We start from the raw sequence: 72,089 nt of genomic DNA on the forward strand, positions 1-72,089 counted from the left end.
GTGTTTTGGGCAACATTACCAACGCAGGCCAAGACCAGCACGTCGGTGGATAATTTTGTTGCTAAAATCTCTGATCAATTATAGGTTTCATGTATATCCTGCTGGTTTGTCTCCTCCTTTGCCTTCTTTGCCTCTTATTTGTATTCTTTTATCTGTTTTACTGCTGTGGTTGGCTTTCACCCTTGTCTCAGTTTTATTGGCCGTCATCATGATGTGCCATGAGATAATGATATAAATACAAATACAATCAAGCTCAATGGATGAAGGGTAGATTCCGTGAAATACTATGTGTTGAACAGGGGTGATGCTTTTGGGTTTGCCGAGTGGAAGGAGCGACGTGCTCCTCCTGTGCTTGGGATGGCAGTGGTGGGTCAGTAAAATGTCAAGTTCTGCAACAAACTTCTCACTAATACCGCGGAAGGTGCTACTTCTTCCAGGATACCTTTGACTCCTAGTTAGAGCTACATTTGAATGACACAGTATGAGAGTTTCACATCATGAGCTCACGCGCGGAAACACACACATACACACTCACACCCCAACACAAACGCAAACACACATGCACAATCTATCTATTTCCATATTTATCTTCACCTAAGCGCGAGACATGGGATCACCCAAGCTTCATGCTGACTCTGAAACACCTGACAAGAGGTGGTGCAATCAAAGACACTTTGCTGTTAGAATATTACAACAAAGTGTCTGCTACGAATAGATGCATGGTTTATTATCTTCTCCTGTGATAAATGATAATATAGGTAAACAGTTTCTTCTGAGACAAAAATGCGATAATACTCATAAAAAGGACACACTTCAGGCTCATTGCAAACATCTTGAAATGTTTTGTCTTCACAAGTATACTTTCAAGCCTTCTCGTCAGGTAAAATACTTAGGCTGTTAGGTAGGTCGTCAAAACCTCGTTAGTTACATGTATGTCCAGTGGTTGTCTTTTGTTGTCGCACTACATGTCACGCTTATTGAGTTTTCTCGCACTTGACCACTTTGCGTCGCGATTGCAGGGTTTTTATAGCCAACCACGTTTACTTTAGCTATCTTCTTTTTTTGCGCTGTTTTACCACCTTCTTACTGTATTTAATCCACTGTTCCTGTTCCTTTTTCCTTGCCTGTATTTCACCTGACGAGAAGGCTTGAAAGTATACTTGTGAGGACAAAAACTTTCAAGTTGTTTGTAATGAGCCTGAAGTGTGTCCTTTTTATGAGTATTATGAATATATAAGCAGTGCTGATTATATGTTATGTATGATCTATTACACTGTGCCCAGTTCTAAGCATTGATGTGGTCCTCTTGCTACCTCGACACATTATAACTGTTGACAATTTAGGTGGAGCTAAATTTTAAGAAAGAATCTGATATAAGCGGAATGCATAACTAAAGGATTTCAAGCCCAACATGAAGCTCGTGTTCTAATAACTGCTAATACTTCATCCAGATTTGTTTCTCTTTTCCTCCAGTAATGTGTAATATTTATTAAATTTTGCTTTGTTTTTGTTAACTGCCATGGCTGGCTACCGTCCCCCTCCCTCCATATTGGCCTATAATCTCTGGCCAAGGGAAGGTGAAATAAATAAAAATCCTGATGTATGAGAAATGCCACATAATATCATGGTACAGGTGCAATACAACCACAAAAGGAAATGCAAAAAGGTAACAAGATTACGTAACCAAAGTTGAGAAGCCACTGAACGAAGGGTCAACCTTCGTGGTCGTGCACTTGTATCATGAATATCCTGAGTGCCGCACGATGTAAAAACACCACATTTAAACCCTAAACGTCATGTACGTTCCTTGCATCCCACTAGATTTTGTGGATTCACAGGAAGCGAGAGTTTCTAAGTCTGAAGAAAATGTTGAGCAGTCGCTGCTTGGGTGACTAGTAGCGGTAGAGTGTTTAGTGGTAGAGCATGGCTGGCCATAATCGATTGTATCAGGTTGGAGTCCTGGTGGTCACAGTCATTTTCCCCTTTCCACATTTCCTTAGAGCAAATGAACATTGAGGTAACCTGTTTATTAGAAGATTTTAAATGTTTTGACGGGGACCTGAACGGGTCTATTCAAATGGGACCAGAGGTAGACATCTACATACAGGAATAAACTCTTTAGCATCATGGGGGAACTTCAAAACAGCACAGCGTCTCTTCTAGGGAAAGGATCCATACCCGGCATGCGTGCAGAAGAGGAAAGATGCGCGAAAAAGTACAGATTTTATAAACCACGAGCCACATGATCAGCTCAACTGTTTTTTTGTGAATGGTAGATATGGAAATACGTGTACGAAGTGCATTGAGTAATATGGCTAGAAACTGTACAATATATCAATTCTAAACCAATGATAATGAAAATTATTGTGATGCTACAAATATGGAAGTCAGCATGTAAGCAGTGGCCTTTGCGTGGTGTTCAGATTTGGTTACTTGCATTTCAAAAAGGGCCTACAAGTACATGTATAATGAACATTTTCCATAATTTGGAAAAGAAGCCTTTTGTTAATGTTAACATTTTGATAGTCTTCCAAGTGTTTTTTTAATCATTGACAGACTTTTATTGTTTCTCTCAGAGGTGGATTCCTTCATGTACTGTTAGGTTAGATTTCCGAGAGAAAGACTTTTCACATATTTTACACTTGAACGGTTTCTCTCCAGTATGGATGCGTTGATGACCCGCGAGATTTGATGCAGTTCTGAACGCCTCCTCACAAACGTTACTTTTGAAAGGTTTCTCTCCTGTATGGACGCGTTGATGATCTGTGAGATGTGAAGGTTGTCTGAATGCCTTGTTACATTCTTTACACTTGTATGGTCTCTCCCCAGTGTGGATGCGTAAATGAATTTTAAGATTGGAACGGGAGTGAAAACCTCGATCACAGTGATCACAGGTAAACCGCTTCTCCCCGGTATGGTACCGTTCATGAGCAGTATGATTGGATTTAACACTGAATGATCTAGCGCAGAACTTGCACGTGAAGGGTTTGTCTCCTGAGTGAACTCGAACATGGCGGACAAGAAGAGATCGCCAATCGAAGACTTTATCGCACACTTTACACTTGAAAGGTTTTCTTTTCTCGGTGCGTACGTTCATAGGATGTTAGACTGGATTGAGTAGAAAATCTTTTATCGCAAAACCTACATTCATACGGCTTTTCTACGGGACGTGAATGACTGCGATCAAGCATATCATTCTGGCGATGAAGCGATGGCCCAGTTTCCTTGCAAAGCGAATTTTCGGACTGAGGAAAGTCAGCTTGAAGTTGAAAATCTGCCTCAGACCTAGACTCGGAGATATGCTGATTGTTGTGCTGTAAGCTAGACATCCTAAGATCCACTGGAACATGTTCGATATTGTGAACGTCCAGGTCAGCAGATTTGCCTGAGTAATCGCCATCTTCCAACTCATAACCAACGTGTGAGTGGCCTGTGTAGTGATCTGAAACAGAAACGGGATGGTTAGCAGTTTGGTTACGGTTGCTTTGCGATCTTTGGCCATTGTCCATTGCTGATGTCATGGGATTAGAGCATGGGTTATCGTCAGTTGCTGTTGAAGGATCATTAGCGCGTGTATCCTTGTTTCTCTGGAACTCTGGTTGAGGTGGCCTGAAGTTGTCTGCTGCAATGTCCAGCCAAGGATGATCTTGAAGAACACAGGAGGTAGATATTGGTGTGTTACAAGAGGTGAATGAGGAATGCTGAAGTCCATAATTCGCAAAAGAGCCTTCTGAGGTCGTCTCTGGATTACCGCTATCAGAGTTGACGTGGTAATGAGCTCCATAACATGTACCATAATATGGTATATTTGGCGGTGGAGGACACGCAGTTGACCTTCTGCTGGTCTATATCACTAATGGTGGCAGTGGTGAGAGTGCATCAGAGTCGACACTCCCCTCCGAAGTCCTGCAACAATCATCCATGATTCACTCAGTAATTCTTTCAAGCCCAGTTCTCTTGCCATACAGGGCAAAGTATCGGAATTCAATACCAATAATCCAAAGAACTGGAACAACTCGTCCTAGGACGTAAGTATTGTAATCAGTAGCAGCTGTGTTTCCCGAATAAGTACATGAACACTTTGATAATTTGTCACGATTTTAGGTTGATGTCTATTTCTAGGCTCTTACATTTAACTGACACATTTGATCGTTCGACATCAAGAGCTCTCGCGCGGAAACAAACACATACATACTCACACACACAACCCCCCCCCCCCCCACACACACAAACACACTTTTAAAACAGTCTCTCTATTTCCATATTTCTCTTCACCTTAGCGCGAGACATGGGATGACTCAAGCTTCATCCTGACTCTGCAGCACCTGACAAGAGGTTATGCAATCAAAGACACTTTTCTGTTAGAATATTACAACAAAGTGTCTGCTAAGAGTAGATGCATGGTTTATATCGGCTCTTATGATAAATGATAAAATAGGTAGCGCCGGGACTGGCCGTGCTCAGGACTACTACAGGACACGAGGGAGACTCCATCCGCAAGGCAATCACGAAGCTATTCAAAGACGTTGACCTACGAGTAACCGTCAGTACCAACCAGAGGACAGTGGACTTCCTCGACGGCACCTTTGATCTAGCCAGCGGCCGCTACTACCCATACCGCAAACTGAATGACGCACCCAGCAACATACACACCAAGTCGAATCACCCGCCCAATACACTCCGGAATCTACCTGCAATGATCAATAGGCGGGTGTCCGACATCTCGTGCGACGAGGAGGCATTCACCAACGTGGCACAAGCATACAGGGCTGTTGTATGATAGCGCAGTATCTGACAGCGGATTTCCCTGCCGCGTCGCCACTACACAAGATCTTAGACAGAAAGACATTGAAGTTGAGCTACTCCTGCATGCCCAACATGTCCTACCTGATGAAGGGACATAGCCAAAAGGTACTAACGCTTTGTGAAGAGAGATCTGCGGCAGGGTGCAACTGCCGAAGCCAAGCCATCATGCCCTTTGGGCGGCGGATGCTTGGAGGGGGAAGCGGTGTACCAGGCTTCCGTCACAACCCCAAGTACCGGCGAGGAAAGGCAATACATCGGCCTGGGCGAGACGCACTTCAAGGTGAGCTATGGCAACCACCTAACCAGCATGTGGCATGAAAAGTACCGTACCAAGACCAAGCTATCCAAGCACACATGGGCGCTGGTTGACCAAGGTGAGGAATACAGAATCAAACGGGCAGTCATTGATCGGGCCAAGTCCTACAGCAACATATCCAAAAGGTGCTGCTTGTGTTTAGCAGAAAAGGTGCGCATCATCACCTTCAAGACGCCTCACACTATGCTCAAAAAGAGGTCAGAGTTGGTATCAAAGTGCAGACACCAAAACAAGTTCTACCTCTCCACCTACTCTGCCGTGACATAGCCACCGCGTGCTACCATTATCACCGCCAAATCCTCTGAATACCCGCGGCTGTTGAATGTGGACACCACAGTGGGCTTCCTCCGCCACACATCACACCCCTGCCCAGTGCCCCCATGGCTTACCCTTGCCCTGCCTGGTGGTTTCTCCGCCTCTGCACGCTCCATGCATAGTTCGCGCCTACTTCGCATGCCCATCCAGTGATATATTTCTTATCACTCGCTCTTCCCATGCATGCCCTGCATTGATAACTCACACATGCCCATGCGTATCCCCCACACTAAGAACAAGCTATCCCGCGACAATAGCATTAGTTGTCTGATGATTGCATTAGCAATTAGCTACGTGCATGAAACGCAGCGTTTCAACGTATGTATAATATAAAATTGGTGGAACCATTCTTTTTGACCTTTGAGGTAGTGCCGGGTATACGGTACATGATCTATTACACTCTGCCCAGTTCTAAGCATTGGTATGGTCCACTTGCTAACTCCACACGTTATAACTGTTGACAATTTCTGTAGAGCTAATTTTTAAGAAAGAATCTGATATATCCGGAACGAGGTGTTAGAAATGCCACATAAAATCATGATAGGAGTGCAATAAAACACTAGGCGAAACGCAAAAAGGCAACAAGATTACGTAACCAAAGTTGACAAGCCACTGAACGAAGTGTCAACCTTCGTGGTTGTGCACTTGTATCATGAATATCCTGAGTTTCTCACGATGTAAGAACACCACATTTAAATCCTAAACGTCATGTATGTTCCTTGAACCCCACTAGATTTTGTGCATTCATAGGAAGCGAGAGTTGCTACATGTAAGTCTGAGGAAAATGTTGAGCAGTCGCTGCTTGGATGACTAGTAGTGGTAGAGTGATTAGTGGTAGAGTATGGCTGGGCATTATCGATTGTATCAGGTTGGAGTCCTAGTGGTCACCGTCTCTTTCCCCTTTCCACATTTCCCTCGAGCAAATGAACATTGTGGTAATTTTTTTATTAGAAGATTTTAAACGTTTTGACGGGGACTTGAACGGGTCTATACAAATGGGACCAGAGGTAGACATCTTCATACAGGAATAAACTATCTCACATATTTATCATCATGTGCCAACTCCAAAACAGCACAGCGTCTCTTCTGAGGAAAAGATCTATACCCAGCATGCGTGCAGAAGAGTAAAGATGCGCGAAAAAATACAGATTTTACAAAACACGAGCCACATGATCAGCTCAACTGTTTTTTTTTGTGAATGGTAGATATGGAAATACGTGTACGAAGTGCATAGAGTAATATGGCTAGAAACTGTACAATATATCAACTCTAAAACAATGATAATGATAATGTTTGTGATGTTTCAAATATGGAAGTCAGCATGTAAGCAGTGATTTTTGCATGGAGTTTAGATTGGACTACATTCATTTCAAAACGCACTTATAATGAACATTTTCCATAATCTGGGAAAGAAGCCTTTTGTTAAACGGTGTTAGTAGTTTGCATGGTCTTCCAGGTGTTGTTTTGTACCATTGAAAGACTTGTCACAGTCGCTGATAAGTTTCTCTCAGGGATGGATTCCTTCGTGTGCCGTTAGATTGGATTTCCGAGAGAAAGACTTTCCACATATTTTACACGAAAATGACGTCGCGCCAGAATGGATGCGTTCATGACGTGTGAGATGTGATGTTTGTCTGAATGCCTTGTTACATATTTGACACTGGAATGGTTTCTCTCCAGTATGGATGCGTTGATGACCTGCAAGATGTGCAGCAGTCCTGAATGATTCGCCACAAGCGTTACATTTGAAGGGTTTCCATGCAGTATGGATGCGTTTATGATCTGAAAGATTCGATGCAGTCCTAAACGCTTTGTCACAAACGGTACACTTGAAGGGTTTCTCTCCAGTATGGATGCGTTGATGATTTGTGAGATTTGATCGTTGTGTGAATTCTTTGCCACATTCTTTACACTTGTATTGTCTGTGTCCAGTGTGGATGCGTAGATGAATTCTAAGATTGGAACGGGAGTGAAAACCTTGATCACAGTGATCACAGGTAAACCGCTTCTCCCCGGTATGGTACCGTTCATGAGCAGTGTGATTGGATTTATCACTGAATGATTTAGCGCAGAACTTGCACGTGAAGGGTTTGTCTCCTGAGTGAACTCGAACATGACGGACAAGAAGAGATCGGCTATCGAAGATTTTATCGCACACTTTACACTTGAAAGGTTTCTCTTCTCGGTGCGTACGTTCATGACATGTTAGACTGGATTGAGTAGAAAAAGATATATCGCAAAACTTACATTCATACGGCTTTTCTACGGGATCTGAATGTCTGCGATCAAGCATATCATGCTGGCGATCAAGCGATGGCCCAGTTTCCTTGCAATGCGAAGTTTCGGGTTGAGGGAAGTCAGCTTGAAGTTGAAAATCTGCCTCAGAACTAGACTCGGAGACATGCTGATTTTTGTGCGATAAGCTAGACATCCTAAGATCCATTGGAACATGTTCGATATTGTGAACGTCCAGGTCGGCAGATTTGCCTGAGTATTCGCTATCTTCCGACTCATACCCAACGTGTGCGTGGCCTGTGTAGTGATCTGAAACAGAAACGGGATGGTTAGCAGTTTGGTTACGGTTGCTTTGCGATCTTTGGCCATTGTCCATTGCTGATGTCATTGGATTAGAGCATGGGTTATCGTCAGTTGCTGTTGAAGGATCATTAGCGCGTGTATCCTTGTTCCTCTGGAACTCTGGTCGAGGCGGCCTGAAGTTGTCTACTGCAGTGTCCAGCCTAGGATGATCTTGGAGCACTCTGGAGGTAGATGTTGGTGTGTTCGAAGTGGTGAATGAGGAATGCTGAAGTGTATAATTCGCAAAGGAGCCTTCTGAGGTCGTCTCTGCGTTACCGCCATTGGGGTTTGCGTGGTGATGAGCCGTGTAAGTCGTACCGTAAAATGGTATATTTCGCTGTGGGGGATACCCAGTTGACCTTCTGCTGGTCCATATCACTAATGGTGGAAGTGGTGAGAGTGTATCAGAGTCGGCACTTCCATCCGAAGTCCAGTCACAATCATCCATGATTCACTTACTTCAACAATTCTTCCAAACGGAATTCTCTTGCCATGTAGGGCAAAGTGTCCGAATTAAATACCAATAATCCATAGAACGAAGTAGTGGTTGCGACTTCGGCGATGATTTGTAAGAAAGGTTTGCTCCCCACACCGGAGCTCGCGCTATTCCGCCGACTTTACTTGACACTTGACTGACTCACGACTGCCATCCAGAGCACACGAGAAGTCCATCGAACCTTCGACTCGGCAAACCTGCAAGAAAGCACCACTCCCTGCTCAATACACAGTGTTTCGGGGAATTCACCCCTCATCAGTTGAGCTTGAGTAGGCCGAGGAAGATTGTGCCTGAAGATTGTGCCTGAAGAGCACCACCGCGGAATAGCGCGAGCTCCGGTGTGGGGAGCAAACCTTTCTTACAAATCATCGCCGAAGTCGCAACCACTACTTCGTACTGTTGTGCCCAGCGCGGGCTTGCGACTAGTTGGTTTGGAGGTGACAGCGTTGCGAATGACCGAGGGTCCTCGACGTCTGTCTCACCGTCCAGGAGCGACACTGACTCACGCTGCTATCTGGTGTTCACGAGGTGTTTATCGCGCTGGAAGCGGAGCGTCTCTGTAAGTCTGTATCCCTGGTGATGTTTGTGCCTGGAGAGCACTATATAAGTGGTGCTCTTCAGGCACAATCTTCCTCGGCCTACTCAAGCTCAACTGATGAGGGGTGAATTCCCCGAAACACTGTGTATTGAGCAGGGAGTGGTGCTTTCTTGCAGGTTTGCCGAGTCGAAGGTTCGATGGACTTCTCGTGTGCTCTGGATGGCAGTCGTGAGTCAGTCAAGTGTCAAGTAAAGTCGGCGGAATAGCGCGAGCTCCGGTGTGGGGAGCAAACCTTTCTTACAAATAATCCATAGAGCAGAAACAATTCATGCTAGGAGGTTAGTACTGTAATCAGTAGCAGCTGTGTTTCCCGAATAAGTAGATGAACACTTTGAGATAATTTGTCACGTTGATGTCTATTTCTAGGCCAATACATTAACGAGCTGCTCTATAATTATCTCGACCAAATACTTTAAAACAATCAGCTCATGCGATAAATTTGCACGACATTTACCGACGTTGACCGACGTTAAAGGGTAAATAGTAGTTCCTTGGTCCTTTATATTTCCTATAAATTTATAATTGATTCTCTATCCGAGTCGATCCTTACATTAATTTTAAGTGACACATCATGATCTTTTCACCTCATGAGCTGGCGCCCGGTAACACACACACATGCACACTCACACAAACAAACACCTACTCCCCATACACAAACACACGCACACTATCTCTATTTCCATATTTTTCTTCACCTTAACGCTTGACATGGGATCAGCCAAGCTTCGTGTGGAGTCTGCAACACGTGACAAGAGGTGATGCAATCTGAGACACTTTGTTGTTAGAATCGAAAAACACAAAGTGTCTGCTTTGAACAGATTCATGGTTGATATGGTCTCCTGTGATATGGTCTAGGTAGTACCGGGCATCTGTTACACAATCGATTAATTTACGCCCTGTTCTAAGCATAGATATGGTGCTCTTGCTAACTCGTCACGTTATAACTGTTGACAATGTCGGTGGAGCTAAGTGTTAAGAAAGATATAAGAGAAATGAATATCGTGAGTTCCACACTATGTACAAAAAGCACAATTACAACAGGAAATGCCTTGCACGTTCCTTGCATCCAACCAGCTTGTGTGGATTCACAGGAGACGTGAGTTTCTAAGTCTGCGGAAAATATTGAACGGTCACTGATCTGATGACCACTAGTGGTAGAGTGCTGAGCTGTAGGGCATCTCTGGGCATAAGCGATTGTCACAGGTCACAGGATTGAACCGCCGCCCCAACACCATTGAAGCCTGGTTAGCTCAAAACTTATAACAACAGATTAACCTCTCCTTTTGTCAGAAAAGCCAGTTAAGACACAGTATCTTCTTTAAAAGATTCCATCGACACCAAATTTGGGGTGCTAGCTGTGCTAGTACTCATCCGAGCTACATGTAGCTCACACGCTGCACTGCATGGCTCTATACTGCCTTCAAGACTGACGTCATGCGCTATGTGTTGCTGCATAATCACAACGATATGGCACCCAACTCGTTTTGCTGAAAAGAAAAACTAATCTTGCTTGCCCTGTTGTGTTCTTCCAGACAACAGATCGTGCTTCTGCAGTGTTTCTTTTCCCCCCATCCCTCCCTATCCAACGTATTCAGACCATCATGATAATAATGGTAGGAATTGATCGAGTCCACTTTCACAACTGGTGTTATCTACATGTAGCCATTTCCTGCGGCTCTGCCTTGAGCTATATTACATCCATTAGCATTGCAGCTCTACGATGAGCTAACAACAGCTCTACTTTGAGCTAACAGCAGCTCAAATTTGAGCTAACAGCATTTCTACTTTGAGCTTACAGCGGCTCTACGTTTGGCTATTAGCATCTCTACTTTGAGCAAACACTCTCACAACTGGTGTTATCTGGCAATTTTCTGCAGCTCTGCCTTGAGCCTTATTACATCCATTAGCATTGCAGCTCTACGATGAGCTAACAGCAGCTAACAGCAGCTCTACTTTGAAAGACGTCATAGTATCCGGCTACAATAGAACAATAAACCGACATTCACAGCGACAATCATACACACAAACGGACAAGCGCACACACACATGCAAACACAACGAAAGTAGAGCAAGAAATGAGCACATCTAAGAATTATCGGCTCGCATGTCAGGTGAAAACATCACCGCAACACACTTACGAAACTACCATGTATTTCATCAATTATCACGATAATAATAACTATAATAAAAAAATTGCATAACGTTCAGCGCTATCCACCATTCTTCTACACTCCTATCAGTCGGAGGCACGTTTGTTTGTCGCTGGTGGTGGGGAGATTTCGTCAAAGGAGGGTACTACCCAGGGAGACCCGCTGTCCATGGCATTTTATGCATTGGCCACACTCCCCATCATTCGGCATTTGCAGCAGCAACACGACGCCGTTAAGCAGATTTGGTATGCGGATGACTCCAGTGGTGCTGGCAGGATGAGAGCGATTCGAGACTGGTGGACAACAATCCAGGAACACGGTCGCCTGTATGGATATTTCACCAATCCGGACAAAACCCTACTTCTCGTGAAGCCCGGATTGGAGGAGGAGGCTTCCCATCTGTTTGAAGGCACCGGTGTCCGCATTGTCACCGGCAGCACTAAATATCTGGGCTCATACATCGGGGAGCCTGATGATGTTGCCAGCCAAGTGAGGGAGAGGGTTGATGATTGGTGCAAGGAGCTACGCACATTAGCAAAGTTTGCCAGCACAGAGCCTCACGCGGCTTATGCAGCTTTGACTCATGGCCTGCGGGGTCGTTGGGTCTACCTCTTTCGTACGGTTCCCATTCCGGAGGACGCAGTATCAGCGTTGGACAAGGTAATCGAAACTGAGTTCTTGCCGGCTGCAACTGGTCGAGATGCATTCACCACGGAGGATTTGGTGATGCTCAGGCTGCCGACTCGTTTCGGGGGAATGGCCATTCCACACTTTCACAGCATGAGCGGGACAGAGCGCGACGCTTCCAGAGCAATGACAGCAGCCCAGGTTAGTGAAATTCTGCAACAGAACAACACATCATGGACCAAGCAAGCACCGGAACGTGTTCGGCAAGATGCTATGACAGCCAAGAAGGATTTTGCCAGACAACGCGGCACAGCAAGTGAGGCTGAGTTCCGCCAGCTGAGGCAGTCGGCGTCGGCGGATATGTCGCGTCGTTTGGAGCATTTGTCCTCCCGAGGTGTCTCTAACTGGCTCAACACACTGCCTATCAGAGAACACGGATATCATCTGTCGAAGGGAGATTTCAGGGATGCGGTGGCGTTGCGGTATGACTGGGCATTGGTTGATATGCCTACTACCTGCTCTTGTGGCCAACCGTTTAGTCCGGCCCATGCCATGTGTTGCCCTACTGGTGGTTTCCCCACCATTCGGCACAATGAAGTTCGCGATATTCTTGCCGACTTACTTACTGAAGTTTGCTCGGATGTCGCTGTCGAGCCTCAGCTTGCTCCGGTTTCGGGAGAGGTGTTTCTGGCAGCCTCAACTATCACCGCCAACGATGCTCGCGCTGATATCCGGGCTCGAGGGCTGTGGACCAGGGCACAGAATGCTTTCCTGGATGTCCAGGTTTTTCATCCCGATGCTCCGTCCTATGCCACCAAACCTCTCGACAAACTGTTGGCGGAGCATGAGAGGAAGAAGAAGCTGCAGTATGCTGAGCGCATCATCAATGTGGACCGTGGGACATTTACTCCACTAGTTTTCACCACGGCCGGTTGTTGTGCGCCAGAGTGCTCCAGATTTGTTAAGCGCCTGTGTGGCCTCATTCCGAGTGGGGACACGAAGTTGTATGCCCAGACAATGACATATGTCCGGTGTCGACTGGCGTTTGCATTGTTGCGGTCGGCGATCATGTGCATCCGCGGTGCTCGATCGTCATATCACCGTCCTGTGAATGCATTGCGAGAGTTGGCAATCTCGGAGGGCCGGCTGTGAGGTTTTGGAGACGATGGTGGGCAGGACAGTGCCCTTGTATTTTCCTGTTTTTTTTTGTTTGTTTTATTTGTTTGTTTTTTGTTTTGTTTTTGTTTTTGGTGTTTTTGTTTTTTTTGTTTGTTTTTTTGCGTTTTTTGGTGTTGTGTTCTAATCATTCGCCATGCCACTGTCAATTGTATTCTGTTTGCCCGTAAAATAGGCCTTTTATTTATAATAAAAAATTTCAATAATAAAAAGCACTGTTTACGAAACCGATTGAATTCACTACGACTAGAAGATTACAGTGCTTAGCATAGGTCGCAATTCTACAGACATCCAACCCCATTCTGTAAATTCTCCTAACTCATTGACTGAATATGACCAGAAGGAAACTACTAGCACACCACCGAGCGTGTATAGTAGACAACGATAATGCAAGAAAAAAAGAAGACGACAACAAAGTTCGAGGAAAAATTGTATATTAATTTTCAGCAATATGTATTACGTTGAACGATATATGAAAAGGGCAAACAGAATCATAGTACATGTGTTTGAAGAAAATTCAGGAGAAGACGGTGCACGCAGAGCAATAACTAAAACTGAACAGTTACCAAAAATGCCTATAAGAAAATGATTTAGAGAGTTTGAAGCATAAACAAGGAATAATATTTTAAACGCTCTTTGATAGGTTAAAAGCATTTCTCATAATCTTGAAACGATACAGCTGTTTTCTGTGTTTTGTATTTCCATGGTCTTCTATGTTTCATTTTCGCATTGAAATCTCGTCACAATAGCTTGTACATGTTCAGGTTCTCTCAGGGATGGATCAGCTCATGACGTGTTAGGCTGGATTTCTTAGTGAAAGACTTTCCACATTCCTTACACGAAAATGGTTACTCTCAAGTATGGATTCTTTAATGATATTTGAGAGATGACATTTCCCGAAATGCCATGCCACATACTTTACACTTGTATGGTTTCTCTCCAGTATGGATGCGTTGATGCGCTGTGAGATGTGATTTCCTCGTGAATGACTTGTCACACCAGTTACACTTGTGTGGTCTCTCTCCAGTATGGATGCGTCGATGCCGGGTGAGATCTGATTTCCTCGTGAATGACTTCTCGCATGATTTACAATTGTATGGTCTCTCTCCAGTATGGATGCGTCGATGCCGGTTGAGATCTGATTTCGTCGTGAATGACTTCTCGCATGATTTACACTCGTATGGTCTCTCTCCAGTATGGATGCGTTGATGCACGGTGAGATTTGCTTTCGCCGTGAATGACTTCTCGCACGATTTACACTTATATGATCTCTCTTCAGTATGGCTACGTACATGAACTCTAAGAAACGCATTGCCTACTGAGTGAAGTCGTGCATGACGGGTGAAATTTGGTTGCGTGGCGAACATTTTGTCACACACTGTATACTTGAACGATTTCTCTTCTGAATGTGTACATTCATGAGAACTTAGGCAAGACGGAGTAGAAACAGATGTATCGCAATGCTTACATTTATATTGCTTTTCTCCAGGATGTGAATGTTCGCGATCAAGCCTATCGGGCTGGCGATCAAGGGACCTTCCGGTTTCTTCGCAGAGTGTATGTTCTGATTGGAGAAGGTCAGATTGAAGTTGACAAACTTTCTCAGAAAAAGGTTCAGACGTGTGATGAGTGTTGTTTATTTCAAGATTGTGATGATCGGAATCCGCGGATAGGCTAGCCACTGGAGAAGACACTGGAAAATGTCCGACGTTGTGTACATGCCCTGCGTGAACGTTCATATCGGCAGATTTGCTGTAGTTCTTGCCATATTCAGTGTGAAACGGTACTTCCTCGTTGCCTGTGTAGTGATCTGAAACTGGTTCAGGATAGCAGTTAACGGTTGGGGTACTGTCACCTTGCGAAATTTGATCCTTGTCCATTGCCGATGTCAAGGAATCCAAACATGGGTTTTCGACAGCTGTATTTGAAGCATCACTGGTCTTTGTATCCTTGTTCCTCTGGAATTCTGGTCCAGGGTCCCTGATTTTATCTGTCACGATGTCCTTGGGTACATGATCTTGAGGAACACCAGCGCAAGATGTTCGTGATTCCCAAGGGTTGAATGAGGTATTCTGAAGAGAAAAATGGGAAGAGGAGACTTCTGATGTGGCTATTTCATTACCACTATTGGGGTATACGTGGTGAAGAGCTGAGTACGGTGTACTATAATATGGTGCAGTTGGCGGTGGAGGACACGAGGTTGACCTTCTGCTTGACCATATTACTAATGGCTGCAGTGGTGAGAGTGCATCGGATTCGTCACTCTCCTTCGAAGTCCAGTCACAGTCGTTCATGATTTACCTACTTCGAACAATTCTCACAACCGTAATTCTTCTTCCAGCACTGCAAGGTTTCCTAATCAAAACAACAAATAAAATTATTAATGCGATTAATAGTATAAGTGAAGCGGACATTACAAAAATGATGAATGAGAATACATGTATCTAAAATGGTTGTTCCTAATCGATTTTCTTGAGACTATCATCAGGGAAAATCGTCTCACAATAGAGGCTATACGGAGAAACAAACTACTTATAGGTTAATGGATAGTGGGAAGTATACAAGGTGAGGTGTGAAAAAAAAAATAAAGTGGGAGAGAAGACGAAAGAAATTAGAAGAAAAGATGTGAGAGTGTTCTGACGGTGTGAGCTACTACAAAAGGTGAGTGACATGAAGGCGTGGAAGCAGGTGAATGTGATAGAGTGAGGAACTGTGAGGTGTAGGTGTATGCGAAAGAATACGTGTGTGAATGCTAGGTGAAGAGCTCTCACATCTTTTCTTCTAATTTCTTTCGTCTTCTCTCCCACTTTAGTTTTTTTTTTTCACACCTCACCTTGTATACTTCCCACTATCCATTAACCTATAAGTAGTTTGTTTCTCCGTATAGCCTCTATTGTGAGACGATTTTCCCTGATGATAGTCTCAAGAAAATCGATTAGGAACAACCATTTTAGATACATGTATTCTCATTCATCATTTTTGTAATGTCCGCTTCACTTATACTATTAATCGCATTAATAAAGTTATTGTCTCCTCGTCGCCTTAACAAATAAAATGCTTGGAAGTAACAAGAAGTCAGTTCAAATAGGAAGACAACACTCCCTAGTTGTATTCAATAGTTTTGTAATTAGTAAACAGCTGGTGTTTCTCTTTAGTAATTGGAAGAACAACGCGCAAAGTCTGCACATCAACTCAGTTCGCCTCTATTTCTGGCACTGAAGTTATACTTTACACAATATTATAATCTTGTGAAATCACGCGCATACACTCAATCACATACAAAGGATAATAAAAAGCTGACAGGACCGCTTTTCTAAAATACAAAAACCCAACCCACACCCATCTCTCTTATGTAGTCTTCACCTCCAATTCTGACTTGGAATCACACAATTTGACATATATATTATATATTATGTCATGCCGATGAGGAAAGGGATAGGATGAGGCGATGGTGTGAGTCTAGCCCGACTAGGGACAAGTATGTGGGTAGATGAGGCATGAAGATATGAGGTGTGAAGACATTAGGCATGAAGAGATGAGGTATGAACAGATGAAGTATGAAGAGATGAGGTGTGAAGAGATGAGGTGTGAAGAGATGAGGTATGAAGAGATGAGGTATGAAGAGATGAGGTATGAAGAGATGAGGTATGAAGAGATGAGGTATGAAGAGATGAGGTGTGAAGAGATGCGATACGATGAGATGTAGAGATGTGATAGTGTAGTCGGTGGCCTTACACCCCCTAAGTCATAGATCAGCATTAGTGTCTAGACTAGACTTCACCATTTTCAGCCACTGGCTATGCAGCTCTGTTTTTGTTTGTGGTGTTGAATGGACGGAGCACAAAGACAATAGAAAAAGTTCACGGTTCTTTTCCGCATCCGGAGGAACGCCACCACCCTTCAGGGATCAAATGCAATAATTATTTTATTTGAACTCGGATGGTGAGCCAATATAGTTATGATGAAGAAAGGAAAAGGACAAAATGTTACGAGTTATGACACACTGTCCACCAACGTAACCAGATCTTATACAGGCAGCGAGTGCGACAAATGGCACAAAACTGACAAGAAGTACTGAGACATTCGGCGACCTGACACCTAGCTGCAACACCTCTCCAAGGTGCAAACCAACAACCTTCCAACTCGGAAGGCTCAGGTTCGGAAAGTTCCAAGAGGGCAAGGAAAGCGCAACGAAGAAGAGCACGAGCTACGTGTCACGACAACTAAGAATGCCGAAAGTTACTGGATGATGACGAAACTAGTAAGACTATTGGACGGACCGGCTTCATTACAACTCGACGACGCAAAGCAACAGACCACCCAACTTGGGCGGCTCTAGTTTATGTAATAAACGCTTTCCTTCCCTTCGTGGACCTTTCCGAACCTGAGCTTTCCAAGTTGGAATGGTGTTGGTTTGCACCTTGGAGAAGTATTGGAGCTAGGTGTCAGGACCCCGAATGTCTCAGTAAACAAGCCTCTTGTAGGGGCAAAGCAGATGTGCTTACATAATATTATGACAAAAATGTCTCAGTAGTCCTTGTCAGTTTTGTACCATTTTGTCGCACTCGCTGACTGTATAAGATCTTGTTACGTTGGTGGACAGTGTGTCATAACTCGTGACATTTTGTCCTTTTCCTTTCTTCATCATAATTATATCATTATTAGAATTTTTGGCTAATTTTGACATGGACTAGAACGGGACTGTACAATACCACATATGGGATCAAAGTTACATACAGAAACAAAGGAACTCACGTATTTTGAATCATGTGTGAACTCCCAAGCCGCACAGTATATCTTCTAGAAGATGAGCGACATTTTAAAGAAAGAACTGTTTTTCTTTACAAAACATGAACCGCCTAGGGACGTTCCGCGCAATAAAATTGTTTCTCCTTGTTAATTTGGAAATACATTACTTTTGTGTAAGAACTGCAATGGAAAACATAAAATTAAACTGTAGATGTCAACTGCAATACAATGATAATGTTATTGATTTTACATTTGTTGACGTCAGCCTGTAAGCAGTGAAATTTGCATGGAGACCTAAATTAAACATCTGGAAAAACAAACCATTGACTGTTAGTATTTGCATGGTCTTCAAATTTTGTTTTCGCTTTGATGGATTTGTCACCAGCGCTGTCACCTGATCAGTTTCTCTAAGGGATGGATTCTTTCTTGGACTTCTAGGTTGGAGTGCTTGCCCAAAGATTTGGAACATTCCGCACACTGAAAAGCATATCTCCAGTATAGGCATATCTCCAATATGGATGCGTTCTTGTTCTGTCTGTTCTGACACTTCAGTGCACTGAAAGGTGTGGAGGAGTAGGCACTATGACTCTGTGTAGACGATCCAGTCACTGAAGTAGGATCTGCGTGTTGTGCAGCCCTAGATCTGTGAGCAATGGTCTTGGAAATGCCAGTCAGGAATGTGTCTCACCGAATCAATTTTAAGGACTGTTGAAGAGATTCTCTTTTACCTTACATTGCAGTTAAAGTAACGAAATGTATTCCTATCGCACAGCTATGAGTCCAATTATAGTCAATAAAAGTGTCCTCGCAGGGAATGAAATGCACCCAATCATACAGAAGGGAAGGTCAGCTCCTCGTGGAAAATATATCATATCCTGTATTTCTTGTGTTGTAATAGCTCACATTTATACTAGTGTTGAAACGAGCGTATCTATAACAAACGAGCGATCAGTTCCACTAACGAGCAAGCTATCGAGCGAGCTAACGAGTTTCATTGATGTGGCAAATATGATTATTTTTTTGAATATTTTTTTTCTGAGTTCGATTTTTTTCAGCTGGTTCAAATTATCACCGCCGGCGGCATTTGGGGTTGCTGCTGCTTCACTTCGGACTGCTGTTTGGTGTCGAGATGTCTTTTCAGCGCCGTCGTCGATTAGTCTTTGTAAGAATAGACCGTTTTGCAAAGATTGCAAGTAGCCCTGGTCTTCGCTGCATCGCGGGAGAAAACTTCCAAACGACTGAGCGTAACTTTCACTCGAATGGAGAGGTGACCGAAGCATATCCTGCGACAGGTCAGCAGATGCGGAACAAGACATCAGTAGAGTCCACCAAAGCTGCAACGACAACTGAAACAACTCAAGTGTCGTGCAGGCATGCAGTCACCTGTAACTGCGAGTGATTTTCACTTTGCGCGGGACTGGACTCTCGATCGACCAGGGAGTCGTAAAATATTTTACTACTCCCCGTCCCGGTCGACATGTACTGCCATGTGTACGGAGTACGGTGTACGGTGTTCGTTAGGGCAAACGAGCTGGCCGCACAAACGAGCCGAGTTTCTGGCGAGCGAACTAACGAGTATCCGGTGAGATCGTTTCAACACTAATTTATACCAAGTTTAGCAATGGAAAAAATCTAGTTCCTTGCCACAAGTTTATTATACGTATCTAATATTGACTGAGTGAGGTCAATATAGGAAATAAAAGGCGAGTAAAAGACCGATGCGAAGCCGAGACTGACCAAGTACGAAGTCAATATTAGATTTATCACGGCAAACAGTCCGTACTTCAAATTTCAGAACGATAACCTCATGAATACCGGTTTTATGATTGTACAACCGTTGCACCACCACCTACTCATGCAGTGACAATGCTGCACTAGGCACCGTTCCACTGCGCAACCCCTAAGCAGTCAAATATAAGCAGTCAGTATAGCCCTCAGGAGTGAAATATGCAGGAATATTTGACTGCTTAGGTATAGCGAAAATCAATGGGAGTCAATACTAAGAGAGTGATAATGCCCATTATAGATTACCATAATTTGGACACTAATGATCATGAAACTCATTCTAGAGCGAGATGCTTATTCCGCTATGATAAGCATCACAATAACCATCTTCTCTATTGCATTTGGCATTTGGCACATCCAGCACTGGCGGTGCATCCTAACTGTGACTCTAGTAGGCAACCTATCAACCTCACACTGGTCTGATGCAGTGGAGTAAGATACGTTTTACGTTCTCAGCTATCAAAAAAGAGAATCGCTGGCCATACGCAAGGGTCCCTGGTTTGAGTTCTGGTATTGACGGTCAAATTTCCCGTTTACGCATTTTCACCCAACAACGACAGTGCGATAGTATTTGAAGAGTTTTGATAAGTAGTACAAGTAGATCGTTACTATACAGTATGACACATGGGACAAAGAGTACATACATGAACAAATTTTTAGCGTCATATCCGAAAATGAAAAAAGTAGAGTGCCTCTTCCAGCGAAAAGATCCGTACCAGGCATGCGTGCTCCAGCAGTAGGTTTCGGTTATATAGCATGACTGATTTATCCCAAAAAACACACAGTAAAGTTTAGCGCAATTGAGTGGCAAGGTAAGTATGGAAACACGTTCCTTTTCTGTAAGAAGTGCAATGGAAAACAAGAAATGAAATAGTGGATATCACTCGGAGTATAATGGCAATGATAATGGTTTGCACGTTACATAATTATGTTGAAGTTAGCATGTAAGTAGAGACCTTTGCATGGATAACGGATCGGGCTTTAAACGACATTGATTTTATTCTACTTGCGGTTGGAAACGGGCCTATGAGTAGCACTTTCAACAATCTTGAAAACAATCTTTCTGTTTTACGGTGTTTGTATTTGCATGGTCTTCCATGTTGTTTTTCACATTGAAAGACTTGTCACCATAGCTGACACTTGATCAGGTTCTCTCAAGAGTGTGGATTCGTTGATGATTTGCGAGAGTTGACGTTGCTCGGAAGTCTTTGCCACATACTTTACACTTGTATGGTTTCTCTCCAGTATGGATGCGTTGATGCACCGTGAGATTTGATTTCGTCGTGAATGACTTGTCGCACAAGTTACACTTGTGTGGTCTGAGTCTCTCTCCAGTATGGATGCGTTGATGCACGGTGAGATTTGATTTCGTCTTGAATGACTTGTCGCATGATTTACACTCGTATGGTCTCTCTCCAGTATGGATGCGTCTATGCCGGGTGAGCTTTGATTTCGTCGTGAATGACTTCTCGCACGATTTACACTTGTATGGTCTCTCTCCAGTATGGCTACGTTCATGAACTCTAAGATGGGTATTACGGCGAAACATTTGATCACAGTAACCACACCTGAACGGCTTCTCTCCGGTATGGATACGTTCATGAACATTTAGAGCGGATTTGTCACCGAACGGCTTGGCGCAGTATTTGCACGGAAATGGTTTCTCAACAGAGTGAACTCGTCCATGACGTGTAAGATGAGGTAGCTTATTGAACGTTTTATTACACAAGTTACAATCGAGCGATTTCTCTTCAGGATGTGGACATTCATGAGATGTTACGCAAGACTGAGTAGATAAGAATTTATCGCAATGCTTACGTTTATACGTTTTTTCTCCAGGATGTGAATGTCCACGATCTAGCGGATCATGCCGGCGATCAGGTGACTTCCCGGTTTCCTCGCAGAGTGACGTTTCTGGTTGACGATGGTAAGTTTGAAGTTGACAAACTGCCTCAGAAAACGGCTCTGAGGTGTGATGATTGTTGATCCTTTCACGATTGTGATTCTTGGGATCCTCAGGTAAGCTAGCCACTTGGGAAGACACTGGCACATATCCGGCAATATGTACTCTGCGGCCTCCGTTAACGTTAACATTGCCAGCATTGCTTGAGAAATTGCTATACTCCGAGTTTAACGTTGCGTTCCCACTGCCTGTGTAGTGATCTGAAACGGGAACGGAATAGTTTACAGTTGCTTTACTGTTGTCTCGCGTACAGTGATCGTCGTCCATTGCCAATGTCATGGGATCCAAACATGGGTTTAAGACAGCTGTGGTTGGAGCTTCACTGGGCTTTGTATCTTTTGCCCTCTGGATTTCGGGTCGGGGGTCCATGACGTTGTCAGCAACGCTCTTCAGCCGATAATTTTGAAGTACACCGAAGGAAGACGTTTGTGTGTTCCAAGAACTGAATGAGGAACCCTGAATAGAACTATAGGAGACCTGTGCGGTCGCTATTTGTTCACCACTATCGTGGTTTGCGGGGAATAAAGCTGTGTAAGGTGCATTGTAAGGTAATGTAGCTGGCGGTGGAACTGCCCTTCTGCTTGTCCATATCACTAATGGTGGCGATGGTGATTGTGCATCATAGTCGGCACACCCCTCCGAAGTGCAGTCACTATCGTCCATGATTCACTTCCTTGACCAATTTTCACCACCTTTTCAAATTAAATCTCCTTCCAAATTCGGCAAGGTATTCGAATTCAATATCAACAATTCAAATAGGAAGACAACTCTTCCTGGTGGTAGCCAATAGTTTTGTAATTAGTAGCAGCTGGTGTTCCCCTTAGTAAGTAGATGTACAGTGTGCCAAGTCCTCACGTTAATACAGTTCACATCTATTTCTAGCACTGTCCCTTTACCTGACACAATGTGTATACTTCGAAGTAATTCTTGTCATGTAACGCGCGCAGACATACACACACTTACAGACACATACAAAATTCCCCACCATGAACTATCTCTCAAATTTCGTCTTCACCTTCACACCTCATTTGGAATCGAAAAATGTGAAACATGCATGGCACGCACCAGACTTGAGAAAGTGCAACAGAGAGTCTTTGTTGCTAAAAATATATATGAATTGAGACACAGTTTTATGGAGGTTTTTTAGCGTAGAGGGAGATATTATAGGAAGGGTTTACAAGATGTGACAATGTCATGATCTTCAACATTAACCTCCGCTTTCGGCACTGATATGCATTGAATAACGTTATCATTGTTCTTTTATCATGTTACAGTTGTTCACGCAATGAAAAGACAAAAGAGTGTGTTGCGTGCGCACAAAAAACATGACAATTAAAACTACAGCTAATGTATTTCCCGTGTTATTGGCCTTGCTATAGTTGGTGAAGCAAGTTGTGGTGAAGACAGAAGTAACGAAGATACCAACAGGCGATAACTGTTAGCAACTTCGGCGATTACTTCATATGGAAAGTTTTTGTTCCTCACACCGGGGCTTGCTCTATTCGCCTACTGACTTGATTTTATATACTCATGATTGCCACCAAGAGCACACAAGAAGTCAACCGAAACTTCGAATCAAGCTAGCCTGCAAAATATCACCACTCTTTAGCCAGGTATCAAGTCAGTCGGCGGAAAGCGCGAGCTCTGTTGTGGGGAGCAACCGATTTTCCTCAGATGATTTCAACCCAATGAATATATTGATTTGTCCACTATGTACAAACACCACTAGTTAAAGATATCTGGCATGCATGCTGCTTGAACGTATCTAGATGTAAACACCTTCCACCACCCTTTCCGATCGGAACAATCTGACCGGGGAGAAATTATGCCAACCCATTTGGGTTGGCATAATTTCTGTTCAGCATGAGGGTTACAACTACTGATCAGAAATTACATTTTCATTTCAAGGCCAACGACCAAAACGTAGTGGTAATAAAAAGAGGGAATATGTTCTTGCCATGTTGGAAGCTTTGTACATATGTTAGTTAGGACCTGAGCTTTGTGTTCCGAAGGAGAATGTGTTGTCTTTGCAGTTGTTTGGCACTGTTCGTCGTGAAGATGCGAAATAGATCCCATAATCTCTTGATATTTTCTCTCTTTTTCTTGTCACTACGTTTTTGTCACTGATTGGATCATGCATGCTGTTTTCTTGACTATTCACATCTATTTTTTCCCTTGTCACTTCTACAAATTATTGGAGTGATGTATCTCGGAAATTCCTTTAGTGATAGCTGTATTCTCTTAGCATATTTTCATCATTCCCTGTAGTATTTTGAGAAGAAGGGAACGAAAACGTTCAATACTTTTTGACACATGTCCTAATTCGCAGGTAGGCCTTGACAGATTATGCTAGCATAATTGTTCGCATAACTCCTACCAAAATCGAATAATCGCATAATTCGAGGCAAATTGCATACGAATCGCAAAAAATTGGAATAATCCGCCTGTTCGCATCAAATTCCATACAGTTGTACATGTTCTACAAGTACAAGTACAAGTAGATGCACCAGGAAGTCGTAGGTTTACGGCTCCCTTGATAACATGTCCAGTCCACTACATTCAGTGACGGTCGTAGCTAGGTCGGACGGTGCGTTGACCCCGTTGAACTTTTGCTACTACAGTACAACGCCCTCTACAAAAACCAGAACCATTTATGCAAAAGCAGCATTTGTGAGCATAATGTGGCATAATATGGTAACTTTTAGCTTAAAAATAACATAATCCTGCAAATTTTTCAGCAATGCGAAAAGCATAATTTCACGAGAATATTAGCATAATCTGTCAAGGCCTATTCGCAGGTGCATCCGTAGCCAATACATTTTTTTGTAGTATTATTAGTGAACAAGTGTTTCGGAGACAGGAGTTTTAATATAGCTACAAAGACAACTAATTGCACCGTAAACATTTCATATATGCCGACATGTATGTGTAAAACGTTGTACGATTATCACCTTTTTGTTTCGCTCTTTTTCCACTTCTTTCACTTTTATCTGTCCAAACAAGATTAGTTTCAAGTAGTCTCCATTCCATTGTTCCGTAGGTTCACTGATGATTGTAACAAGAAAACAGTTCTGAACAAAACCTCGCTTTCCCTTTCGTTGTGTGCCTTGCGATAATCGTACAACATTTTACACATACATATCGACATAATGAAATGCTTACTGTGCAATTAGTTGTCTTTGTAGCTATATTATTATTACATGTAGTATTATTATTAGTTTGCACACACATATACACACTCACACCCCGACACAAACGCAAACACACATGCACAATCTATCTATTTCCATATTTATCTTCACCTTAGCGCGAGACATGGGATCACCCAAGCTTCATGCTGACTCTGCAACACCTGACAAGAGTTGATGCAATCAAAGACACTTTGCTGTTAGAATATTACAACAAAGTGTCTGCTATGAATAGATGCATGGTTTATTATCTTCTCCTGTGATAAATGATAATATAGGTAAACAGTTTCCTCTGAGACACAAATGCGATAATACTCATAAAAGGACACACTTCAGGCTCATTACAAACATCTTGAAAGCTTTTGTCTTCACAAGTATACTTTAAAGGCTTCTCGTCAGACGAAATACTTAGGCTGTTAAGTAGGTCGTGAAAACCTCTTTAGTTACATGTATGTCCAGTTGTTGTCTCTTGTTGTCGCACTACATGTCACGCTTATTGAGTTTTCTCGCACTTGCATCTTTGTGTCATCATTGCAATTTTCTTTAGCTATCTTCTTTTTTTGCGCTGTTTTACCACCTTTTTACTGTATTTAATCCACCTTTCCTGTTCCTTTCCCTTGCCTGTATTTCACCTGACGAGAAGGCTTGATGGTATACCTGTGAGGACAAAAACTTTCAAGATGTTGGTAATGAGCCTGAAGTGTGTCCTTTTTATGAGTATTATGATAATATAGGCAGTGCTGATTATATGTTATGTATGATCTAGTACACTGTGCCCAGTTCTAAGCATTGGCGTGGTCCTCTTGCTACCTCGACACGTTATAACTGTTGACAATTTCGGTGGAGCTAAATTTTAAGAAACTGTTTACCTATATTATCATTTATCACAGGAGAAGATAATAAACCATGCGTCTATTCATAGCAGACACTTTGTTGTAATATTCGAGTATTATGATAATATAGGTAGTGCTGATTCTATGTTATGTATGATCTATTACACTATGCCCAGTTCTAAGCATTGGTATGGTCTTCTTGCTACCTCGACACGTTATTACTGTTGACAATTTAGGTGGAGATAAAATTTTAAGAAAGAATCTGATATAAGCGGAATGCATATCCTGATGTATTAGAAATGCCACATAATATCATGGTACATGTAAAATGTAAAATACAACCACAAAAGGAAATGCAAAAAGGTAAAAAGATTACGTAACCAAAGTTGAGAAGCCACTGAACGAAGGGTCAACCTTCGTCGTCGTGCTCTTGTATCATGAATATCCTGAGTTTCGCACGATGTAAAAACACCACATTCAAATCCTAAACGTCATGTACGTTCCGTGAACCCCACTAGATTTTGTGCATTCATAGGGAGCGAGAGTTGCTACATGTAAGTCTGAGGGAAATGTTGAGCAGTCGCTGCTTGGATGACTAGTAGTGGTAGAGTGATTAGTGGTAGAGCATGGCTGGGCATAATCGATTGTATCAGGTTGGAGTCCTGGTGGTCACAGTCATTTCCCCTTTCCACATTTCCCTCGAGCAAATGAACATTGAGATAATCTTTTTTAGAAGATTTTAGAAGTTTTGACGGGGACTTGGCCGGGTCTATACAAATGAGACCAGTGGTAGACATCTACATACAGGAATAAACTATCTCACATATTAAGCATCATTAGGGAACTTAAAACAGCACTGCGTCTCTTCTAGGGAAAGGATCCATACCCAGCATTCGTGCAGAAGAATAAAGATGCGCGAAAAAGTACAGATTTTATAAACCACGAGCCACATGATCAGCTCATCTGTTTTTTGTTGTTGTGAATGGTAGATATGGAAATACGTGTACGAAGTGCATTGAGTAACATGGCTAGAAACTGTACAATATAATTATACACTCTAAAACAATGATAATAATAATGTTTGTGTTGTTTCAAATATGGAAGTCAGCATGTAAGGAGTGAATTTTGCATGGAGCTCAGATTGGGCTACTTGCATTTCAAAACGCACTTTTAATGATTATTTTCCATAATCTGGGAAAGTAGTGTTTTGTTTAACGGTGTTAGTAGTTTGCATGGTCTTCCAGGTGTTGTTTTGTACCATTGAAAGACTTGTCACAGTCGCTGATAAGTTTCTCTCAGGGATGGATTCCTTCGTGTGCCGTTAGATTGGATTTCCGAGAGAAAGACTTTCCACATACTTTACACGAAAATGGCGTCGTGCCAGAATGGATGCGTTCATGACGTGTGAGATGTGATGTTTGTCTGAATGCCTTGTTACATATTTGACACTGGAATGGTTTCTCTCCAGTATGGATGCGTTGATGACCTGCAAGTTGTGCAGCAGTCCTGAATGATTCGCCACAACCCTTACATTTGAAGGGTTTCCATGCAGTATGGATGCGTTTATGATCTGAAAGATTCGATGCAGTCCTAAACGCTTTGTCACAAACGGTACACTTGAAGGGTTTCTCTCCAGTATGGATGCGTTGATGATTTGTGAGATTTGATCGTTGTGTGAATTCTTTGCCACATTCTTTACACTTGAATTGTCTGTGTCCAGTGTGGATGCGTAGATGAATTCTAAGTTGGGAACGGGAGTGAAAACCTCGATCACAGTGATCACAGGTAAACCGCTTCTCCCCGGTATGGTACCGTTCATGAGCAGTATGATTGGATTTATCACTGAATAATTTAGCGCAGAACTTGCACGTGAAGGGTTTGTCTCCTGAGTGAACTCGAACATGACGGACAAGAAGAGATCGCCAATCGAAGATTTTATCGCACACTTTACACTTAAAAGGTTTCTCTTCTCGGTGCGTACGTTCATGAAATGTTAGACTGGATTGAGTAGAAAAAGATATAATCGCAAAACTTACATTTATGCGGCTTTTCTACGGGACCTGAATGTCTGCGATCAAGCATATCATTCTAGCGATCAAGCGATGGCCCAGTTTCCTTGCAAAACGAAGTTTCGGGTTGAGGAAAGTCAGTTTGAAGTTGAAAATCTGCCTCAGAACTAGACTCGGAGATATGCCGATTGTTGTGCTGTAAGTTAGCCATCCTAAGATCCACTGCAACATGTTCGATATTATGAACGTCCAGGTCGGCAGATTTGCCCGAGTAATCGCCATCTTCCGACTCATCCACAACGTGTGCGTGGCCTGTGTAGTGATCTGAAACAGAAACGGGATGGTTAGCAGTTTGGTAACTGTTGTCTTGCGATGTTTGGCCATTGTTCATTGCTGATGTCATTGGATTAGAGCATGGGTTATCGTCAGTTGCTGTTGAAGGATCATTAGCGCGTGTATCCTTGTTTCTCTGGAACTCTGGGTGAGGTGGCCTGTAGTTGTCTGCTGCAGTGTCCAGCCAAGGGTGATCTTGGAGCACTCTGGAGGAAGATGTTGGTGTGTTCCAAGAGGTGAATGAGGAATGCTGAAGTGCGTAATTCGCAAAGGAGCCTTCTGAGATCGTCTCTGGGTTACCGCTATTGGGGTTTTCGTGGTGATGAGCTGTGTAAGTCGTACCGTAAAATGGTATATTTCGCTGTGGGGGATACCCAGTTGACCTTCTGCTGGTCCATATCACTAATGGTGGAAGTGGTGAGAGTGCATCAGAGTCGGCACTTCCATCCGAAGTCGAGTCACAATCATCCATGATCCACTTACTTCAAGAATTCTTCCAAACGCAATTATCTTGCCATGTAGGGCAAAGTATCCGAATTCAATAGCAATAATCCATAGAGCAGAAACAACTTGTGCTAGGATATTAGCACTGCAAACAGTAGCAGCTGTGTTTCCCAAATATGTACATGAACACTTTGATAATTTGTCACGTCTATTTCTAGCCACTAACTTTTACCTACGACCTGCTCTATAATTATCACTAACACGACCAATGTCTTAACAATCAGCTCATGCGATAAATTCGCACGACATTTACCGACGTTGACCGACGTTTACCGACGTTTACCGACGTTTACCGACGTTTACCGACGTTTACCGACGTTTACCGACGTTTACCGACGTTTACCGACGTTGACCGACGTTGACCGACGTTGACCGACATTATAGCGTAACTAGTAGTTCCTTGGTCTTTTTTCTTTTCTTTAAATTTATCCTTGCTTCTTCATCCGAGTCCAACCTTACATTTAAGTGACACATTATGATCTTTTCACATCATGCGCTCACCCCCGGAAACACACACATGCACACTCACACAAACAACCACCCCCCCCACACAAACAAACACACACACACACACACAAACACACACACACACAAACACACACACACACACACACCCCTCCACACACACAAACACACGCACACTATCTCTATTTCATTATTGTTCTTCAAATTAACGCTTGACATGGGATCAGCCAAGCTTCGTGTGGAGTCTGCAACACGTGACAAAAGGTGGTGCAATCTGAGACACTTTGTTGTTAGAATCGAAGAACACAAAGTGTCTGCTATGAACAGATGCATGGTTTATATGGTCTCCTGTGATATGGTCTAGGTGGTACGGGGCATTTGTTACGCAATCGATTAAAGTACGCCCCGTTCTAAGCATAGATGTGGTGCTCTTGTTAACTCGTCACAATATACCTGTTGACAATGTTGGTGGAGCTAAGTGTTTTAAGAAAGATATAAGTGAAATAAATATTGTGAGTTCCACACTATGTACAAAAAGCACAATTAAAACAGGAACCGTCATGTACGTTAATTTTTTGAACGTCTTGTACCTTCCTTGTATCCCACCAGCTTGTGTGGATTCACAGGAGACGTGAGTTTTTAAGTCTGCGGAAAACATTGAATGGTCACTGCTCGGGTGACCACTAGTGGTAGAGTGCTGAGTTGTAGGGCATATCTGGGCATAAGCGATTGTCGGATTCACCTCTACATTTGTCAAAAAAGGCAGTTAGGACACAGTATCGTCTTGGAAAGATCCCATCGACACCAAATTTGGGGTACTAGCTGTGCTAGTACTCGTCCGAACTAGCTCACACGCTGCACTGCATGGCTCTATACTGCTTTCAAGACTGCCGTCATGCGCTATGTTTTGCTGCATAATCACAAAATGATGGCACCCAACTCGTTTTGCTGAAAAGAAAAAATCTTGCTTGCCCTGTTGTGTTCTTCCAGACAACAGATCGTCCTTCTGCAGTGTTTCTTTTCCCCCCATCCCTCCCTATCCAACGTATTCAGACCATCATGATAATAATGGTAGGAACTGATCGGGTCCACTTTCACAACTGGTGTTATCTAGCCATTTCCCGCGGCTCTGCCTTGAGCTATATTACATCCATTAGCATTTCAGCTTTACGACGAGCTAACAGCAGATCTACGTTGAGCTAACAGCAGCTCTAATTTGAGCTTACAGCAGCTCTACGTTTAGCTATTAGCATCTCTACTTTGAGCAAACACTCTCACAGCTGGTGTTATCTGGCCATTTTCTGCGGCTCTGCCTTAAGCTATATTACATCCATTAGCATGGCAGCTCTACGATGAGCTAACAGCATCTCTACTTTGAAAGACGTCATAGTATCCGCCTACAATGGAACAATAAACCGACATTCACAGCTTCAACCATACACACAAACGGACAAGCGCACACACACATGCAAACACAACGAAAGTAGAGAAAGAAATGAACATATCTAAGAAATTATTATCGGCTCGCATGTCAGGTCAAAACATCACCGCAAAACACCTACTAAACTACCATATATTCCATCAATTATCGCGATAATATTATAATAAAAAATTACAATAATAAAAAGTACAGTTTACGAAACCGATTGAACGCACTACGAAGATTTCAGCGCTTAGCGTAGGTCGCAATTCTACACACGTCCAACTCCATTCTGCACATTCTCCTAACTCGTTGACTGAATATGACCAGAAGGAAATTACTAGCACACCACCAAGGGTGGATGGTAGGCAACGATAATGCAAGAAAAAAAGAAGACGACAACCGGAAAGTACGAGGAAAAAATTGCATATTCCAAGCAATATGTATTACGTTGAACGATACATGAAAAGCGCAAACAGAATCCTAGTACATGTGTTTGAAGAAATTTCAGGATAAGACGGTGCACACAGAGCAATAACTATAACTGAACAGTTACCAAAAAATGCCTATAAGAAAACGAGTTAGAGAGTTTGAAGCGTAAACAAGGAATAATGTTTTAAACGCTCTTTGATAGGTTAAAAAGCATTTCCCATAATCTTGAAAACGATACTTCTGTTTTCGGTGTTTTGTATTTCCATGGTCTTCCATGTTGTTTTTCGCATTGAAAGGCTAGTCACGATCACTTGTACTTGATCAGGTTCTCTCCAGGATGGATCCTCTCATGACGTGTTAGGCTGGATTTCTTAGTGAAAGACTTTCCACATTCCTTACGCGAAAATGGTTACTCTCAAGTATGGATTCGTTGATGATATTTGAGAGTTGACATTTCCCGAAATGCCATGCCACATACTTTTCACTTGTATAGTTTCTCTCCAGTATGGATGCGTTGATGCGCTGTGAGATGTGATTTCCTCTTGAATGACTTGTCACACCAGATACACTTGTATGGTCTCTCTCCAGTATGGATGCGTCGATGCCGGGTGAGATCTGATTTCGTCGTGAATGACTTCTCGCATGATTTACACTTGTGTGGTCTTTCTCCAGTATGGATGCGTCGATGCACGGTGAGCTTTGATTTCGTCGTGAATGACTTCTCGCATGATTTACAATTGTGTGGTCTCTCTCCAGTATGGGTGCGTCGATGCACGGTGAGCTTCGATTTCGTCGTGAATGACTTCTCGCACGATTTACACTTGTATGGTCTCTCTCCTGTATGGCTACGTTCATGAACTTTAAGATCGATATTACGGCGAAACATTTCATCACAGTAACCACACCTGAACGGCTTCTCCCCGGTATGGATACGTTCATGAACATGTAGGCCGTGTTTGTCACCGAATGGCTTTGCGCAGTACTTGCACGGAAACGCTTTGCCTCCTGAGTGAAGTCGTGCATGTCGAGTAAGATTATGTTGCGTGCTGAACATTTTGTCACACTCTTTGCACTTGAACGATTTCTCTTCTGGATGTCTAGATTGATGAGAACTTAGGCAAGACGGAGTAGAAACAGATTTATCGCAATGCTTACATCTATATTGCTTTTCTCCAGGATGTGAATGTTCGCGATCAAGCCTATCGGGCTGGCGATCAAGTGACTTTTCGGTTTCTTCGCAGAGTGTATCTTCTGGTTCCGGAAAGTCAGATTGAAGTTGACAAACTATCTCAGAACACAGCTCAGAGTTGTGATGAGTGTTGATCTTTTCAAGATCGTAATGATCGGAATCCGCGGGTAAGCTAGCCACTGGAGAAGACACTGGAAAATGGCCGAAGTTGTGTACAAGCCTTGCGTGAACGTTCATACCAGCAGATTTGCTGTAGTTCTTGCCATATTCATTGTGAAACGCTACTTCCTCGTAGCCTGTGTACTGATCTGAAACGGGTTCGCGATAGCAGTTAACGGTTGGGGTACTGTTACCTTGCGAAATTTGATCCTTGTCCATTGCCGATGTCAAGGAATCCAAACATGCGTTTTCGACAGCTGTATTTGAAGCATCACTGGTCTTTGTATCCTTGTTCCTCTGGATTTCTGGTCGAGGGTCCCTGATTTTATCTGTCACTGTGTCCTTGGGTACATGATCTTGAAGAACACCGGCGCAAGATGTTCGTGATTTCCAAGGGTTGAATGCGGTATTCTGAAGAGAAAACTGGAAAGAGGAGAATTCTGATGTGGGTTCTTGATTACCACTATTGGGGTATACACGTACGTGGTGAGATGATGCAGTTGGCGGTGGAGGACACGCGGTTGACCTTCTGCTTGTCCATATCACTAATGGCTGCAGGGGTGAGAGTGCATCAGAGTCGTCACTCTCCTCCGAAGTCCAGTCACAGTCGTCCATGATTTACCTACTTCGAACAATTCTCACAACCGTAATTCTTCTTCCTAGCACGGCAAGGTTTTCTAATAAAAAAAACAAATAAAATGCTTGGAAGTAACAAGAAGTCAGGTCAAATAGGAAGACAATACTCCCTAGTTGTATTCTATAGTTTTGTAATTAGTAAACAGCTAGTGTTTGACTTTAGTAATTGGAAGAACAATGCGCAGAATCTGCACATCAACACAGTTCACATCTATTTCTGGCACTGAAATTATACTTTCCACAATATTATAATCTTGTGAAATCACGCGCATACACTCAATCACATACAAAGGATATTAGAAAAGCTGACAGGATCGCTTTTCTAAAATACAAAACCCAACACACGCCCATCTTTCTTATGAAGTCTTCACACCCAATTTTGATTTGGAATCACACAATTTGAAACATATAATTATGTCATGCCGATGAGGAAAGGGATAGGATGAGGCGATGGTGTGAGTCTAGGCCGACTAGGGACAAGTATGTGGGGAGATGAGGCATGAAGATATGAGGTGTGAGGACACGAGGCATGAAGAGATGAGGTATGAAGAGATGAGGTATGAAGAGATGAGGTGTGAAGAGATGAGGTGTGAAGGGATGAGGTATAAAGAGATGAGGTATGAAGAGATGAGGTATGAAGAGATGAGGTGTAAAACTCTCCATGCTGTACGGGGTATATTTCAACGGCCTGCTGCCATTCCAACACTCCTAGGACAGTTTTTGGGGGTTCTCAGCAGTTCAAGCAGGAAATGAAGCTCATCTTACCTCTGCCATCATGGTCTGTTCCGAGTAGCGTTCCAGGCACATTCGCGATCGATGGCCGCGTATCGTGATGCAGGAAGCGTCATCCTACGTCACAGAGCACGCGATCTCACAGTGCATCTTGCAAAAAAATTCTAAAATTGCGTTCAGGCCTTGTCACTTTTGCATCAACAATCGCACAAAAAATTATTGGTGGCGCAAGGAGAAGCTTGTCGTTTGGAGTGGCAAGTGATCACCGCTGCTTTTCCTTGTCAGAGTCAACACTACACTTTGTTCTGCGGCCTTGGGAGTAGTGTTGGAGTAGAAATTGCTGAGGAGACGTCGCGGAGTGGCGAGCTTTCCTGCGCAGGCCGTATTTCAGCATGGTCGAGTGGAAAAATTCAAAAAAGTTTATTTCAAGAAAACCCCAAAAGGAAGGTGGGGGAAATGTCCTCAGCGCTAGAAGAGGTGTTCTACTATCTGCCGGTGTATAGTTCTGGCCAACTGAGGACGTAGCTGGCTGTTTTGCCAGCGCTTGTAAATTGGCTATTTTCAAGACGATCATTTGTGGCGTCAGGGGGTGATGGACCTCGTCTTCTGGGATGCTGGCGTTTCTAGACCCATATATAATGTGATATCAGTTCGGCCATTTTTGAGGGGTATGCAAATTTCAAGGTTCCCTTCAGAAACCCTTTCAAGGGCTTTGCACAATCAATCCACACCCCAAAGGGAACCCACCTGCCAATTTTGAGCGAAATCAGAGAGATCCACTTGCACACATACTTTGGTATTCTCAGACATGCTCTCTTAAATATTATCCTGCAAAGTATTATGTACATGTAGGTGCGTGACTACTACGTCATGTACTACAATTGGTACATGACTTAATAATAGCCGTCTGGTATTGTACAATAACTTTTTTTTTTTTTTTTTTAATGGCTTTCTCTTCTTCCTCGAATGGTTTACAATCTGTATCACAATTATTTGTGGGTCCCGTACCTGTCCCCTACCTGTCCCGTACCTATCCCGTACCGTACCGTACATTCAAAGACGGTTGGCCACAATGCATATTCAAATAGGCTTTCAAATACAAGACCATAACGTGAAGCAACTTGGAAGAATTAGTATGTATGCGAAGAGTATCGGGGGATGCATGCAGGGCGATAGTGCGGGTTCGAATCCCAGGTTATGTCTCAAACAAAAAGTAGAAACTTATAAGAATTTATAACATCCCTATGCTTTTTTTGTCTAGGTCATCAAGGCAAAAAAGCATAGCGTAGGGCCCTGAGTTTCCAAGCTCTCTCGTTTATAAGAAGATAAAAAGGACCAAAGAGCTACAAGTGACGCTATCATTATTCTCTAGCACCACCAGTTACTTTACAATCAGCTCATGCATAACCATTGCACGACACTGACCAACGGTACTGACAGTCTACACCTAACTGGCAACCTGCTCTAGCACATCTTGGATGCGCACTCCAATAGCCTTCCAGTTTGGAAGGATCTAAGCTATAGAAATAACGTAAGGAGGGGGAAGGTGAGGAGCTGACTGTAAAGTAACTGGTGTGGTTAGTGGATAATTATAGCGTAACCTGCAGCGCTTTGGTCCTTTTTTCTTCTCATAAATTAATCATTGTCTGCCCACCCGAATCTCAATGAATAATAACAAAAGAAAAAGGTGTTAGAAATAACATCATGATACAAGTGCAATAAAATCACTAGAGGATACGCTTAATGGTAACACGATTACGCAACTAAAGGTGAGAAGGCACTGAACGAAGTGTCAACCTACGAATACAACCTCAGTGCAACAACTTGTTCTTTCTGCTTACACAAAACAAACTTATGAATACGTATACAAACTGTCTCAAGGACTTTCAACTGTTGGACATAACCCGCACGACACAGTACAGAAAAATGAGAGTCATCATACACACCAAGACAGTCAGGACGAGATAACAAGTGTAGATACACAGTTGACTTCTTACGTTCAAAGCTGCATAGCCAGTGGCTGGAAATGGTGAAGTCTAGTCTAGACACTAATATCAAAAAAGTATTCTTTCTAGACCAAAGAGTGGTATATTTGATAACATTTAATAACGCTAGAAATATTTACGATACTTCTCCAGACGTTTCATTGTTCTGAACAACATCGTCAGTGGATAAAGAAACGAAACGAAACGTCTGGAGAAGTATCGTAAATATTTCTATCGTTATTAAATGTTATCAAATATACCACTCTTTGGTCTAGAAAGAATACTTTTTTGATATTACAATGAGAGTGAATAATCAACGGCTTGTCCACCAACTCTAGACACTAATGCTGTTCTATGACGTAAGGGGCGTAAAGCCGCCAACTACACTTTCACAACTCTACATCTCATAGTATCACATCTCTTCATACCTCATCTCTTCACACCTCATATCTTCAAACCTAATCTCTTCATACCTCATCTGTTCATACCTCATCTCTTCACACCTCATCTCTTCATACCTCATCTCTTCACACCTCATCTCTTCACACCTCATCTATTCATACCTCATATCTTCATACCTCATCTCTTCATACCTCATCTCTTCATACCTCATCTCTTCAAACCTCATCTCTTCACACCTCATCTCTTAATACCTTATCTCCCCACATACTTGTCCCTAATCGGCCTATACCGGTACTCGCACCATCGCCTCATCCTATCCCTTTCCTATTCAGCATGACACACATGTTTCAAATTGTGTGATTCCAAGTCAGAATTGGAGGTGAAGACTACATAAGAGAGATGGGTGTGGGGTGGGTTTTTGTATTTTAGAAAAGCTGTCAGCTTTCCTATTATCCTTTGTATGTGATTGAGTGTATGCGCGTGATTTCACAAGATTATAATATTGCGTAAAGTATAATTTCAGTGCCAGAAATAGATGTGAACTGTGTTGATGTGCAAACTTTGCACATTGTTCTTCCAATTACTAAAGAGAAACACCAGCTGTTTACTATTTACAAAACTATTGACTACAACTAGGGAGTGTTGTCTTCCTATTTGAACTGACTTCTTGCTACTTGTACTTCCATTTTATTTGTTGTTTTAATCAGGATACCTTGCAGTGCTAGGAAGGAGAATTACGGTTGTGAGAATTGTTCGAAGTAGGTGAATCATGGACGACTGTGACTGGACTTCGGAGGAGAGCAACGACTCTGATGCACTCTCACCTCTGCCGCCATTAGTGATATGGACAAGCAGAAGGTCAACCGCGTGTTCTCCACCGCCAACTGCACCATCTTATAGTACTCGTTATCCAGCCCTTCACCACGCATATCCCAATAGTGGTAATGAAGTAGCCATATCAGAAGTCTCCTCTTCCCGTCAATTTCTTCAAAGCACCACATGCAACCCTTGGAAAGCACGAGCATCTTGCTCCGGGATTCTTCAAGATCATGGTCTCATGGACATGGTGGAAGATAACTTCAGGGACACTCGATCAGAAATACAGAGAAACAAGGATATAAAGACCAGTGATGCTTCAACCACAACTATGGGAAACCCATGTTTGGATTCCTTGACATCGGCAATGGACAAGGATCAAATTTTGCAAGGTAAAAGTCCACCAAGTGTTAACTGCTATCCCGAACCCATTTCAGATCTGTACACCGACTTCGAGGAAGTAGCGTTTCACACTGAATATGGCGAGAACCACAGCAAATCTGCCGACATGAATGTTCACGTAGAGCTTGTACACAACTTCGGACATTTTCCAGTGTCTTCTTCAGTGGCTAGCCTACCCGCAGATTCCGATCATCACGACCGTGAAAAAATCAACACTCATGACACCTCTGAACTTGTTTCTGAATCAATTTGTCGACATCAATTTGACCTTCCCTACCCAGACGAAACACTCTGCGAAGAAACCGAAAGGTCACTGGATCGCCAGCCCGATAGGCATGATCGCGAACATTCACATCCAGGAGAAAAGCCATATAAATGTAAGCATTTCGATCAATCTGTTTCTACTCCGTCTTGCCTAAGTTCTCATGAATTTACACATCCAGAAGAGAAATCGTTCAAGTGTACAGTGTGTGACAAAATGTTCACTACGCAACATAATCTTACCCATCATGCACGACTTCACTCAGTAGGCAAAGCGTTTCCGTGCAAGTACTGCGCAAAGCCATTCGGTGACAAACACGGCCTACATGTTCATGAACGTATCCATACCGGGGAGAAGCCGTTCAGGTGTCGTTCCTGTGATCGAATGTTTCGCCGTAATACCCATCTTAGAGTTCATGAACGTACCCATACTGGAGAGAGACCATATAAGTGTAAATCGTGCGAGAAGTCACTCAAGACGAAATCACATCTCAGTCGGCATCAACGCATCCATACTGGAGAGAGACCATACAAGTGTAACTTGTGTGATAAGTCATTCAAGACAAAACCAAATCTCACAGCGCATCAACGCATCCATACTGGTTAGAAACCGTACAACTGTGACGTATGTGGCAAAGCATTCCGCGCAATGTCAACTCTCGCAAATCATCAACGAATCCATACTGGAAAGAAACCATTTTCGTGTAAGGAATGTGGAAAGTCTTTCACCCGGAAATCCGGCCTAACAGGTCATGAAAGAATCCATCGATGAGAGATAGTGATCAAGTGTAAGAGATCGTGAAAGGTCCTTCGATGCGAAAACCAGATGGAAGACCATGCAAATACAAACAACCTAAACAGAGGGCGACTTGTTCCCAAGATCATGGAAAATTTTATTGATAGGTCCGTTCTGAATCCCAAGTGGCGTAAATGTCTTTTACAGCCCAATGTGATATCCATCAGAAGTTCACTGCTTACGGTATTCTATGATAACGTCCACATTATGTAGAACTACAAGCATTATCATTTTTGAATCTATTTGAGTTGATATCCGCTGTTTCTTTCCTTGTTTTCCATTGCATTTCTCACACAGAAGAAACGTGTTTCCATATTTTCCATGCATTAGTTAAAAACGCAATTGCGCTCAACGTTCCTGTATGGTTCATTTTTGATAAATCAGTCCTGTTTTATATCGGATATCCTGCTTCTGGAGCACGAATGCCTAACATGGATCTTTTCGCTTATAGTGGCGATGTGCTGTTTTTAAGTTCGCACATGATGCTAAAATGTTACGCATATATGTACACTTGGTCTCATGTGTAATATTGAGTAGTAGCTTTCTACTCCTTGTCACAACTCGTCGACATCTTCTAATACTATCTAACTGTCCATTTGTTGGATGAAAATGTGTGAACGGGAAATTTGACTGTCAATATAAGAACTCAAACCTGAGAAACCAGATTATGACCTGCAAATTCCTTTCTTTTCTCACATGTTCTTGAGCATGAATGTTGTATCAAGAAATGGACTAACGCCACGCTATAGGGTAGTGTTCATCAAAGTAGCCACCGTTCACCTTTTTCTTCTGACTTCGGAACTCTTGCTTCCTGTGATTTCGCACAGACTGGTGGTTCGCAGCCCTCACTGTTACCCACAAGCTTCCCAAGAGATATATATAGCGGTGAGGCCCAACAAATATAGTCTTCATCCTTTTGAGAACACTGTGCAAAGGGGGGGAGCTCTGAAGACAATAATAATTATTGAGTGTCACCACCAGGGCCCTTTCTTTTGTCCTGTGATGCTCTGTTTGATGTCTTGTTACGTAAATATATCTAACTCCACTGCATCAGACCAGTGTTAGGTTGACAAGCTGATTACTATAGTCACAATTAGGATGCACCGCCAGTGTGCTGAATATGCTAAAAACAACCGAGACAGAGAGTATTTGTTATGCCTACCTTAGCGGGACAAAGCCAGGTCGTCGCAACTCAGGGTTTCTCGCACGAGCATGAGTTTCATGATCATTACAGTGCAATCATAGTGTAACCAAAAATGGGCATTACAATATCCTTGTAGCATGGAACTAGACTTTTTCCATTGCTATACTCGAAATAAATGTGAGCTCGTGCGACACAAAAAAGACGGGCTATGATAGTTTCCACGAGGAACTGATCTTCCCTTCTGTATGATTGGGTGTATCTCATTCACTGCGAAGACACTGTTATTTACTATACTTGGAGTCATGGGGCGGCGTCTGTGCTTAATCCAAATATATCTCGTGTCTTTTACTGCAATGTTAGGTAGGAAAACATGGATGCAGTGAATGGGATTTTCGGTCTTTAACCACTTGCTCGTGAGCTGATCTACTCACCTCCCACCGCTTTAGGAGCTCCATCTGTGCCTTGATCCTTGTAGGGTGGAGGCGCTCCTGCGGACGCGGAAAGCCCGGCTTCCAGTCTCACGCGAACCGTGACAGAGAATCTCGTCTACAGTCCTCAAATTCGATTCGGTGAGGCACATTCCTGATTGGCATTTCCAAGACCAGTGTTCACAGATCTAGGGCTGCACAACACTCAGATCCTACTTCAGTGACTGGATCGTCTACATCGAGTCATAGAGCCTACATATCCACACTTTTTGGTGCACTGCATTGTCACTGAACCGGAGACAGTACATGAACGCATTCATACAGGAGATACACCTTTTCAGTGTGGCAGGAATGTGGAAAGTCTTTCGCCATCCAGTCTAACAGTCATAGAATCTATCCCTGAGAGAATATGATAAAGTGTTAGCGCTCTTGAGAAGTTTTTATATGCGAAAACACGCCTTTGAAGCCCTTGCGAATACTAACAGCCGAAAAGTTGTCATTCTATATGTTTATCCTAGGTCTCCATGCAAATTTCACTACTTACATGCTGAAGTCAACACATGTAACATCAATACCATTATCATTATCACTGTATTCCAGTTGATATCTACGGTTCTATTCTATGTTATCCGTTGCACTTCTTATAGAGAAGAACTGTATTTCCAAATTAATCATGCAAAACCTTTTAACCTTTTAATCTTTTATTTGCGCTGTGTGGTTCATTTGTTGGCAAAATAACATTCTTTTCTTTAAAATGTCGCCCATCTTCAACGAGCATGCCGGATACAGATATTTTCGCTATAACATACGCTGTGTTGTTTGGGAGCAAAAAATGGGAGTTCCTTTGTTCCTATGTAGATCTACCTTTGATTCCATATGTAGTAATTATTGTATAGTTCCGTTCTAAACCTTGATAAAATTAGTCAAAATTAGTCAAAATTTCCAAAAACAAGTTAACCCACATGCATGCACGCATACACACAATAAAACAACCAAAACATCAATATGCACATTTATCCAGACACGCTCTCCCATACACACGCACGCATGTACGTGCCAAACGTACAAAACGTGGACACATGTACACCAAGCAGATAGAATACAAGGAAGTGGGGTTTGCCATATTTTTTTTTTTCAATTTTGTCTGATAAATATTTACGAGACTTTGCATCGAGCGACACCGTGGATAACATTGAGCCAAGAATTATGCAATAAACCAGAAGAGATATCTCTTCACAAGTAGGCAAATAAATGCGTAGGTGCCCGGCAACAGCAATCGGGCGAGTCACAGCAATGTACGTATTGCAACTTCAATGATACACATACACGGTTGACCACCCATGCCTCCATTTTCGGCGGGTCAACCACATGGTGGCCCGGCAACTTCAAACGGGAACACACCGATACAACATACACAGTTGACCACCCATGCCTCCATTTTCGGCAGGTCAACCACATGGTGGCCCGGCAACTTCAAACGGGAACACACCGATACAATAGACACAGTTGACCACCCATGCCTCCATTTTCGGCGGGTCAACCACATGGTGGCCCGGCAACTTCAAACGGGAACACACCGATACAATAGACACAGTTGACCACCCATGCCTCCATTATCGGCGGGTCAACCACATGGTGGCCCGGCAACTTCAAACGGGAGCACACCGATACAACATACACAGTTGACCACCCATGCCTCAAACCGGCGGGTCAACCACACAACAACATACAGGTGTCACAACACTGAGACAGTACAGCACAACACTGAGAGGCAAATGCATTTGACCCTCCCAAAAACCAGTGTTTACGACCAAGCATTTCTCACGGCATCGCTCATTAGCATAACTTCCTGCAAGTAACCATGGCAAACCCCTAAGTGATACCCACAGAGCCACACCGGCACAAGGACTGCACAACAAGCGGAAGGCACAACACTGTACAACACTACAAATGTACCTCACTTCTGTTCTCAACACCACATGGGCGTGGGCTGTTCCAGTCTTTGCTGCTAGCCATTGCACAGAGGGTATACCGGCTGCACGCCTGACATAGTGATCGGATGCTGCACTTCGCCAGCAGCCTGCACGGCATATGGCTGCTTCACAGACACTTGTACTCCGGTGAGCCATGAGTGTGGCCCCGCCAATGCGCACAGAATGGGAGCTCACCCGGTTGCAGTTGAGGATCCTAGTCGAGAAAACTCGGGAGAAGTAGCCGCCGTCGACGAACACAAACACTGGCCGTGAGCTGCCGGCAGTAGCGGTCAGGGACCGGAACTCGGCCATAGCCGAAACTGGGTACATCAGATTATGTGTGCGCAAATACTGGGCTTAAAGGTCTGAGTCGCTCATGAGATCATTGCTGGCAGCAATCAGAGCGGCGAGTTCAGCGGAGGAGTTGGCACCAGGCACTGGTTGGCTGTGGAAGCCAGTTCTCGGAAGCGAGTAATCACAATAGGTTCATGCTGCATCTCAGCGGCCCGTTGCCCCAAAAACGATTGTCCTTGATAGAAACCGCAGAAGCCAACATCAGAGGCATCCGTGAATAGCTCAAGGTCAGGGGACTTTGAAAACTCGACATCGTAGAAGAAGGATTGGCCATTCCAGTTTGCGGCAAAGGAGCGCGACCATTCGATGTCCAAGTGAGCTTTTGCGTTGATGTTGACTACTGACTGAAGAGACTGAGAGAGTTGTCCAGCTAAGATACAGGAGTTGACGGATGAAGGTCCTGCCAGGAGGAACCACCTTTGCGGCAAGGACAAGGTTCCGATCAGCGACAGCAGTTACCGCGTTGTGTAGCTAGTGCGCGTGGACTACTCACTCAAAGCCGCTAGAAAGGCAAATAACTTCTTGTCAGGTAGCCGCATCACCTGGTCCTCGCTGTCGACTTCTATGCCAAGTACCGTCACCACTGTTGCTGGGCCGACCACCTTGCTGAGGTTGTCGAAGACCTGCGGAACCGTTGCTTTCAGTTGAACTCATTCCATTGACCATCAAGCACACGAACATAAGCACCTTGTTAAGTGCAGCATACTGGTTCTTGTGCTGGCCTGCACAGCTATCAGGAATAGTTTTACCCAGAATGACTGGGTTGATGATTTCTCCCTGAGATAGGGTAATGCCACGTGCACAGCAGATGTGGTGCATAACGAACGCACAGTGGGCATAAAATCTTCATATCCACATCAAAGGCCACAAGCGTTTGACAACCACACCTGATACGTAGATGATCAACGATCGTCCCTGCACTCAACGTCGCTCCAGCAGTAGTAGCATGTTGCAAACCACCATCGTACGTTGTCAATGTAAATGCCTCTGCTCCTTGTCTACTTCCTTGGCTAGATTTTTTGACAGGTAATCACAGCCATTTCTGAGTTGGCGTCAACGCCACTCGCCATGTCGAGGCCTAAATAACTGGTCCTCTGCTTCGAGTAGTTCTTGCTTGGCCTCATGAACTCCAGGAAATTCACTACTGCGACCATGAGCTACTCTATCTGCCCACGCAAGAAATAAATATTTCAACCAAGCGCGATCGATCGCTGTTTGAAGTTGTGAATTTTCAAGCGCTTCCAGCTCACACGAGTCAGCGCTTGTCTACGCAGACTAGCACAACTAATACTCTTGTACAGCTTGGCGGAGAGACAAAGGAGAAAACGGAGAAAACACAACCTTGAGTCACTTTGGCTAACTGGATGACAGAAATTGTTGACAAGGAAGTTGCTTTGCTGACACGAGGCAGGGCAAAGCGGCTACGCAAGATTTATTTTTTCATCCACCATTTTCGGAAAAAATATTTTTTATTCATGTGCCGCGTGACGAACCGTGACAAAACACGTGCATGCGTGGGCTAACTTGGCTTTGCTGCTCAAAGCCGTCATTTATTTCGTAACATCAAGAGTACATAAGTATTATCCATATAAAACCGCTCTGTGAGCGGTTCTGAAAAACCTTTACTGGTACTGCCCCGTCGTAAAAGTAAGAAATTAGAACTGGTCCATTATCCTCCCAAATGCGAACTGATCCACCTAAATCGCGAATGACGGGACCCGAACGCACCAGTAGCACGAGGTCGGGAGGGCACAGAACAGCAATTATCATAGGGTAACACCACCTACCGCTAGTACAGTACATGGCCTTTGGTCCGGACCAACGTCCCCATCTGCATCCACAGGTAGGAACCTCGTGCTACTGGTGCGTTCGGGTCCCGTCATTCGCGATTTAGGTGGATCAGTTCGCATTTGGGAGGATAATGGACCAGTTCTAATTTCTTACTTTTACGACGGGGCAGTACCAGTAAAGGTTTTTCAGAACCGCTCACAGAGCGGTTTTATATGGATAATTTCAGTTCTTTTTCCGTTCCCTCCCCACCCCAACCCCGAAGATAAACATGATGACCACGCGCGATGTACTGTATGTAGCCATGAGACTGCAATAAAACACTGATACATACCAGCCCTCCCCGCCTCGCTACCCCGCACACAGATACACAAACATGCGTATGCACACGGCACACACACGTGGCCACGCACACATACGCACATGCACACGGCACACACACGTGGCCACGCACACATACGCACATGCGCACGACACAAACAGGAAATTCTTCATATATAATGCCATGCAAAGCAGTGGCCACCGTACTTGAGGAAGTCAGTTGTGAAACAAAAATAATTCAACTACAGCGTGTAGACAAGCTGACGGCCAAAGCACAACATAGCAAACATGACATTTGCCCAAGGATTGCAGTTTGCAGACCACGCCATGGAAGCAGCGAATACAGAATGTAATATCATACAAAGTGACAAGAAAGGAAGTGGCCATCATACACCAGAAACTTGCAGAAAGTCACACATCCAACAGATAGAGAAGTGAACAGCAATCTGATACAGCCCAGACAGGACAAAGCTGACCTGATACTCGTCCCAGGATCGCAAGTGGCAAATCCTTTTCAATGCATAACATGCACGTGTACGTTAGACGCATGGACAACATCTGACCGTGTCGCCAGCATACAATGTCATCACATGTTTACCCCACAAGTTACACACATGCACAGTAGAAGCACAATGAAAGCAATGGAAAAGTACGATGCGGTTGCTGAAGCATCTTCACACTTCAAATTCAGACTTCAATGTGGTCGTCACGGGATGATATACCTGCAAGATACAAGTGATGAAGAAAGAAAGCAGAAGGTCGTGAGGTAGGCTATGAGTAGTCCTTTCCCAAAGATGCCATAGTTTTTCGCAACTTATGCTTTTCGCAACCGTGCCAAAACAAGTGCTAGTTGCTGAAATTGCATCCATATTTTCAGAAAAAGCTCAAAAGTTGCCAACATCGCAACTCAAAATTGGAGAGTTCTTGTGCAAAACCTACAAAACAGGGAGCAGAAATAGCAGAAATGCAGCGATGCTGCGACAGCAAACTCGTACACCCCTTCCTGCTGTGAACCACCATTTTACACAGTGCCAGTAGCCTGTTGCATGTATCCTACATGTACATGTACATCATTACAGTGCACGGAAAAGGGAATGCACATAATTATCGTAACTACCGTTGATCTACTGTTTCTCAGAAATGAGCCTGAAGGCAGGCGAGAAATGAGCGAGCACGAGTATGTATTTGTCCAACAATGCAACATGTAGTCGGTGACTTGACCTTTCGACCCCATGCCATGGGGCCAATTGCGCCAAGGTTGCGGAGAAATTGCGAAATAGTTCCGAAAAATGAAGAAAGTTGTGAAAGTTGCGATTTCTTCCTAAACACCGAAAAGTTCCGAAAAAAGTGGCGAGCATCTTTGGGAAAGGGCTAGCTATGAGACACCACAAACGGGTCACCTACATGTATGTTCAGGGCTAGTGCACTCACACGCAGAATTGTCATAATCGAGCATTTCCCAAACTGAGAAGTGCAATGAAATCCACTTGCATGCACAGGAGCAATTTTGCAATATTATGATGCGCAATTCGACACGATCTGCGATGCTGCGTGCGATGTGCCCTGCCGTCATGATGGTGACAGTCACCGCGGTATGTTTTGTCAACGTCGCCCTTGCACTCTTCTGTCAAGTCCAAAGTGCTCACATACTTGGCAATGTCTTTGCAGTGATTAACTTTTATCCTAGTTATGTCACGGGTAACTTTAATGAAGTACCCGCAGGCCGTGTCGATCCGCACATCGTCCACTCTCTCATATACTTGGCCTGCTTTGTCTGTGTATCCATTTCATGTGCGATCCACAAAATCGACTAGACAGTGGGTGCAATACGCTCTCTATCTGAAGACGTTCTTCTGGCGACATCTCGCCATGTACTTGGCCTGGCTTTGCCTGAGTATCCATTTTCATGTGCGATCAACAAAATCTCAATGCACTACAGAGACTAGACAGTGGGTGCAATACGCTCTCTATCTGAAGACGTGAACCATTAAATTTGTTGGAAAAGTTATACGTACACCTGAAACGTAATGAAGTACAGGAATAGAGAGAGTGACTACAATACGCTCTCGACCTGATATAGTGATAACGTGTTAGAAGGTAACAGGTCTACAGTCCCACCGTACCCTTCCGACACGACTGTAGACCATTAAAAATTTTTGAGAAGTTATACGTACACCTTAAACGTAATGAAGTACAGGAATAGAGAGAGTGACTACAATACGCTCTCGACCTGATAACGTGAGTACAAGACACTCTCCACCTGATAACGTGTTAGTAGAAGGTAACTGGCAACATATCAATGGGTTGCCTTACCGTCGTCTAGAGGAAACGTCTTCGCAGCAATATTTTCCCTCCAGCGCATTCAGTCGCCGACGCGACATCGTTTACTGGGCCGTTCCAGTTGCGGAAGACATTCGATTCATCGGGCCAATTCAGCAACAGGGCCGTGGACACACAGGGGGCAGAGGAGAGACATTGTTAGTGGACAAGAAAATAATATGCAGTGGCAAGTGGCGAGTGCCGCACGGATGTCAAGTTGTCATGCACAATTCAGCTACTCCTTACGGTCCAGCTAGTCCTGCCATTGCTCGCTCGTCCTGGTTCCTCCTCGTTCGTCTTCCTGCACGTCTGCTCTTCTCCTTCCCCACCGTTGGCTTTGCGGTACGGGGGTGGCGGAAGGAATTCCCACCATGTATCCATGTACATGAAGTCCCACCATGTCTCCATGTACATGTCCACGGCCACGTCAGCAGTTTGTATAGTACCGGAAGGAGTTCCCACGATGTCTCCAAAGGCCTAGAGCGGACGTCTTTGCAGCAATTCTTTTCACCCTGCACATTCACTCCGCCGACACGACATCGTCGACAGCGTTTACGGGGCCGTCCCAGGTGCAAAAGGTCCACGTCAGTAGTTCTCAACTATTTCGCGTACGGGATAGTCGCCGCGACAGCGTTTAAGGGGTCGTTCCAGGTGCAAAAGGCATCCATCAATGGCACTTTGCAGTACGGGGGTACGGAAAGGGGCCTCCTCGTTCGACTTCGTCGACTTCTGCATGCAGTTCTCCTTCCCGTCGACCGAAAGGGGTCTCCTCGCAGTTGTCCTTGCCGTCAGGTCCACGTCATGCAGTTCTCAACTATTTCGCGTACGGGATAGTCGTCTTTGTCGTACGCGGCATCGGCGTTTACCGAGTGGCATTGGCACAAAGCAGACCGTTGACGGGGTCACGTGTCAAAAAAGTATCAACAACGTGTCGACTAAGTGTCGACCACGTGTATAGCGGTACACTCAGCGGTACACTAATTCTCGTGCCATTCTCGTGTCACAAAACTGGAACATCGAGTACCAGTATGGAAAGGCTTCAGACAGGAAGCCTTTCCAATGTACGCTTGGTAACATGGACATTGAGGGCACAGGTTATGCGATCGAGTCCACCAACTAAACCAATTTTTTGAATAGTCAGACTTGCACAATATATGTTGGACTCAGTAGAGCGTCCAGCCCCTATATGATGTCCAACCCCTATATAGAGTCCATTGGTCCAAAATCCACTGTACAGAGTCCAAGCTTGGAATCAACTGTGAGCTCAACGTTTAGATGGACATCACTCCCTGTATAGAGTCCAGCCAATTGGCTTAACCCCTATATAGAGTCCATTGGTCCAAAATCAACTGTATGGAGTCCAAACTTTGAAATCACCTATAAAGAGTCTTTATGTGGACCACACTCCCTGTATAAAGTCCAGCCAATTAGGCATCCCCTATCCAGAGTTCGAAATTAGACATAGGGTCTGCTGTGAGCAGTGAATAATAACCAGAAAACGGCCTCTCCCTTTTGATCCTTTACATCATTGTCTTCTCAAGATAAAAAATAAGTATTGAGGCGCCACTGCAGCCACTTAACTAAAAGAAAAACCCTACAAACACCATCCTCAAATCAAGTGGTCTCTTCGCAGGCGCTGCAAATTACAATATCTCAATCATGTTGTGTTGCCAAATTATTGTGCACGCACACACACATGCACACACCCACACAACGCCAAGAAAATACCTAGAAAAAACCAAGAATCGAAAGAGAATAATGGAGAGCCAAGGATTAATTATTTGTTTTCAAATTATTGTGTGAGCGCGCGTGCGCGCGTGCACACACACACAAACGTATACAACGCCAAGAAAACACCAAGAAAAGAGTAGAGACACAATACACACGCAACTCCAACAGCCATGCAAACGTTCACCCATTTACACGTAAAGTCAAGAGGGATAACAAATAATTATACGAAACGAATGCATACGTGGGCGGCTGCACGCACGTTTACATACATGTAGTAGTGTAAGAGAGTAACATAGTGCAGAAGTCAGCATAATACTAGCACATGCTGAGAGTGCAATAGCAAGCTTTACCATTGCTCATGGCCATACAAATGTTCAGCAGCACTCAGTTCCGCAAGCTTCTGAAGATCAGCACACCTGCAACAAATAGATAGCACAAGGATACGCTTATTACCGTAATGATGCATGGGAGCACACAACTACCAAGTTATCAACGAATGTGATGCTCAATGAAAATCCATCCACTCAAAGACCTGTGAACAGGTGACGGTGGGGACAATAATATAATTATTATTAGTAATACCAGGAATAAGATCATTTGTGCACACTCAAGACGCACAGACACACCAACATACATGTATTGTACACGGTGTTTCACTTCACTGCAACTAAATTGAAATGAGATGATTTGAACAATCTGTACAGCGTTGCCGTCAGTCAGTCTTCCCCAAGATGGAAATGCAATGATTTGTAGTCACGAGGCAGTTTCACTGACACAATGTCATGTTTGTGACATCAAAACGGTTACTTCATGGAATACAAGTATTAGCTTGAAGCTTTTTCCTGTCATCGGCATACAAGCAATCCTCCTCCTCCTACTACTACTACTACTACTAGGACACTGGCACTGCGTTTGTGGATCCCATTGTATTTGACATTATACTAGAGCCTAGTAGAGGAAGATTGTCGTGGAGTTCACATAATTATCACAGGAAAAAATACATTTCTCATGAAGTAAAATAATTGATGATAGCTAGACGATCGTATACGATTGATGCAAAGTCCTTGCAGTCCTTGAGGACTATTACAAATTGGCTGATTACTTTTAGGGCATTCATTCAAGCAACATCAAACAAACGCGATACGCTCCTTGAAAATGGAAAAAATTCAAGCATAACGACAGAACAGCAGACCAATCGAAACGAGTAAAAGCTTCCTTACCTCAGTCATCGTCCTGCCATGTAGTTAGACAGCCTTTTGACATGGTGGTACAGCCTACAGGCAGCTCTTGTCCAGCCCAACAGGGTATCCTTGTGGGGTCGAACGAAAGAGAGTGTCAGTGTATCTGACTCGTCAGATTGGAACTGTGCTGAACTTTTCTCGTTCACCGCTTTCTGCTTTCATCCCTCGCTCTGATGAAACCGTTCAAACGTCTTACTGGCAGCAATGGCCAGCCAAACAGGGGATCCTTGTGGCGTCGAACGAAAGAGAGTGTCAGTGTACCTGACTCGTCAGATTTGAACTTTTCTCGTTCTGCAATTTCTGCTTTCATCCCGCGCACTGATGAAACGTCTTCAGAGAACCACAAGACGCTTTCCAGATTTGATTTTGAACATCTCCTTATCCTCCTTGGTTACCTCGAGACAGATTACTGTCAGCAACTGCACAGCAGAACTGGCAGCCATGGCTGAAGTGAAGAAAGGAATGCGCTGCCACGAGGCAAGCAAAACATAAATTTTAACTGAGAAGGTGTTTGTTCTCTTTCGGGCACAACACACGTACACAGGTACTGGACTCCTGGACCGTGAATAGGGGACTTGCAGAAAAAGTGTACTCCTTATAGAGGATTGCGCGGCAGGATGAAGCTGATCAAAACTGAGTGGACTCCTGGACTCTGTATAGTGGATTTTGGACCAATGGACTCTATATAGGGTGCTGGACATCATATAGTGCATGGACTCTATACTGAGTCCTACATATAAAAAAAAACTCACTCGATGGCGCCCGCCTTAATCTTCTTTGGATTTAGCACTAATATCCATGAACCTTCCAAGTTGGAAGGTCGTTGGTTAGCGCTACCGAGCAGTGCTCAAGCTGACTTTCATGCTGTGCAATGTCTCAGTACTCCTTGTCAGTTTTGTGCTGGATTGTGTACGTCTGACAGTTCAAAAATCTGGTTTAGTTGGTAGACTCGATCGCATGACTTGTGCCCACAATTTCCGTGTTACAATATTTTCCTTGGCTCACCATCTGACTTCTTAATCAATTAATTTATGTCTTTGTGATACGCTCGTTCAACACAGCAAACAAAAACAGAGTAACCTATCCAGTGGCAGTCAATGGTGAAGTCTAGTCTAGACTCTCATGCTGTTCGATAGCGTAAGGGGTGTAAAGCCACCAACTACATTTTCACAACTGTACACCTCATCATATCACGTGTCTTCACACCTCATCTCTACACACCTCATCTCTTCACACCTCATCTCTTCACACCTCATCTCTTCATACCTCACCTCTTCACACCTCATCTCTTCATACCTCATCTCTTCATACCTCATCTCTTCATACCTCATCTCTTCATACCTCATCTCCCCCTATACTTATACCTAATCAACATGCACTAGCACCATTGCCTCTTTCTATACTTTCCTCTTCGGCATGACACGCATCCTTCAAATTGTGTTATTCCGAGTCAGAAGTGAAGGTGAAGACGAGATTAGAAAGATGGCGTGTGAGTCTTTTGTTGTTGTGAAGAATGTGATTGAGTGTACTCGCGTGATTTCATAGGATTGTAATATTGTGTCAGGTAAAGGTGCTGAAGTTAATTGTTCCAACTAGGAACACACATGACTCCCATCCGGTGCACACGAGGAGCACGCCGCACCTTCCACTTGGCAAACCTGCAAGAAAGCACCATTCCCCGCTCAATACACAGTGGTTCGGGGAATTCACCCCTCATCAGTTGAGCTTGAGTAGGCTGAGGAAGATTGTGCCTGAAAAGAACCACTTTTCACGAGTCACATAGCAACCGGGTTGTACATGGGGTAGTGGTCTACCAGAATGTAGTCACGATAAAAACTCCACGCTACATGAGGAATACAAGACCACGATGGCAGGTGGAGCAGCAGAGGACGACAGAAAAATGGTGAGTGAAAAATATGCTTTTTACAAAAAAACAACACTTATAGACTGCTCTCCAGGCCAAACCATCAGGGCCAGTGGTACAGACGTACAGAGACGCTCCGTTTCCAGCGCGACAAACACCTTGTGAAGCTCCAGGTAGCAGCGTGAGTCAGAGTCGCTCGTGGAGTTGTACTAAACAGACGTTCAGAGCCATGAGTCAGTCAAGTGTCAAGTTCGGCAAGAAGCGTGTGTTCCTAAGTTGGGTAAAGGTACAGTGCCAGAAATAGATGTGAACTGTGTTTACGTGTCGACTTGGCATACTATTCATCTACTTAGTCAGGGAGAACACCAGCTGCTACTAATTACAAAACTATATCAATTACAATTAAGGAGAGTTGTGTTCGTAGTTGAACTTCGTTCCTGCTACATGTATTTTCAAGTATTCTATTTGTTGTTTTGAATTAGAATACGTTGCATTGTTAGGAAGGAGAATTACGGTTGGGAGAATTGTTGAGGTCCAATCATGGAGGATTTTGACTGGACCTCTGAGGACAGTGTTGACCCTGATGCAATCTCACCACTGCCTCCATTAGTGATATGGACCAGCAGAAGGACAGTTGCGTGTTCTCCAGCGCCAAGTGCATCATCTTATGGTCCACTTTATCCAGCTCTTCACCACGCATACCCCAATAGTGGTAATCAAGTAGCCACATCAGAAGTCTACTCCTCCCCTTATTCTCTTCAGATTACAACATTCAGCCCGTGGAACACACGAACATCTTCCTCCGCTGTTCTTCAAGACCATTTTCCCATGGACTTGGTGGGGGGAAACTTCAGGGACCGTCGACTAGGCATCCAGAGGAACGAAGATACAAAGCCCAGTGATGTTTCAACTACAGCCATCGAAAAACCATGTTTGGCTCCGTTGACATCGGCAATGGACAAGGACCAAATTCCGCAAGACAACAGTCCTGTTCACTGCTATCCGGAGCCCGTTTCAGATCAGTACACAAGCTACGAGGAAGTACCGTTTCACTCTGAATATGGCAATCACTCCAGCATGTCTGCCGATGTAGACGTCCACGCAGGGCATGTACACAATATCGGACATTTTCCAGTATCTTCCAAAGCGGCTAGCTTACCAGAGGATCCCAAGAACCACGGTCGTGAAATGATCAACAATCATCATACCTCTGATCTGTTATCTGAGGTTGTCTGTCAACTTCAAGCTGAAATTCGTCAACCAGAAAACAGGCTCTGCCAAGAAACCGGAAACGCACTTGATCACCAACCCGATAGGCTTGATCGTGGACATTCACATCCTGGAGAAAAGCAATGTAAATGTAAGCATTGCGATAAATCATTTTCTACTCAATCTTGTCTAACTGCTCATGAATGTACACAACCAGTGGAGAATTCGTTGAAGTGTAAAGTGTGTTATAAAACTTTCTCTACGCGATCTAATCTTACCCGTCATGCACGAATGCACTCAGGAGACAAAACGTTCAAGTGCAAGTACTGCACAAAGCCATTCAGTGACAAATACGGCCTACATGTTCATGAACGTATCCATACCGGGGAAAAGCCAAACAAGTGTGATTACTGTGGTCAAAAATTTGCCAAACGTCACAACCTAACATTTCATGAACGTACTCATACTGGAGAGAGGCCATACAAGTGTAACTTGTGTGACAAGTCATTCACGACGACATCACATCTCACAGTGCATCAACGCATCCATACTGGTGAAAAACCATACAAGTGTAAAGTATGTGGCAAAGCATTCCGGGAATTGTCAACTCTCGCAAATCATCAACGAATCCATACGGGAAAGAAACCATTTTCGTGTAAGGAATGTGGAAAGTCTTTCACTTGGAAATCCGGCCTAACATGTCATGAAAGAATCCATCGATGAGAGATACTGATCAATTGTCAGCGATCGTGAAAGTCCTTCGATACGAAAAACCAGATGGAAGACCATGCAGATACAAACAACCTAAACAGAAGGCGACTTGTTCCCAAGATGATGGAAAATGCTATTGCTAGGTCCGTTCTGAACCCGAAGTAGCCAAAATGTCTTTTACAGCCCAATCTGATATCACTGCTTATGCTATGCTATGATAACGTCAACATATGGAGCAATACAAGCATTATAATTTTTCATTCCATTTCAGTTGATATCCGCTGTTTCTTTCCTTGTTTTCCACTGCATTTCTTACACAGAAGGAACGTGTTTCCATATTTACCGTGCATTAAAAACATAATTGCGCTCAACGTTCCTGTATGGTGCATTTTTGATAAATCAGTCCTGTTTTATATCGGATATCCTGCTTCTGGAGCAGGAATGCCTGGAATGGATCTTTTCGCTTATAGACGCCATGTGCTGTTTTCAAGTTCGCACATTATGCCAAACTGTTATGCATGTATGTACACTTGGTCCCATGTGTAGTGTAGTGTAGTAACTTTGTACTCCTTGTCACAACTCGTCGAACTCTTCTAATCCTATCCCACTGTCCATTTGTTTGATGAAAATGTGTAAACGAGAAAATTGACTCTCACTACCAGAACTCGAGCCTGGGACAATAGATTAGGACCAGTAGTTCCGTTTTGTGCTTACATTTTGTTGAACTTGAATAATTGTGTCAAGAAATACTCTGACACTTGGCTATGAGGTAGTGGTCTTCAAAGTAGCTACTGTTCAACGCTTACTTCGGACTTCGAAACTCTCGCTTCCTGTTTTTTAACACAGGCTGATGGTTCGCAGCCCTCACTGTAACCCACCCACGTCCAACACAATGTAGAACGCCATGCGACTAAACAAATAAGGCATTCATTATTTTGAGAACAAGGTGCAAAGAGGAAAGGTTTGAAGAAAATATTGACTGTCACGAACAGGACTCGACGAACCCTTACGTATGGCCAGCGATACTCTATTTGATATCTCAGTGCGTGTTGTGAACCCTCTGGTTCTCTAAAGTGTCAGGAACGAACGACCCCACACGGCACGAGGACAACTATTTATTCTCAACAATATCTTTCACTTCCATCGACTAATAACAATGAACAATGAATGGAACAACTGAATGAACTGAACTGACTGAATACCTAACACTAAAACCACCAGGTAGTTATAGCGTGAAAATGACAGCGTATATGAGAAAAGCATACACATACAACATACAACTACAGCGCACACAGCAAACCGCACATAGCGCATGTAGCGTATACTACGTCGTAAACATCAGCGGTACGGCGGAGTCGGGATACAGCTGCATTGGAACGAACACAATGTCACAAGCGAGAAGGCCTTTCACTCTCGAGAACTTGTGGTTTCACAACATTCTCCCCACCAAAGGGCTTCTCACCGCCGTACAACAACCCACAAGTCAAACGATTTGGGGCTTACTACGCGTCATCTGCTGCTGCGGTGGTGGCCATGGTAGAATATCACTAATGCCCACCAATTCAGAAAACTCGACATCGCGAAGCTTGCCGCTGTGGACTGTCGCACACGACACTGTCACCGATCCACTTCGACATGGGGCAGACGCTGGACCCGACAACACACAACCGATAATGTCATAAAGCTCGACGATGTGGGCTGTCACACACGACATGGTCACCGGTACACTGCTTCGACCCGGGGCGGGCGCGGAATCCGAGGACACACATCGGATCTCTGTGTTCCACACAGTCTCGCCGCTTACTTCTTCCGTGCTAACCAGTAGTATCGCCCTTCTTATTTTCTCGGCTTCTACGCCTTGCGTTTCTAAGTCTAGCGCCTCCAACTCTTGCGCCTCCAACTCTTGCGCCTCCAACCCTTGCGCCTCCAACTCTTGCGCCTCCAACTCTTGCGCCTCCAACTCTTGCGCCTCCAACTCTTGCGCCTCCAACTCTTGCGCCTCCAACTCGGTCGGCCGAGACTCCAGCTGCTTCTGAGCGTCTCCGACCGATGTCGCCATGCACTGTACCGACCCAGTGGGCCTCGGATCTGATCCTCCCACTGGCTTCGAATACTCTTCTGACCGCTGCTTGTCTGTAAGCAAAGTCTTACACGCCTTGTCCGGCGTCCTTCTGGGCGAGGCAAGCAAATCTCGCTTTGCTTCCTCATAATATGTACTGACGGCGATGCGCTCGTCCATCTTCCTGAGCTTTTCGTTAAACTCTGTGCGGAGCGCACCCTCTTGCCGTCTAGCACTGTGCTCTTCAAACTCCTCGCGCTGTCGGAGCCTCTTCTCCACGTATTCTCTCAACCTATCGCCTTCAAATCCATACCGAATTCCGTTGGCGATAAAGCTGGCTGCAATGATCCATAGTTCCTGTGCCATGCTCGCTTCGTATCCTGGCGTGGTCGCCAAATGTTGTGAACCCTCTGGTTCTCTAAAGTGTCAGGAACGAACGACCCCACACGGCACGAGGACAACTATTTATTCTCAACAATATCTTTCACTTCCATCGACTAATAACAATGAACAATGAATGGAACAACTGAATGAACTGAACTAACTGAATAACTAATACTAAAACCACCAGGTAGTTATAGCGTGAAAATGACAGCGTATATGAGAAAAGCATACACATACAACATACAACTACAGCGCACACAGCAAACCGCACATAGCGCATGTAGCGTATACTACGTCGTAAACATCAGCGGTACGGCGGAGTCGGGATACAGCTGCATTGGAACGAACACAATGTCACAAGCGAGAAGGCCTTTCACTCTCGAGAACTTGTGGTTTCACAACAGTGCGTAAAACATATCTTACTACACTACATCAGATTGGTGTGAGGTTGAGAAGTTGACTACTAGAGTAGCAGGAGAATGCACCGCCAGTGGGCTGAATATGCTAAATACAATGGTGGCAGAGCGCATGTCTACTATTGCGGAACCAAGCCAGTTCGTCGCAACTCAGGGTTTCTCACTCTAGAATAAGTTTCATGATCATTACTGTCCAAATGGAAGGCAACCATATATTCGCTGCCTTGTTATTGAGCATTTGTGCTCGTTTGGATTTGCGAATTTACATAAAGTATACAAACAAACAACAAACCTGAATTGGGCACAAAAATATCCTTGTGGTAAAGAAATGTACTTTTCCATTGCTATACTCGGAATAAATTTGAGCTCGTACGACACAAGAAAGACATGATTATGTAGATTTCCATAAGGAGCTGATCTTCCCTTCTCTATGATCGGGCGTATCACCTTCCCTGCAAGGACACGGGTATTGACTACATTTGGAGTCATAGCACTGCGCTTAATCTAAATCTCGGTAATTTTACTGCAATGTAAGGTAAAAAAAAGAATCTCGTCAATAGTCCTTAAAATTGATTCGGTGAGGCACATTCCTGACTGGTATTTCCAAGACCATTGCTCACAGGTCTAGGGCTGCACAATACGCAGATCCTACTTCAGTGACTGGATCCTCTACATAGAGTCATAGCGCCTACTCCTCCACAACTTACCGTGCACTAAAGTGTCACTGAAGCCGAGACAGTACATGAACGCATCCATACTGGAGATTAGCCTTTTCAGTGTAAGGAATGTTGAAAGTCGTTCGGTAATCTATCCAGCCTAACAGTACATAACAGAATCCATCCCTAGGAGAAGCAGATCAATTGTCAGCGCTGGTGACACGTTTCTAGATGTTTATGCGACAAAACACTTTGCAAACCTTGCAAGCACTAACAGCCGAAATGTTCTTTTCTACATTTTTATTTTACAAGTAGGTCTACATACAACTGTCACTGCTTACATTCTGACGTCAGCACATGTACCATCAATCACTTTATCATTATTATTATTATTGTACTCCCGTTGATATGTACAGTTTCATTCCATGTTATCCATTGCAATTCTTACACAGAAAGAATGTATTTCCAAATTAACCATACAAAACCATTTAATTGCGCTGAAATTCTCTGTGAGGTTAATTTTAGTTAAGATGAAATTCATTTCTTTAAAATGTCGCTCATCTTCAACGAGCATTCCGGATATTGATCTTTTCGCTAGAGGATAGGCTGTGCTGTTTGGGAGTTCACACATTATGCAAAATATGAGAGTTCCTCAGTTCCTCTTTGTACCCTTGATCGAATATGTAATGTATAGTCCCGTTCCAGACGTAGTTAAATTTAGTCAAAATTTTCAATAATAAATTCATTTAACTCGGATAGTGAGCCTAATAAATTATTGTGAAAAGAAGAAGGACAAAATGTCTGGTAACGTTGGTGAACAGTTAGTCATAACTCGTAACATTTTGTCCTTCTGAAGTTGATTGTTCCAACTAGGAACACACGCTTCTTGCCTAACTTGACACTTGACTGACTCACTTCTATTATTTTAGTTCCTTTTGTCCTTCTTTTCACGATAATAAATTAATTATTGCTTTTTCTCTCCTCCAATACAAAAACAGCAAACAAAAACAGGGTTGTATAGCCAGTGGCTGGAAATGGTGGAATTTAGTCTAGACACTCATGCTGTTCTATGACGTAAGGGGTGTCAAGTCACTAGCTACACTTTTACAACTCATCGTATCACATCTTTTCATACCTCACCTATTCATACCTCATCTCTTCATACCTCATCTATTCATACCTCATCTCTTCATAACTCATCTCTTTATACCTCATCTCTTTATACCTCATCTCTTCATACCTCATCTCTCCCTACACTCGTACCTAATCAGCCTGGACTAGCCCCAATGCCTCATTCTATCCCTTTCCTCTTCAGCATGACATGCATGCTTAAAATTGTGTGATTCCAAGCCAGAAGTGGAGGTGAACACGAAATTAGACAGAAGGTGTCTGGGTGGGGGTTTTGTATTGTATGCAATTGAGTGTATGCACGTGATTCACAAGATTATAGTGTAAGGTAAAGGTAAGGGTTTGCTCCCACACTGCCAGCACCTCGCGCTATTCCACTGACTTGACTTGACACTTGACTGACTCACGAATGCCATCCACAGTACATAAGAAGCCCATCGAACTATCGACTCGGCAAACCTGCAAAGAAGCATCACTCCATGCTCAATACACACTGCTAAAGAAAGCATCGCCGAAGTCGCAACCAATATGCCGTTGGGTAAAGTTACAGTGCTAGAAATAGATGTGAACTGTGTTAATGTGTCGACTTGGCACATTGTTCATCTACGCTCTAAGGGGTAACACCAGCTATTACTAATTACAAAACTGTTGCCTACAACTAGGGAGAGTTGTCTTCCTATATGAACTGAGTTCCTGCTACCTCCAAATACTTTAGTTCGGAAGAGGAATAACGTTGGTGAGGATTGTTGAAGTACGTAAATCATGGACGACCGTAACTGGACTTCGGAGGACAGTGACGATTCTGATGGACTCTCACCACTGCCTCCATTAGTGATATGGACCACCAGAAGGCCAGTTCCGTGTCCTCCACCGACAACGGCATCATCTCATAGTACACCTTATCCAGCTCTCCACCACGCATACCCTAATAGTGGTTATCAAGTAGCCCCATCAGCAGTCTCTTCTTCCAATTATTCTCTTCAGATTACCTTATTCAGCCCTTGGAATACACAAACATCTTCCTCCGCAGTTTATCAAGGCCATGCACCCATGGACATGGTGGCAGACAACTCCAGGGACCCTCGACCAGAAATCCAGAGGAACAAAGATACAAAGCCCAGTGATGCTTCACCCACAGCCGTCGAAAATCTCTATTCGGACCCCGTGACATCGGCACTGGACAAGGATCAAACTAATAACAGTAACCCAACTGCTACCTTCCAACCAGAACCCGTTTCAGATCACTACACTGGCTATGGCGAAGTAACGTTTGACTCGGAATGTGGCACTTACTCCAGAAAGTCTTCCGATGTGGACATCCACACAGGGCATGTTCACAATTTGGGACATTTTCCAGTGTCTTCCCAAGCAGCTAGCTTACCTGAGGATCCCAAGAATAACGATTGTGAAGTGACCAACACTCATCACACGTCTGAACTGTATTCTGAGGAAGTTTGTCAGCTTCAAGCTGAAGTTAATCAACCAGAAAATAGTCTCTGCGAAGAAACCGGAAAGGTACTTGATCACCAACCTGATCCGCTTGACAGTGGATATTCACTTCCTGGAGAAAGCAACGTATAAATGTAAGCATTGCGATAAATCATTATCTACTCAGTCTTGTCTAGCATCTCGTGAATGTACACATTCAGAAGAGAAATCGTTCAAGTGAAAAGTGTGTGATAAATATTTCACTATGTAACATAATCTTACCAGTCATGCACGACTTCACTCAAAAACGTTTACGTGCAAGTACTGCGCAAGGCCGTTCGTTGACAAATGCAGCCTACCTGTTCAGGTACGTTTCCATACCGTCGAGAAGCGGTGTATGTGTGTTTACTGTGAACAATCGTTAACCCAAAGTCACAACCTAAGAGTTCATGAAAGTAGCCATACTGGAGAGACACCATTATAAGTGTAAATCGTGCGAGACGTCATTCACAGCGAAATCAAATCTCACTGTGCACCAACACAGCCATACTGGAGAGAGACCAAACAACTGTTAAGTATGTGGTAAAGCATTCCGGGAAATGTCAACTCTCGTATGTTATCAACGCGTCCATACTGGGGAGAAACCCTTTTCGTGTAAGGAATGTGGAAAGTATTTCACTAAGATGTCCAGCCTTACACGTCATGAGTGGATCCAACCCTGAGAAAACCTGATCAAGTCCAAGCAATCGTGACAAGCCTTTCACGATTGCGAACAACAACATGGAAGACCATGGAAATACAAAACCCCCGAAAACAGAAGGATAGTTTTCAAGATTTTCCAGATACTCAGTTTTTGACTATGCTTCATTTCCTCGTTCTCTCCGCTAGTCGTCTTCTTTTTATCTTGCATCATAGTTGGCTATCATCTACGCTGAATGGTAAAAATTTCCGTTTTCTATGCTTGTTTTTTTTGTGATTGTGCACAATGGACCTGGACGTCTGTAGCATTGAAATCTGTACTAAGTGATGTAATCTTCCGAGTGTGAATTTACATTGAAATTGGTTTCGTAAACTGTACTTATCATAGAAAAAGGTTTCTGCTCCGAACGTCTTTGCTACTAATTATATACTAGTATGGTAATAATTCAAAAAGAAGTACACAGAAGTTAAGAAAGCGTGTCGCGACATCCTTTTCTATTACCAGAGTCTAGGCTTGTAATGTTCGGTTTTTCGCGGAGCAGATAAATACTGAAGAGACAACGGAGGGGTTTTGAACGATCGTAACGAGTTTCGCTTTCGGTCTTGCGAAAAATGCATGCAGAAAAGAAAAATGGACTCTCACCACCATGACTCGAACCTGGGACACTCGACAATAACCAGCAGTGCTATAACACTAACCTATGGTGTTTAGTGGTCAGCCAAGCAGCACCCGTTCAACATATTCTTCTGACCTCGAACCTCACGCTTTCTGTGAATTCGCACTGGTTGGTGGAGCGGAGTTCTCACTGCAACCCACACACTTCACGAACAATGTAACACAAGGGAAGCCCCAACGTACAAAGCATTCATTCTTACGAGGGAAAGGTGCAAAGGGGAAAGGCCTGACGAAATAATTTGCCCGTCACCACCATGACTACCACCAGAGACCCTCCCTAAAGGGCAGCGATGCTCTATTTGATGCTTGGTTGGCAAGTACGGATATTTGAACGCTTGGAACAAATCTTACTCCAATGCATGAGAGCAGTGTGAAGTTAAGCAATCGACTACGAGAGTGACAGAAGGTGAGAAGTTTTCACCCTTTTAACACTACTACAAAAGTGACAGATACTTGGCCTGGCTGAGCTTTCTCGACCATGAGAATGTGTACAGTATGAAAAGTTGCAAGTCGGAGTTGTTGGAAGTGGAAGTCGTGAACTAGTGTACAGTCAGGGCGGCGGAAAAGCGCGAGCACCTGAGCGAAGAGCAAGCTATTTTGGCACTTAGCCTTGAACATGTTTCCATAGGCCACATTTCACACATGCAATGATGCCCCTCCGCGGACATTTCCACACTCTGATGTGTTCCAAGTGCCCAAACAGTGACAGGTATCTGATGGGGCTGAGCCTTCTCACACACGAGAAGTGGGAACAGTGTTTTCGGCAAGGCTTGATCTCAAAGGTTTCAAAAAGTCAAATCGATCCTCAAGTACAAAAGCAAATTCGCATGGTGCAAATGCCTGTACCGGAAAACATGGAATATAACCCAGCTGCCAAACCTGACATCCATATTTCAGCTTTGAGGTTTTAGCACGATCCTGAAATAATACTGGCTCAAATGACAGCCCAAGTCAGAGACCGAGTCAGAGATCAGTATGTTTAGCTTAGATGTGTTAGAACCATGAGTGTGAACAGTATGTAAGGAAATCATATTGCCGACAATATTCCATGTTGTCCATTGCACTTCTTACACAGAAGGAATGTATTTTCAAATTAACTATGCAGAAACAATTTAATTTCGTTGAACGTTCCGGTGGGGTTCATTTTTGATTAAAAAAATTCCTTTCTTTAGAATGGCGCTCCTCTTCAACGAGCATGCCGGATATGGATCTTTTCGCTAGAATATGCGCCTAGATGTTTGGAAGTTCACACATGATGCAACGTGTGTGAGTTGATTTGTACCTTTTTGTAACTTTGATCCCATGTGTAAGATTGCAAAGTCCCGTTCTAGTCCTTGTCAAGAGTAGTCAACATTTCCAATAAAGATTATTGTATTTGCGATCAGCCCGTACAACATAGCAAACCACAACAGAGTTGCATAGCCAGTGGCTTCCAATGGCGAAGTCTAGGCTAGAAAATCATGCTGTTCTATCGTAAGATACGTAAAGCCACTAACTAGACTTTCGCAACTCTACATTAGATCTCTTCCATACCACCTCACTTCATATCCCATTTCCCCCTAGACTGGTGTATAATCAGACTAGACTAGCGCACTCGCCTCATCCTATCCCGTTTCCCTGCCGTGCTAACCACCCCGGATGGGATAACTGTATGTCTACTGCACCGTCCATCCGCGGAGCTGTCATTCGCCAACACAAGAACAGACATCAAACACACTCCAAGCACTATTAGGCGGATACCGGATGATCCTTACAACCTAGGATATGTAGAATTCCAATGAGAGCTTGATTATCAACAACCAAAACAAGACAGAAAGAAGCGAAAAACAGGCTGGCTTCAAGACATCGCACCGATTGTATGTCCATGTAACTTAAAACAAATTAAAATAATAATAGCATAGCCTAGGTTAGTCGGATGCTACTAGAGACAGCTCGTTAGGCATCCTGCAAGTTCTCGCGGAAAGCCATGGGTGTGTAAAGTCATACTGGCCATACCTAAGCGACTGAGAATGAGAATATTACATGTACAGTACTGTTAGGATCTTAGTTAATGTTGTTGATCATGTCAAATGTTATAAATACTACCAATAATATCTCACACGAGGCGAGAAAACCAAGTCTCAATTAATATCTAGCAACAAAGACTCTCAGATTTCACTAACTCAAGTCTGGTGTTGAAGAGTCAGCATGACATTCATGTTTCAAATTGTGTGATTGCAAGTCTGAAGTGGAGGTGAAGACGAAATTGTATGGGTCGGGTTTGTGTAATGTGTGTGATTGAGTGTATGCGCTTGACATCACAACATTATTAAAATTGCGTCGGGTAAAATTACAGTGCCAGAAATAGATGTAAACTATGTTGACGTGTCGAGTTGGCACACTGTACATCTGCTAAGTAAGGGGTAACACCAGCTGCTACTAATTACAAAACTATTTGCTACAACTAAAGATAGTTGTCTTCCTATTCGAACTACGTTCCTGCTACTTCTAAGTATTTTAGTTGTTGTTTTGAATTAGGTAGCTTCGCATTGTTAGGAAGGAGATTTACGGTTGTGAGGATTGTTCAAGTACGTAAATCATGGACGATTGTGACTGGACTTCTGAGGACAGAATTGCCCTTGATGGACTATCACCGCTGCCTCCATTAGTGATATGGACCAGCAGAAGGGCAGTTGCGTGTCCTCCACAGCCAACTTCACGACCTTATAGTACACCGCATCCAGTTCTTCAACACTCATGCCCCAATAGTGGTTATCATGTAGCCACATCAGAAGTCTACTTTTCCCATTATTCTCTTCAGAGTACGTCATTCAGCACTTGGAATACACAAACATCTTCCTCCGCTGTTCTTCAAGATCATGCACCCATGGACACGCTGGCAGACAACTCCAGGGAACCTCGACCAGAAATCCAGATGAAAAAAGATATCAAGCCCAGGGATGCTTTAACCACAGCTGCCGAAAACCCATGTTTGGATCCCTTGGCGTTGGCAATGGACGAGGGTCAAATTTCGCAAGACAACGGTACCCGAACAGTTTACTGCTATCCCGAACCAGTTTCAGATCACTACACAGCCTATGAGGAAGCACCGTTTCACTCTGAATATCGCAATTACTCCAGCAAGTCTGCCGATGTGGACGTTCACGCAGGGCATGTACCCAACTTCAGACATTTTCCAGTGTCTTCTCCAGTGGCTAGCCTACCCGCGGATTCCGACCATCACGATCTTGAAATAAACAACACTCATCACACGTCTGAATCTTTTTCTGAAAAAGTTTGTCAACTTCAATCTGACTTTCCCGAACCAGAAGATACACTCTTCGAAGAAACCGGAAAGTCCCTTGATCGCCAGCCCGTTAGGCTTGATCGCGAACATTCACATCTTGGAGAAAAGCAATATAGATGTAAGCATTGCGATAAATTATTTTCGGCTCAATCCTGTCTAACGTCTCATGAATGTACACATTCAGAAGAGAAATCGTTCAAGTGTAAAGTGTGTGATAAATATTTCACTACAAGATCTCGTCTTGCCCGTCATGCACGACTACACTCAGGACACGCGTTTCCGTGCAAGTACTGCGCAAAGCCATTCGGTGACAAACACGGTCTACATGTTCATGAGCGTATCCATACCGGGGAGAAGCCGTTTAAGTGCGATTACTGTGACCAATCGTTTACCCAAAATTACAACCTAAGAGTTCATGAACGTAGCCATACTGGAGAGAGACCATATAAGTGTGAATCGTGCGATAAGTCATTCACGACGAAAGCAAATCTCACGGTGCACCAACGCATCCATACTGGAGAGAGACCATACAACTGTAAAGTATGTGGCAAAGCATTCCGGAACTTGTCAAACCTCGTATGTCATCAACGAATCCACACTGGAGAGAGGCCATTCAAGTGTAACTTGTGTGACAAGACATTCAAGACGAGACCAAATCTCACAGAGCATCAACGCATCCATACTGAAGAGAAACCATACAAGTGTGAATTATGTGACATGGTATTCCGGCAAATGTCAACTCTCGCAAGTCATCAACGAATCCATACTGGGGAGAAACCACCATTTTCGTGTAAGGAATGTGGAGGGTCATTCACGAAAGGATCCAGCCTAGCGCGTCATGAGCGAATCCATCCCTGAGAGAACCTGATCAAGTGTCAGCTATCGTGACAAGTCTGTCAATGTGAAAAACAACATGGAAGACCATGCAAATACAAACACCGTAACACAGAAAGATTGTTTTCAAGATTGTTGAAAGTGCTACTCATAGGCCCGTTTCGAACCACAAGTAGAATAAATATCGTTTACAGCCCAATCTGATATCCATACAACAGTCACTGGTTGTATGCTAACTTCAAAATAATGTAACATCCGAAACATTATTATTACCGTTGTATTCCAGTTGATGTACACACTTTCATTCCTTGTTTTCCATTGCACTTCTTACAGAAAAGAAACGTGTTTCAATATTTATCATGCATTAAAAACCTCAATTGTGATAAACGTTCTTGTACTGTTCGTTTTTGGTAAATCAGTCCTTTTTTTATGTCGGATATCCTACTTCTAGAGCACACATGCCGGGTATGGATCTTTCAGTTGTTAGAGGCGCTGTGCTGTTTTCAATTTCTCACATTATGCGAACATTATTATGCATGTATGTACTCTTGGGAATGTGTGTAATCTTGTATGGTACCGTTCTACTCCTTGTCAAAACTCTTCAAATCGTCTAATGCTATCTCACTATTCATTGGTTTGATGACATTGGGTGAACGAGAATTGACTGTCACTACCAGAACTCAAACCTTGGACACTTGGTTATGACCAGCGAATTATATTCTGTGCTCTCATATTTTTGAGCTTGAATAAAGATATTGAACGCTAATCTATGGTGTAGTGATCATCAAAGCAGCCACCGTTCCGAACATTTTTTCTGCCTTCGCTTCCTGTGATTTCACACAGGCTGGTGGTTCGCAGCCCTCACTGGAACACACACACACTTCCCACACAATGTAGCAGGCGGTGTGGCCCAACAAACAAAGCATTCATTCCTTTGAGAACAAGGTGCAAAAAGGAACGCTCTGAAGAAAATATTAACTGTCACCACCAGCTCTCGAACCCTTTCGTATGGCCAGTGATACTCTATATGATATAATATTACGTAAACATACCTTAGTCCACTGCATCATCACAGTGTGAGGTTGACAAGTTGACTACTATAGTCACAAATAGGATAAGCCCCGCCAGTGTGCTGAATCTGCTAAATACAATAGTGAAGAGGGTAATTGTGGTGCTTATCGTAGCGGTAAAAGGCCAGGTCGTCACACCTCAGGCTTTCTCACTCTTCTTCTTCTTATTATTATTATTATGGGGGTGGCTTTATTGGTTTTGTGTTTGTATTTTGCAGCATCCCGAGTCATTTAAGACCATGGGGAGTACTGCTGTTGTATGTGAAGAAAATGTAATAAGGAAGACTGAGAAAAAAGAAAGAAAAAAGAGAGAAATACTGTGAACAGCAAATCTACAATGATGCATGTACAATCTATTATACAACTAATCTGCGAGAATGAGACTTAACACAAGCAGGTACAGTAATAGCAAGAGAGCTAAATCAGAAAACAAAATCCGTTGAAAAGTAACCGTCATCAAATCTGAAATCGAGCCCTTCAGCGACACAATAGCACTGAAGGCAGACATATAATTCTTCTCATTCAACATCAGTGAAGCACCGTCAAAACCGGTGAATGGGGGCTGATGGTATTATTGTTGTCTTTGTTATTGGCAAGTGATTAATATTACGATCATAATATTATTATTTTCTGCAAATAGGTGCTTCAACTAATAGTTCGAACCATGGGCATTCGCAAACCAATGTAACTTATTAGAGTGTAATTATTATTTCATCTGAGTTATTGACCTGATGATGTCAACTGTGCCAAGGAGCGCCTCCTTTTGCAAGATCGATACACTGGCTCCGGCATCCAGTTCCCTCACAAAGTCAGCAGTCGAGGGGGTTAATCCACCTAATGCCCCCACAATTACTGGCACGATCTTGGCCCGCACCTGCCACATCTGCTCCACCTCACGCTTCAGGCCTTGATATTTCTGTATCTTTTCCACAGATTTTCGGCGGATGTTCCTATCCAGAGGGACACTTACGTCCACAAGGAACGCTTCATCTTTGCCCTTGATAATAATGTCGGGTCTGTTTGCTCCAACGGGCGCTGCTGTTGGAATTGGCACTTCCCAGTAGATTGACACATCCGTTTCAGCACTGTACACGACGTTGGTGAGTTGGTGACTTGTGTACTTATTCGAAATGTCCGATGCACCATACTTCCTGCACAATGTCCAGTGGAGATATTTTGCTAACCTGTTGTGGCGATTGATATAGTGACTTCCTGCACAAGCTGTACACGCTCCAATAAGGTGGAAAACAGTTTCCTTGTCCCTGCCACACATCCTGCAACTCGTTTTCGTTGACACACCTGTTCCTCGATTAAATATCTCTTGTAAGTTCCGTGTTGGGATAGCCTGGTCCTGTATGGCCATGACAATGCTCTCTGTCGCCGGACGCAAAGCGGAAGACCGCAACCACGCAAAGGAGAGCCCTCGATCCAGCTCAGCATCCTGCAGCATAAGCCAAAATTGGCCATGCAGAGGCTTCTGTAATAGGTAGCCGAGTGGTAGGCGCGGTGAAATCAACAAGAATTACTTTTATTCTACTTTCAGGTACACACCTGAGATATAATCGTTAGTGAAAGAAGAAGCGGCAAAATAAATTTCTTTCTCTCCGGTGCTCACCTAGAGGCTGAATCCTTATTCTTCGAGTTAGCTTTCATTGCTATCTAATCTAATCTAATCTAATCTTCTCTTCATCAAAACAGAAATGCGCAGCCGCTTTTATGCAGCAGACGACGTACGCTTACATACGGAGATATACTAAATATACATCAGGCAAGCTCCGTATTAGTTCCGTACTGCTTCCGTATTGGTCGGGCAGGGATACTACACTTCTTTCTGATTGTCTCCTCCCGATGCCGCTGGTATCCCTGGCGTATTTGCTCCTTTGTGGCTGACTCCTCCATACCAATCTTTGCCAAATATTTTGCAGCATCACTGGAGACAGAGTATTTTGCTTTTTTATGATGGTACTGTTTTAGGAGAGCAATGGCAATGTGGTCTTGGTGGCCCTCGATGTATTTATTGATCTGGATGATGGATCGTTCATGTAGATCTACCACACTTTGGAATCCACGGCCGCCTTCGGCGCGCACCAAATGAACCCTCTCTCTGTCAGCCCGAGGGTGATGCCATCCCTTCTTGGTGAGCTTCTTCCTGAGCAAGATATCCAGCTGCTCCAATTCTACGGGTCGCCAGTTGATGATGCCAAAGCTGTAGGTGAGCAGTGGCACCGCGTATGTGTTTACTGCCTTTGCTAAATATCCAGCCGTTAATCCAGACTTGAAGATCGCATCTAATCGCTTTCCATAATCCTCACGAAGCTTGCTCTTTATCTCACCATGCGGCAGCGCAGCCGATTCAATGAATCCGAGGTATTTGTACATGTTATCTTCTTGCAGGGTGGGTAAAGCCATACCCAACAGTGTTTCGACAGGCTCCGCATCACTTGACTCAAGCACTCCCCGGTGTACATGAAGCGTGGCGCACTTCGAAACACCAAACTCCAGGCCAATGGCCGAAGCTGTGATCTGGGCGACGTTGATCATGGGCGTCAGCTGGTTGCGATGTTTGGCATACAATTTAATGTCATCCATGTACAAGAGTTGAGAAACGACCTTTGAGACCTGTCCAATTTGCATTTGATATCCGCCGCCTGTCTTCTGCACCTCTCTTGAAATGCAGTTAATAGCTAAGCAAAACAAGAGGGGTGATAGCGTGTCTCCTTGGAAGATACCACGGCGAATCCTGACAGATTCTGTAGAGACCCGTGCATTTTGATATGATAAACTCATGTGCGTATTCCAGAGCTGCATGCTTGCCTCCAAGAACTTGACAAGAGCTGGGCTAAATTTGTACATCTCCAGCATCCGAATAATCCATACATGAGAAACGCTGTCATAGGCTTTCTTGAAGTCGATATACGCAACAGAGATATTGCGCTTATTATGCCGAGCGTGCTCCATTATCATCTTATTGACAAGAAGTTGCTCCTTACAGCCTAGTGTTCCCGGGGTACACCCTCTCTGTTCATCTGGGAGTATCGAATTGGTGTCAATGTGTTTCCACATGAGACTAGCAACTACGGCTGTCAGGATCTTGTATTGTGTGGGTAGACAGGTGATAGGGCGATATTGGGCTGGGTTAGATGTGGGTGGCTCCGTCTTGGGCAGCAGGATTGTGCGGCCAGTCACCAACCATTCAGGAATTGGCCAATCACCGACAAGGGTCTTCTGGAAGGCGATTCGCAGGGCAATGTGTAGATTAGATAATTTTTTCCACCAGTAACCATGAATTGCGTCTACACCACTAGCTTTCCACCTGTTGACCTTAGCTAGCGTGTCCTGGAGTGCCTGTTGAGTCACAGATACGGGTTCATCCTCTGCAATGGTAGTCTCATATTCCACTCTTTGTTCTTGATACCACCCTGATGACTCATCAAACGGCACAGGCTTGGCTAGTATACCAGACCAGAACTCGAATACGGCACCCTCACTCGGTATTTCCCCGGGATGCTGCTGCTCCGGTTCCTTTCTCAGTCTACGGTAGAATTCTTTCTCATTTGTGCGGAATAGTGTGTTAGCTCTCCTGCTCTCCCAGATGTGTTTATCACGTCTTGTCCTCTCCGCTAGCGCAAGCAATTCCAGCTTCCTCTGTTCCAGGGCGTATCCAATCTGGGAAGTGTTGGATATTCCGTACTGAGTAAAGAACCGTTGGTGCTTGACAGCAGGGTTTTTCAACATCATTGTTAGTCGAGATATATCTGCCCGTAATTTCTTCGCTTTGTTGCGCGATTTTACTAACCAAGTCGGTTCCGGTGGTCGCGAGCTCGCCGGCTTGCCGCTAGCGTTTTCACCGTTCGTCTCAGACAAGGAAATGCCACATCTGGTCAAGGAACATCGAGCAGCAACATATACTAAGCAATTGAGATCTTCCATTTGAAGATCTTTGTTTTTACTAGTGGTGTTAATCACTCCAGGGATTGCTTTGTTCACAAGTGATGTCACCTGATTATTATTATTATTATTATTCCTCAAACCAGTTAATATTTTATGACTTGGGGCTCCCCACGTGCTAGTTTGTACGTGAAGTGTGTGGGTTACAGTGAGGGCTGCGTCCCACCCGCCTGTGTGGATTCACAGGAAGTGTGAGTTACGAAGTCTGAAGAAAAAGTTGAACGGCCTCTGCTGGGATGACGACTACACCATAGCTCAGTGGTTAGAGCATCGCTGGCTACAAGCGAGGGTCCCTGGTTCGAGTCCTGGTGGTGACAGTCAATTTTTTCTTCAGACTTTTCCCGTTTGTCTCTTTCCCTCAAACCAGTTAATATTTTATGACTTGGGGCTCCCCACGTGCTAGTTTGTACGTGAAGTGTGTGGGTTACAGTGAGGGCTGCGTCCCACCCGCCTGTGTGGATTCACAGGAAGTGTGAGTTACGAAGTCTGAAGAAAAAGTTGAACGGCCTCTGCTGGGATGACGACTACACCATAGCTCAGTGGTTAGAGCATCGCTGGCTACAAGCGAGGGTCCCTGGTTCGAGTCCTGGTGGTGACAGTCAATTTTTTCTTCAGACTTTTCCCGTTTGTCTCTTTCCCTCAAACCAGTTAATATTATTATTTCTCCTTTATTCACTTCTTTCGAAGGCGATAAGCCAGACCCACCGGGAAATATTTCCATGGGTGGGACAGCAAAAAGAAAGTGAAAAAACAAAAACAAAAATAAATAAATAAATAAAACCTAAAAACCAAAGGGACAAGAACTAGTTGAAGGAAGAGGAAGAAAGGAAAGAAACTCAATCCAAACTCCAACATCAAAACAATAATAAAGAATTTGCAGCGACAGGCAAAATACATCAACCAATGAAGGGAGTAGTAACAAAGGAAATATCAGTCTTTATCAGTCGTTATTCAAGTCTCTTAGCTATTGAACATGCAAACGCAGCAGAGGTGCATCTACATGTTAAGGATAGTTCTCAGTATTTTAATCGAACCTTGTATAGCCTCCTGTTGCACAATAGCCAGGTCTCCTCCCTGCACAGTCCGAAGGCATTGAGGAGTCTCCCCCACCAAGCCTCCCAGGGCACCGACAACCACAGGGACCACGTCAACCTGGTTGAGGGACCAAATCCTCGAAATCTCCCGCTTCAAATCATAATATTTCGAGCGCTTTTCAGCCATTTTCTTATTGATGTTGTTCTCACCAGGAACGCTGATGTCTATAATGTAGGCGATGCGCTCCTTGTCATCAACAAGGAGCAGATCGGGCCTGTTTGCTGATAGTTTCAGGTCAGTTGGGACCGAATACTCCCAATAGAGGCGATACTGATTACTCTTGACCAATGCCTTGAGCTGGTGGTCGAATCGTGAAGCACCAGTAGGTAGATCTCGTGCTTTACACATTTCGAAGTGCACATACTTTACTATCCGGTTATGTCGTTCAATGTAACTGGTCCGAGCCAGAACTGGGCAGGCACTGACAATGTGGTCAATTGTTTCTAAGCTGCCCTTGCAAAGCCTGCAATTGGCATCAGTTCGAGGAATTGACTTCATTATGGCGTATTGGTAATTTTTCGTTTTGAGGGATTGGTCTTGTGCTGCCATAATCATGCCTTCAGTTGAAGGTTTCAGTGTCCTTGATTTCAACCACATGAAGGTAAGCTCCTTATCTAGGCGATTCTCCTCCAATCGGCTCCAATACCTCCCATGCAGCGGCATAGTGGAAAGTGTTTTGGATTTTCGCTCAGCGCACGCTTGTTTAATGGTATGCTTATTGGGTAAAGCTGGTCCAGCTGCTGGCAGATCCAAACTCGACAGGAACTTAGCGGCCTTTGCAGTTATTGAGTGGCTTTTTGTTGTAGGTTTTTGTTGATGATACTGATAAAGCAGGCTTATTCTGTCTATTGGGCTGGTACTCATGTAGCGGGCCAGGCCACACATGCTCCGGCCGTGCATATCCTCACAAGAGACCAAGCCCCGGCCTCCATCTCCCCTCTTCATGTAGAGCCTGTTGACTGAGGCTTTGGGGTGGTGAAATCCAGACGCAGTCAAGGCTGATCTTGTCACTCGATCTGTGGTCTTGATTTCAGCCTCGGTCCAATTTACGATTCCATAACTATATGTCATAACCGGCAGAGCATACGTATTGATGGCCTTGATCATGTTTCGCGCATTCAATCCACTGTTAAGAAGCAAATACAATCTCTTTTTGTATTCTGCAGTGAGTTTATTATTATTATTATTATTATTATTTGAAACTCGG

At 43.9% G+C, this 72,089-nt stretch overlaps 6 protein-coding genes and 1 long non-coding RNA gene across 7 annotated transcripts; 3 read left to right on the forward strand and 4 right to left on the reverse strand.

Moving 5' to 3' along the window:
- Window positions 1–3,056: 3,056 nt before the first annotated feature.
- Window positions 3,057–5,553, reverse strand: LOC135826804 (zinc finger protein 436-like). Its single transcript, XM_065339408.1, has 3 exons — window positions 5,512–5,553; window positions 4,692–4,821; window positions 3,057–3,646 (listed from the first exon to the last, which is right to left on the reverse strand). The coding sequence occupies exons 1-3, from the start codon at window positions 5,551–5,553 to the stop codon at window positions 3,057–3,059; spliced, it is 762 nt and encodes a 253-aa protein (XP_065195480.1).
- A 928-nt stretch (window positions 5,554–6,481) lies between these two features.
- On the reverse strand, window positions 6,482–8,462 carry LOC135826805 (zinc finger protein 519-like). Its single transcript, XM_065339409.1, has one exon. The coding sequence runs from the start codon at window positions 8,460–8,462 to the stop codon at window positions 6,945–6,947; it is 1,518 nt and encodes a 505-aa protein (XP_065195481.1). The 3' UTR covers window positions 6,482–6,944.
- An 11,807-nt stretch (window positions 8,463–20,269) lies between these two features.
- Window positions 20,270–32,822, reverse strand: LOC135826806 (zinc finger protein 761-like). The gene is made up of 3 exons (XM_065339410.1): window positions 31,228–32,822; window positions 27,812–28,127; window positions 20,270–21,945 (listed from the first exon to the last, which is right to left on the reverse strand). The coding sequence occupies exons 1-3, from the start codon at window positions 32,703–32,705 to the stop codon at window positions 20,740–20,742; spliced, it is 3,000 nt and encodes a 999-aa protein (XP_065195482.1). The 5' UTR covers window positions 32,706–32,822; the 3' UTR covers window positions 20,270–20,739.
- A 3,658-nt stretch (window positions 32,823–36,480) lies between these two features.
- LOC135826206 (zinc finger protein 235-like) lies at window positions 36,481–38,815 on the forward strand. Its single transcript, XM_065338836.1, is given in 1 exon segment — window positions 36,481–38,815. A coding segment is annotated over 1 exon segment (1,482 nt). The 5' UTR covers window positions 36,481–36,614; the 3' UTR covers window positions 38,097–38,815.
- A 5,488-nt stretch (window positions 38,816–44,303) lies between these two features.
- LOC135826278 (uncharacterized) lies at window positions 44,304–46,687 on the reverse strand. Its single transcript, XR_010555237.1, has 2 exons — window positions 46,442–46,687; window positions 44,304–44,850 (listed from the first exon to the last, which is right to left on the reverse strand). It is a non-coding gene; the product is annotated as an uncharacterized LOC135826278 (long non-coding RNA).
- Window positions 46,688–51,712: 5,025 nt separating this feature from the next.
- On the forward strand, window positions 51,713–53,796 carry LOC135826375 (zinc finger protein 391-like). The gene has a single exon (XM_065338987.1). It carries the CDS (start codon window positions 51,824–51,826, stop codon window positions 53,213–53,215), a length of 1,392 nt encoding a protein of 463 aa, XP_065195059.1. The 5' UTR covers window positions 51,713–51,823; the 3' UTR covers window positions 53,216–53,796.
- A 5,106-nt stretch (window positions 53,797–58,902) lies between these two features.
- On the forward strand, window positions 58,903–65,471 carry LOC135826807 (zinc finger protein ZFP2-like). Its single transcript, XM_065339411.1, has 3 exons — window positions 58,903–59,302; window positions 59,851–59,994; window positions 63,505–65,471. The coding sequence occupies exons 1-3, from the start codon at window positions 58,903–58,905 to the stop codon at window positions 64,791–64,793; spliced, it is 1,833 nt and encodes a 610-aa protein (XP_065195483.1). The 3' UTR covers window positions 64,794–65,471.
- The last annotated feature ends 6,618 nt before the right edge of the window (window positions 65,472–72,089 follow it).

Source organism: Sycon ciliatum, chromosome 10 (genome assembly GCF_964019385.1).
Source record: "Sycon ciliatum chromosome 10, ocSycCili1.1, whole genome shotgun sequence".
Classification (NCBI taxonomy): domain Eukaryota; kingdom Metazoa; phylum Porifera; class Calcarea; order Leucosolenida; family Sycettidae; genus Sycon; species Sycon ciliatum.

What these genes read in the sequence shown, in the direction of transcription:
- LOC135826807 (XM_065339411.1), top strand. Translation starts at nt 58,903, where the DNA reads ATGGTGGCAGACAACTCCAGGGACCCTCGACCAGAAATCCAGAGGAAC. An exon ending in ACTGTATTCTGAGGAAGTTT is followed by an intron (nt 59,303 to 59,850) that starts GTCAGCTTCAAG and finishes ACAACTGTTAAG; the next exon opens with TATGTGGTAAAGCATTCCGG. An exon ending in TCATGAGTGGATCCAACCCT is followed by an intron (nt 59,995 to 63,504) that starts GAGAAAACCTGA and finishes CTGTTCTTCAAG; the next exon opens with ATCATGCACCCATGGACACG.
- LOC135826804 (XM_065339408.1), bottom strand. Translation starts at nt 5,553, where the DNA reads ATGGAGCGTGCAGAGGCGGAGAAACCACCAGGCAGGGCAAGG. An exon ending in AACCACCAGGCAGGGCAAGG is followed by an intron (nt 4,822 to 5,511) that starts GTAAGCCATGGG and finishes GATCTTGTGTAG; the next exon opens with TGGCGACGCGGCAGGGAAAT. An exon ending in CCGCCTATTGATCATTGCAG is followed by an intron (nt 3,647 to 4,691) that starts GTAGATTCCGGA and finishes GTGTTCTTCAAG; the next exon opens with ATCATCCTTGGCTGGACATT.
- LOC135826806 (XM_065339410.1), bottom strand. Translation starts at nt 32,705, where the DNA reads ATGGACGACTGTGACTGGACTTCGGAGGAGAGTGACGACTCTGATGCA. An exon ending in ACTGGAGAGAAACTATACAA is followed by an intron (nt 28,128 to 31,227) that starts GTGAAAAGTATG and finishes ATCTTCCTCCAG; the next exon opens with AGTGCTCCAAGATCACCCTT. An exon ending in ATAATATCGAACATGTTGCA is followed by an intron (nt 21,946 to 27,811) that starts GTGGATCTTAGG and finishes TATCGGCTGAAG; the next exon opens with AGCGTTGCTGACAACGTCAT.
- LOC135826375 (XM_065338987.1), top strand. Translation starts at nt 51,824, where the DNA reads ATGGAGGATTTTGACTGGACCTCTGAGGACAGTGTTGACCCTGATGCA.
- LOC135826805 (XM_065339409.1), bottom strand. Translation starts at nt 8,462, where the DNA reads ATGGATGATTGTGACTGGACTTCGGATGGAAGTGCCGACTCTGATACA.